Source organism: Streptopelia decaocto (assembly GCF_964273445.1).
Source record: "Streptopelia decaocto genome assembly, chromosome: Z".
NCBI classification, from domain to species: domain Eukaryota; kingdom Metazoa; phylum Chordata; class Aves; order Columbiformes; family Columbidae; genus Streptopelia; species Streptopelia decaocto.
In genome coordinates, this window is record NC_138657.1 from 25,401,099 (window position 1) to 25,462,046 (window position 60,948).

At 36.5% G+C, this 60,948-nt stretch overlaps 1 protein-coding gene across 1 annotated transcript; it reads left to right on the forward strand.

Annotated features, from left to right (window-relative positions):
* Positions 1–18,347: 18,347 nt before the first annotated feature.
* On the forward strand, positions 18,348–53,856 carry ALDH1A1 (aldehyde dehydrogenase 1 family member A1; the record flags this gene model as incomplete). The annotated part of the gene is made up of 13 exons (XM_082074695.1): positions 18,348–18,437; positions 27,538–27,642; positions 31,696–31,836; positions 35,222–35,351; positions 36,430–36,491; positions 38,477–38,605; positions 41,434–41,547; positions 43,099–43,201; positions 43,762–43,946; positions 48,038–48,202; positions 50,130–50,287; positions 51,318–51,392; positions 53,721–53,856. The coding sequence occupies 13 exons, from the start codon at positions 18,348–18,350 to the stop codon at positions 53,791–53,793; spliced, it is 1,530 nt and encodes a 509-aa protein (XP_081930821.1). The 3' UTR covers positions 53,794–53,856.
* Positions 53,857–60,948: the final 7,092 nt, after the last annotated feature.

Here is a 60,948-nt window from a genome sequence, read left to right on the forward strand (position 1 = left end):
AATCCAGGGTGTTATAAATCTGCATACTAGATGACATTAATAGTTTCATGCAGGTTTTACATATGAGATTATATAATTTTCAGTTCTACATGGATGCTGAAGCATCTTCAGGAAACCGTAAACCACATATGAACTCACACTTAAAGCTATTGTTTAGTCAGAAAGTAAAATAGTAGGGGAAAACTGTAAAACTAAATTAATCTGACATCTATTTGACAGATATCTAGATAGCGTATACCTTTAGAAAGTCAGAAAATAAACACCATTCTATCACACATGTAGTAAACATAGTGGTGACTTTACAACACTACACATATTTATTCCCCCACATGCAGCAGATTAGAACCACAGTTTCTGTCACTACCCAATGCTTTTCCTATGTAAAACAGAAGTGAAAACCCCTGAAAATGCTTCTTGCCTATAACACACTTTTAAGTGCAGTGCACACAAAACCCGTCCTCCTTCAACACAAATACAGCTGTGGCAAGGGTAGGAGTAAGATAGTGCTGTGGTCTGAGAAGAACCACTTCAGTGCACAATAAACTAGGGCAATTATTCAAAATTAGCTAAGTGAAATGGCTCTGATAGTTTGTTGTGTCATGCAAAGAGGAATCCAGAGTCATGAGTATTTTCAATTGGCTGCTTTCTATGAAATTTAACCTGGACAGAGTTTCCAGAGCAAGCCTGGTTTCAGCCATGCTGGGTACGATCCTTAGTCAAAGCTGCAGAGTTCAGGATCAGATAATAAACAGCTACAGAAACAAGAGCAAAGTAAATTTCAAAATGCACAGGTAGTGCAGGGGTGACTGTGTCCTGTAGGAGTTAGTGGCATATAGCTATTCATGTGGTGATATTACCCAAAATATTACAAAAATGTAAGGAAAATAGTTTTGTAAATAATGTTTTAAGAAGCACTGCTTCAAGTGGATTAGGAAATTTGGTACAAAAAACTGCTCTAAGTCATTTCAGTGTGAAAACAGTTTATCATGCATTATCCATGTTTATCTTTGTATCACTATTGATTTTGCTTTTTTCTTGAGACACATAGAGGTAGATTCAGAAAGATAAATATACATATAGGATGAAACAATGGTACTGTGAACAATGACAGTTTGAACAATGGTATTTTTGGAATTGTCAATTTCCTCAGAGACCAGAGGTTTAGGAGAAAATTTTGATGTTTAATAAGCTTTAATGTGTTAATAGGGACACCAGAAAAGCATTTAGATAGTCAGGACAGCTTGTTGTATACCTAAGAATGTTACAATGTTAGGATATGCTCCTAAAATATATTCCATCCTGATTATTTTTGCCTTTGGCAAGGAATTCAGAGATTAGTTAGATCTGTACCTTTAGGTGCATCTGTGTTGCTGGACTGATGCTAAAAAAGTATGATATATCAGACAATGAACCTTCATATAAATGTTATAAATTTAATATTTTTTCATTAAAAACCTCCACATTTTTAAGTAAGGAAAAGGATTCCTGAGATTTAGATTTGAACAGATTATTTTCGATATCTAGATGAGAATAGCAGGGTTGGGAATATGCATGTCCTCCTCTAACTTCACAAATGACATGGAAAACATTGAGAAAGGACTGCAAAGTCCCAGCAGACACAGGAACCACCCACACATTTAGGTGAGGAAGCTGCACTTGACAACAACATCATGAGCAGACCCTGCCAATATAAATAATTTACTCTCGCTGAAACATGGCATGGTTCTGGCTTCTGAGAGTTGTTTTTTTTTTTGTCTTTTTGTTTGTTTGTTTGGTTGGTTTTTGTTTTTTGGGGGGGTTTTGTGTGGAGGGTTTTTTTTGTGTGTGTGCGTTGGGTTTTTTTTTTCCATAAAACAAAACCTTAATTCAAGGAATAATGTGGCTGACACATCTCTAGTTTTAAACCTAATGCAATACGATATGATTATTCTAACAGTTAAATGAAATGGGGGTTGTCTTGTTGCTGTTGTTGTTGTTGTTTTTAATTTCTTCTGACTGAAAAAAAACAAAAAGAAGTATCTAGGTAAAAATTCTCATTAAGATTTCAGATGTTTTCTGTGTCTAAGGTGACAGTATTTTCTTTTTTTCAGCTTTGTACAGATGGAAAAAATATATAAATACAATATTTTCATCTTTTACCAAGAGATAATTTAGTGCTTTTGTATTTCAACCATGAGTAAGATATCTGAAACTATTAGGACAAAAATCAGATAGATCCTTACTGTAATGTAGTCACCCACCCAAAATATCCTTTCCTTTTTTAAAATTTGACCATCCCTTTTCACAAACACTCCCTTTTTAATGCACTGCATAGCATTACATAAAGTCGCTGTTTCTGTAAAGGCTCACTGTCAGACAAAGCACTTCCTACCTTGAATATTCATGCTGAATTTTCTGTATTGGCTGCCCAGCTACAGGCACAAACCTATTTGACAGACTGTTTTTACATAGTATTCAGGTTAGTATATTTTCTTGATTGTTAGTGTATTGTTTAAACCTGAATTTGAGTAAAGGAATTTAATTTATCTTGTTTTCTAACTTCTATTAGCATTAATAATTATTCTAAAACCAGTAAAGAAAGTTTAGAGACCTAAGAAGTGCTATGCTTTTAGATCAAAGCAAGCAGCTTTTCTTATTTTGTGGTCAGGTCTGGGGAAAAATGGAAAAGAACTCAGACAACTTTTATTTTGAGATAATTCTGAAATTATGACTTTCCCATGTGTTTGGAATTTTAACACTTTTTCCAAAACAAGTTGCTATGATGTATTTTAAGAAATAATATTTGTGATCTTGGTATAAACTGAAAAAATGAAATGCTGTACAAAAATACATAGCCTTAATAATATGTTATCACTGTATATTATTTAACTAACTTTACACTTCAGTTCATGACAAAATTAGGGATTGGATAGCACATAAAGAGAATGGATTTGAAATACCTTACCAAAACTTAATTGCTTTTAAGTTCACTTTTGCAGTTCCCACAGAGATATCATGGCCAGACAACTATTCCTTTATCCTTATTAAAAAATTAAAAAATTGATTTTTTTGTTGATTTATATTTAAATACATTATTTGTACAGCTGTATCCACACCAAAACCAGACAATACACTATAGTCCAATCTAATAAAATGTTCATATTATTTTGTTTTATATGCTGTCAAAAAGGGAAGAAATGGGAAAGTAAATAATGAGAGTAATATTGTCAAAAGAACTCATGAACTTTGTCTTTCTGAGCTTCTTACATCGATTATCCTTCAATCCAAGACCTGCTTTCTATGATTAAGTATTTTTAATCTTATTAGGTGAACTGAAAATGCAATTCTCCAAAAACTGAACATTTCTGAACTGTGAGTACTAGATGTATTGATAAATTTACTTACATTCCAACTGACATTTTAATAGTCTCCTGTGACTTTATACAAACTTGCATGACTTCTCTAGACAGATTAACCTATTCAAATCTTATAGTTGTTCTTCATCTTCATTGCAAACTACAGCACTTGAATCTCACGTAATTTTCTCTAAGAAAACAGATAGATATTCTGTAGATTTTCTAGGAATGATCCTGAGTAGAAACAGATTTTTCTCCACTTTTTGCAGAAATATGACATCTCTTCCACTATTCATTTAATGTCCTTGGCAATGCAGGACAATGTACAAATGAATAGACAGATAGGTTTCTGTTTCTAAGATCTTAAAATGTTGGGAAGATATTAGACAGGTATTGGACAGGTACTACACATTTACTACAAGCACCATTTTTATTATTACTTTTTCATTTGATTTCTGACAAGAAATCAGCTACAAGGATTTTGATGACAAGCTGAAGGCTGAAAAAGCTTGTATCAAAAGGTAAAAAAAGTGGAAGTGAGTCTTCTGAAGAACAGACCACAAAGTGTAAGGGTGCACAGAGAATAGACTACATCTTGGTACTGCAGTTGCATCAGTGCATATAGGTCCTTGTGTGAGTAGATCAAAACGGAACATATTGTAGTCTATAGTTATTCTAGATGTCATATTTACTACTTACACTTGTAGTGTGGTGGAGCAATTTAAAACAAGGCAGAGGAAAAGTAGATTTATTAAGGGGCCATGAAAGAGAAAGAGAGAAGTTTCAGTGCTAGGAAGAAAATTGAGAGTCCCTATATTGCCACAACCACAGGGATTAACTGATTGGATTAAATGGAAGAAAAATGATTTTTAAAATGTATTTGCTGTAGTTTGGGCCCTAGTTCCCAACAACTGACAAATTTTACAGTGACTTTGGGAATATTTATCTTCAAAAGACACATCACAGAGTTAGAGATGCTTAGGTACACAAAAAGAACGTAAATTGTCTGCTTGTGCTCTCACTGGGGTGGTGAAAGGAGGATTTGGCCATAATTAGCCTACAATAGGAAAATACTTTGAGTGCAAACTAAGAAACAAGAATTTCCTTTTGAGGTCTATTCTAATAATTTTTGTTATATTTTCTCAGCTTGTTTAAATAGTTTGATCTATAGAATTCTCTTTGATTCTAATGCATATCTTAGCCCACAGTAGCTCTGTCCTTATCAAACCTTTTTTTATCTTCATTAGTGTTCCAAGTTTTAGCTTATGTATGTAGTTAAATAATCTCTCCTTTCTCCACTGCTTCTCCATGCAATATGTGTCCTTTTTCTTCTTCTGGTTTGGCAAGTTTTCATACTTGCTTATGCTGAATTAATACAAAATTCAATGTGAAAGTTTGACATGATGTCAGAATTTCACTTTGTTTTCAGCTGAAATTGTCAATCTTTCTTGGCAATGATAGGAAAATGGTAGTTTTACATATAACTCATTCTGAGCAAAACAATTGTGAATTTATGTTAATTGTGAAAGACTAAATACTGTTTTCTATGATCTGCAAAATTTCTGTGTCAATGGAGTGTAGCAAGTTAACTAAACAAGAAAGAGTAGCAGTGTTTTAATTGTTCAAGTTCAATTTATAACTTCAGCCATATGCAACTTGTTTTTCAGGGAAAAATCGTGAGGAATAAATAGTAACCCTACCTTTGACCAGTGTCTCCTGCCTTTGGCTCATTTTTGCCTGTCTTCTTTCTCTAGAATCTGCTGATCACCCAGGCAAATTTCAGAATACAGTTTCGTGTTATCATCCAGGTAAAGTATAATGCATAGAATTGTTGGGTGAATTGTTAAGCAAAATTATTGGGCTTAAAGCTTAGCATTCTCACTACCAAAGCAATAAGATGGAGTACATGTATTTGGCAAGCCTCAGCAGGATGTTGAAAAATGCACTAAAATGTTATAACATGTAGTGATTTTTCTTGGGAATAAGAACTCTTGATGTTTTCAGCTCTCACATTCTTCCTTACACAAAGTGGAAGAACCAAGAAGTTTTTTAAATTGCTGTGTTATCTAGTAAACAGAGCAGTCAAACCAAAATAGACCTTTTAAAATGTGGTAAACCCCTCAGAGATTTGCTTTAAAGGTCTGATATTATTTCCTAAGACACTTTGGCAGCAGTAGCCACATATTGTTACACACAAATGGTGTAAAAAAGGGTTTTACCTACATTCTTAGTTCTTAGTACATTCTTAGTGGCCTGAATACACTGATGGTCCAGAGCAAGCTTTGGACCATTAGCCTAAAGTTACACAAAATCAAACAAGATGAAACGCAGTGTGAAATGGAAAGGTACTTTTCACTGTTTAATATGTTTATGGAAAGAAAAGAAGAACAGATCCCACCAAAGAAAAAAAAAAAATTGTTTGCTCCTGTTTTCTCAGGAATCATCTATCAATTTGAAAATATTTGCAGCCTTTTTTTTTTTCTCAGAATTACATTATGTTAGTTAAGTACTAGTATATTTTATTGGACTGCACTTCCTGGGTAAAATATTCTGACTCCTTAGAAAAATGATTATTTTTTGCCTTTTATTAGCTGAATCAGTTCCAAAAAGTGAATCTATTTCTGTCAGTATCTGTAATAATCTACATATAGATACAAACACGCATACATGTAACACATCCGCAAAACATATTTCTAATTTTAGATGAAAAGTGAGTGAAGTCATACACCATATGCAGTGATGTGGTTTTCACTGTAAGCTTCACTCCTTCTAAGATTTACTGTTACTGGGATTGCATTTGTAAATCTATTGGCTGACATGTTTCTGTAACAACGCAGAAAAGTAGTTCTCAGAGAGTATTTTATTTCTCGGATTTATTGTGCTATGATGTTATATCTTTTTCTTGATCAGTGTTGTGTTCAAGGAATTTTACAGAAATGACTAATATACTTCAAATTTGTCACAACACACATTCCTTTTTAAATGAAATTATTTAATTAAAGGATACACAGGACTTAAAACTGCTTCTTCACAATACAATGCTTTTGACAGCATTCACTGGAAGCTAATCACACCATCTTTCTAAAAACCATAGTCAAGTGTTTTAGCTGTTAACTCCCACTTACCAGTGATGCTAATAAGTAGTATATGTACAATACTAGTACAATAGTTCTCTCAACAAACACATGACAATCGAATTATAACCATTATAAAGTAGAGAAAAACAGAAATTAAAGGAACAACCTAACATGGTAAACTCACAACATCTAAACTGGAAATTAAGATATAAACTACAGGACAGGAATAATGTCAATCTTACTAATTACCTTAAAAGGAGAGTAGATTCTACCCATAGGAAAAATGGAGACTCTTCATAATGTGCTGCTAAAGTTTTATTCTATATTGGGATTTGGATTCTGAGTCCTAGTCCCCTGGCACATGTGTATGTACACATCTACAATCTGGGTAAAGTCAACTTTTCATTAAAAAAAAAAAAAAACCAACCTTTGACAACATCCACAGAAACCTCACTGAAATCCACAAACAAAAAGAGGTCTTGTTTAGTGCTAGTTGTTTGTTTGTTTAGGTTAAACTAAACGGCTGGGAAATAGAGTAGTTGAAAATCCACCTAAATCCTACACTGGCATTACAACACAAGGGATATATTTGAGTGTCACAGTTAATTTGGAAGTGTTGTATGATGAATGTCCGTGCCAAGTTATTTTTTATTTCTAATAATTGATATTCCTACTGCAAATATCATTCTTTGTTAGCATTTCTCATTCCACTTCAAGTCTTATGAAGGCTAGTTTTGACCCCAAGATTTCTTACTTGTATGGGTCATTTCTAGCCTACTCTGCGATAAGGGCAGGGGCCAGGGAGAGAATAGCATGGTACAAATATACTGTTATTGATTTCATATTAGTTTTACATCAGTTTAATTGTAACTTCAGTAGACATGCTTTTGATTTATTCTACTAATAACAAGCTTCAAATCATGTCCTACCAGTTTACTATCAAGAAGTATGGAAAACGCTGTTGAGTGTGAAGGGTTTTCATGTTTTCACTGCAGAGATCTCAGGGCCTGATACATCCTATAACAACAGATAAAAAAATTAGCCTTTAAAAAAACATTGCAGTTATAATCATGTTAATAATTAATATCAAATACTAACATTAGGAATACCAAGAAAGTGATACAAAGATACTAAGGAATAAATATTTAGAAAACTATTTTTTAAATATCAAAAAAGAAGTACATTAAATAGACTCCTGATATATTTTGTCTTTTTAACTGTGCAATCATTTTTTTGAATGCTCTTTAAAAATTTAAAAGCGGAAAGAATATTTTCACATGTAAAGGTTTCATAACTGAAGAACACAATCACTACACACAGGCTTATAATGCACAAGTAAGAATTATGTAAAATCAATGGAGGCTGTCTAAATCTTGGCTTTGAAATAAAGGGTCATGGACGAAATGCTGAAAATAACTTGGCAGCAATTGTTTCTAACAATGCAGTTAATAACTAGTGTTGGGTTTGATTCTGATCTGTCCCTGACTAGTTTTGCACTTCATGAACTCAATTGATTTGCATGAAATCATTCATGACGTTTACTGATAAGAGCTTTTATCTGTGACCTGTGGCATAAAATCTGCTTCCTTATTAATAATCAATTATTTGAAGAAACTCCAAATTACTTCATTACTTATTACTTGCTGTCATTGACCTATGTATTGATTACAACATTTTTGTTTAAATTTTAACAGGAATAAATTATTTGTTGTGATTCATTCAAAATTAACTCCATTTAATGTCACGCTTTTTAAGCATAGAATAGAGACAAAAATAGTAGTGTCACAAAAAGATATTCTAAGTTTAAATGTCATTCTATGCTTCCAAGGCTGCTGTGTCTGAATCTATACTCAATAAAACTATACTAATTTATAAAATAAAATGTAGTTGCAGTAATAGTGTTCTTTTATCTGTTCTCATTTCTACAGCCCAGATATTCTTTCCAGTTTTCCTAAAGCAGTATTGCAAAACACATATAAACATCCATTAACTTTCAGTGAATAGTTAGAAAAGCAATAGACCATGATTAATGTTTTAATTAAATAATATCCTGTTGACATGAAAACTCATTTAACCTGAATGAAAAATGCATACTTTTGTCAGTTGCAAATTTATGAATGGACCGTTTCTATGACCTTAATTCTGCAAATATTTCAAGTCATGACTGAATAATAAGTAGGAATTAATAGAGTAGGAAAAATTCTATTGATATAAGTAAAATACATTTTCTTATGCTCTGTATTTTAAGGCAAATGTGGACAGAGAACTTTACAAGTCACAATTACATTTTTTGTTATAGTTTATCTCAGTTTTGTGAAAATTCACTTCTTCTCCAGAAATGTAGCTACATTTTGATACATCAGACTGCAATGAGCTCTTTTTATTTATCTGTTTGATTACATTTTTCACAGAAACTGTGTTTTACTTTTCTCTGAGTTTTATGTTCATAAATTCAGAAGGGGAGAAAAACAGCTGCAAGTCATTTTAATTTAAAGAAACTAACTGTATGTTCTCACAATTTTAGGAAATGCTGTACTGCTGAAATAGCTAGTATTCAGTCTTATATTTTTACTACAAAGAAAATTGCTTCTGGTGGCTGAAATAGGTTTGATAGCTAACTGTTTTTTAAAAATGGTGTTAATAAATCCTAAAACACTACTCTCTCTCTCGCTGTCTCACAATATATCCAGTTCCTTAAATATTTCCTTTTATTTTTTCCTTGATGTTGTTTTTGCTATTTTATTTTAGCCATACCTTATACACATATTGTCCTACATGCAAAGATATAAGACATCTGTCCCCAAAATACTTACATAATATGAAACATGCTACAGAAAATATAAGCCACAAAGAGTAGATATGCAGGTAACAGAAAGAGAGATTATTCTTCCAAAAATGTATTTAGACTTTTGTACATGCTTCTAATAAAGCATTTTACTCTAGATAAACTCAGCTAGACTTTAAATAAATATTTCTGGGCTCCCAGACAACCTTTTAAAGAGCAAAGACTCTTCAGCAGCGAGGATGTGTTTATCTTCTGAGGCCCTGCTGTCCACAGAAGGATATTGTTAGGCTTTATTTGCACTCCAGAAGCAATGAAATATTTCATAAATGATAGACAGGAAGCCCTCTCTGTGTGGCTGGGGGGCAAAACAATGTGAAACCCATCTCAACAGGCAGTACGTATCTCTAGTAAGGTATTTGTATCAGAAGTAGATGAGTAGACTTCTTTTATACCCCCCAACAATAATGGGATACTGTTCAGTTTACTGGGATACGGAGCTACTTTAGATACTGAAAGGATTTGTGTTTTAAAATATCCCATTTCTCACCTCTGATTATGGAGGGTTGCTGAACAATTAGTTCAGACATAGATAGCTGTATTGGTGTGACATAAATTTGTTGAAGTGTACTAATCATGGGACAGTTATGACAAACCATGCTGTCTCACCCCATCAAAATCTGAGCAATTGGAAATACGGCTGTTTTTTTAAAGGTGTTTTTTGACTAATTTTCTTCAGCAAACTTGATTTGCAGAGCCAACAGTCCATGGGCCAGCCTTGGTAGCCAGGTGGTCAGGAATTATGCATTATTGCACTGCTGCCCATAAAACAATGAGTAGCAGTTATGGACTTTACACTCTGAGTCTCCAGTTTCCTTTCTAGTTACTCTATTCTCTCTCGCTCTGTTGTCATACTTTGTTGTCTGTTGTGAAAGGATTTATGGCAAAAAGCTGAAATAACCCTGGAATTCATTGTGAAGGTCTGTGATGAGCATACAATCAAGCAGGGAATGTCTGCTCTGTGTATGAAATCAAAAGAAAAGATATTGCTCCAATAGCAGGTGGGGCTCTATGTGAACAAAAAAACCCATGCAGTTGTGATTGCACAGCCTTCTGTGAAGGAGGAAAAGGTTTTTTGTCCCTCCCTGAAAAAGTATCTTGGGACCAAGTATCACTATGGATTCAGCAGAGAATAGCCCTCATGACAGCATGCACTGTCAGCCTAAGCACTGATATCAAGAAGTTATTCAATATATTTTCATACCAAGATTACAAAATCAGTAGCACTAGTTTTTCTACTTCTTGCTCTTGCCTCTGCCCTTGTTGTAGTGAACCAATGCAAGCCACTGGAGCAAAGGTGATGAATCAGCATGAATCAGCCAAACAGCACCTATTATTAGGATGTGTGTTTAGATAGGTTTGTGGAGGCATTAAGGAGGCATATCTTCCAGAATATTTCTTCATATGCTGTTATTGTCCATGTAGCAAAAGTGAAAGATTTTTCACTAAGTTAGTTCAAATGTCAAACTCAAATAAATAGTTATGCATCTGTCATTTGCCTCAGTCCACGAGTTTATATATCACAGAAATTTTATTAAGAGTAAAGAACTGATAATTGTACTAAGAGATACCTGTGTTTATTAATATACAAAAGGAACACTTACTTTTTCATAAATGTGGGATATTCAGTGTACTGCAAAAGCCAAAAGAATTTATTCACAATAGCTTTGAAAATCTTGTCATTTTGACTTCAGTGCTTCACAATTACAGTTACTGAAGCTCGTACATCACATCCACCTTTGAATTCAGTTTAGACTGACAAAGATGGCACAAATGTCACACCAGTTCTGACCAGTTTCTGGTATGTCTGCCTTTCCAAATCATACTAAACAGTAACCGTTGTTTCTGCCCTACTGACATTAATGCAATGACCTAAGGAAAATGAACGAAGTGAATAAGGCATTTCAGAGTAAGAGTCCAGTGATTTCATGAATCTCTTCTTCTACTTTTTTAAACATATTTTGGTGCTTTTGACCCTTATATCTTCCACTCCTAACTTAATTCCAGTTTCTGTTAGTATCAGCAGGGGATCTGTATAAATCACTGATTATTTTTTTTTTCTTAACTCCCTGAATAATATGGATTCAGAATAAATGGTTCAGCTAATCAGGATTTTCAATAACAGTGATATTGTCTCAGCAGAGATTTTTCAAGTAATTGTTCATTATAAGGTTTTATAAAGCGTAAACATGTACTTAAGCATTAAAGACTCTGTCTGAATTCAGCACAGGTGATAAAATACAGCTACCAAACTGTGGATTGCAGCAGCCTATTCTGTTCATCTCCTATTCCAGGGAACTTTTGACAACAGTGCCCTAAGTCATCATGGATGACTATTCACCTAAAGTGTTTTGAATTATAGCAGTTGCAACTTTCAGAAGGCGTAACTGTTATGCAGTTCAAGATGTAATTTTGATAGATCATCAGATGCCAAGTATATGCAATTTGGAACATTCCCAGAGTTGTAAATTATCAAAAAAGAAAAAGAAAAGTATAGAATATCTACTGTCTGTTTGCCTGCAGTAAAATCCTGGCACTGTCCTACATTAGAGGTGTTCCAAACTAAATATATGCAGTCTTAGCTGTCTGCTACATGATAATAGTTAGATTTCTTTAATGACTAAACTTGTATACTTTGAAGGACGAAGTCTGCTTTCTGTAGAAACCTAAGGACCAGAATTTCTTACTGCTGTGACTACAACAAAGAGTAACTCACCTGTCCCCTACCACTGGAGAACGAGACACCCATACTGTGGGAAATGGGAAGACATTTTGGCAGGCATTAAAAAAAAAAAAAAAAGAAAGAAAAAAGACTGTAAGATTGTTTGACTGCTTTGAAAATAAAAATACAAGCTTGTGCCTACCTCTGGGGAAAAATACCCAAGAGTTTCTGGTCTTTAAAAAAGTCAAAGCAATTTCTGGTTAAGAGATAATTCTGTCCTCAGAATAATCTTCTTCTATGATGTAAAGTAAATATTTCTCTATTAAATGCTGGAGAGGAATTTCTATAAAAAAATATGACTTTCATACTGTATTAGCCTGACACATCAGCATAAAATTACCAAGTGGAATCATAAACCTTCTGATCATGTAATTTCCTTTGATATAGGCATTGAGTGACATCTGAGCTGCACAAGGATTTTGAATAAACTGATATGACTTTGACAATGTGACAGGATTTACAGGACTCTCCTGTATTGACATCTCAGGGTAGCTAGGAAAGGACAAGACATTTCTGATAGTGCTAGTATTGTATTTAGGAAGGTGAATTCAGTCACAAGTTACCTCTGGCTGATTCTTGTGACACACTCATTTTATTAGTTGGATTGCCAGCTAGCCCAACTAAAAGCTCTGCTTGTGTCTGTGTGTTCTTGGCTGTTAAATAATATATCATGGAATGAATCAGGGGCTGCATTGAATCTCAAGAATATAGGCCAAATAGTTTGCCCCCTTAGACACCATCAAAAAGTAACTGCTAACAACGTTGGCGATATCTAACTGTATCACACACACATTATGTTTGGGATTGGAAGGGACCTCAGAAGACCATCTAGTCCAATCTCCCTGCCAGAGCAGGAATGCCTAGATGAGGTCACACAGGAACATGTCCAGGTGGGTTTTGAATGTCTCCAGGGAACGAGACTCCACAACCCCCCTGGGCAGCCTGTTACAGTGCTTCGTCACCCGCACTGAGAAGAAGTTTCTTCTCAAATTTAAGTGGAACCTCTTGTGTTCCAGCTTGATCCCATTACTCCTTGTCCTATCATTGCCACCGAGAAGAACATGGCTCCATCCTCATGGCACTCAACTTTTATATACTTATAGACAACATTAAGGTCCCCCCTTAGTCTCCTCCGAACTAAAGAGACCCAGCTCCCTCAGCCTTTCTTCATAAGGGAGATGCTCCACTCCCTTCATCATCTTTGTTGCCCTACGCTGGACTCTCTCCAGCAGTTCCCTGTCCTTCTTGAACTGAGGGGCCCAGAACTGGACACAATACTCCAGATGGGATCTCACCAGGGTGGAGTAGAGAGGAAGGAGAACCTCTCTCGATCTACTAACCACCCCCCTTCTAATACACCCCAGGATGCCATTGGCCTTCCTGGCCACAAGAGCAGAGTGCTGGCTCATGGTCATCCTGCTATCCACCAGGACCCCCAGGTCCCTTTCCCCTACACTGCTTCTAATAAATAGGTCATTCCCCAGCCTATACCGGAGCCTGGGCTTGTCCCTGCCCAGATGCAGGACTCTACACTTGCCCTTGTTAAATTTCATCAGGTTATTCCCCGCCCAACTCTCCAGCCTGTTCAGGTCCCACTGGATGGCAGCACAGCCTTCTGGCGTGTCAGCCACTCCTCCCAGCTTAGTGTCATCAGCAAACTTACTGATAGTACACTCTATTCCCTCGTCTAAATCGTTAATGAATATATTGAATAATATTGGCCCCAGTACTGACCCCTGAGGCACTCCACTAGATACTGGCCTCCAACTGGACTCCACACGATTGACTACCACTCTCTGGCTTCTCTCCTTAAGCCAGTTTGCAATCCACCGCACTACTCTATTGTCCAGACCACATCTCCTCAGCTTAGCAACTAGGATGCTATAGGGGACTGTGTCAAACGCTTTGCTGAAGTCAAGGTAGACCACATCCACCGCTCTGCCATCATCCATCCGCCTTGTTACATTCTCATAGAAGGCTATGAGGTTGGTCAAGCATGACTTGCCCTTAGTAAAGCCATGCTGACTGTCCTTAATAACCCTCTTATCCTTGATATGCCTTGAGATGGCACCAGGGACAAGCCGTTCCATTACTTTTCCAGGGATGCAGGTGAGGCTGACCGGTCTATAATTACCCAGGTCCTCCTTCTTGCCCTTTTTTGAAGACTGGAGTGACATTTGCTTTCCTCCAATCCTTGGGCACCTCTCCCGTTTCCCAAGACTTGGCAAAGATGATGGAGAGTGATCTAGCAATGACTTCAGTCAGCTACCTCAGCACCCGCGGATGCATCTCATCTGGACCCATGGATTTATGGATGTCCAGACTATTTAATTACTCCCTAACCCAGTCCTCATCGACTAAAGCAAACTCCTCCATTGACCTGGCTTCATCCGGGGTCTCAGGGGTGGAGGTCTCCTCAGGACAGCCTCCAGCAGAGTAGACAGACAAAGAAGGCATTCAGTAACTCTGCCTTCTCTGTATCTTCTGTCACCAGGACACCCACCCCATTCATCAGTGGGCCTACATTGCCTCTGGTGTTAGTTTCATCTGCCATGTATTTAAAAAAGCTCTTTCTGTTGTCCTTGATTCCTTTCACCAGGTTTAATTCTAAGGAGGCCTTGGCTATCCTAGCTGCCTTTCTACATCCTCTAACAGCAGCCTTATATTCCTCCCAAGTGGCCAGCCCCTGCTTCCATGTGCTGTAAACTCACCTATTCTGCTTGAGCATACCCAACAGATCCCTGTTTAACCACGCAGGTCTCCTGGCTCCCTTGACTTCCTGCATGTCAGGATGCTCTGATCCTGAGCTTGGAAGAAGCAATCCCTGAATGCCACCCAGCTATCTTGGGCCCCTTTACCTTCAAGCAGCCTTGCCCATGGCATTTCCCCCAGCAATTGCTTGAAAAGGCCAAAGTTAGCCCTGCTAAAGTCCAGGGTTGCAATTCTATTTATTGCCCTGATCACATCTGAGGAGAAATGTAACTTATACTCTGGAATGCTGTGTTCAGTTAGTTTGTTGTTTTTTTGTTTTGGTTTTTTTTCTTTAATCTTTGTGAAAAAACACATTGATAAATGATTTACAGCCTCTTACAGAATAAAATTTTCATTTAACCTGCTGATATAGAATGACATAAAGTTCATGCAGCCCTCAAGTTCACGTTTTAGTGTCACAAATGTCATGCACCAAGTCATCTCAAATTTTAATTACAGCCTGCATGGAGAACCACTACCTTTCATTTGTTCCTCTTTGATCTTGTATTGAACAGGAGAACTGAAAGAAATGTTATGCATTAAAGTGTAGAAAGCACCATCACGGTCACACAATGTATCAAGTTATTCTCCAGGATGTGGAGTGGCTAAGGTTTATTCTTTAACAGCGAAAAGATAACAAGTAAAAATTGCATCATTGACCTAAAGAAATGAAAAAAGTACATAGAGTCTAACATTTTCCAAGAAAATATTAACAACAAAACTGCATAAACTTCCATGTACAATATTGGTAATATCCAAGTGTTGCATAATCCACTGTTCAAAAGAGAAGTACAGTCCACTAAAGTTATAACACTTGAAATGCACATCTTTATTTAGGTGAAATGTGTAACAGTAGTGATGCAGGATGAGAAAAAAAGTCACACAATTAAAGCAGCAGGAAATTATAAGAAACAGGAGCATAGGATGTGAGGAAAAGGAAATTATTTCTACACTAGGCTAAAAAGAATTCTAGGCTTAAAGTGAATAGGAAAGTTATTGGATGGGACACGATTGGGATGATCATGAACAGCTAGTCTCAGCAAGACTTAGAACTTTCTAGAAAAAGGGAGGTGAGTCAGGCATTCATAGATATGAGAACACAGAGAAGTTAAATGAGTTATTGGTGATGGTAATGCTTGGAGAAAGTCTCAGCAGATAAAGCCAAATGGTAGGATAAGTAAATTGCTCAAGATAGCAAGTAATCTTTTTAAGACACAAGACTTTTTTAACAATTGCACAACTTTTAGAGATAAAAGAAAGGACTCATAGGAAGCGTCACAGTGAAGGTGATTCATGCAATCAAAGAGTGAAACATAGTAACAGAAATTTAAAAAGATGGTGAAGTATGTGATAAATGAATTAATGGTGTGGAAAATAAAACAATGATTACCAGCATGTTTGGAAAAGTTAAAATTTTTCACTCAGAGTAGTATCTCTGAATCATCTAAGGAGATTACAGGCTGGATTGTAGACACAGGAAGAGGATAAATCTTTTCATTTTCCAAAGAAGTTTTCATAATTCACCTCTAGCTTAATTATTTAAAAAAAAAAAAAAAAAACAAAAACAACAAAAAAACAGGAATGCAGTGGTATCAAAACATGAGAATGTATTTAGAACACTCTACTTGAGAAAAAGATTTTTTGTTTTGTTTGAAACTTGACAATTCTGTTGTTCTCTGTCTTACAGCTCCAGTTAAATTCTGTTTAAGTCAAATACGTCTAAGAAATTAGCAGTTGAATTAACTAGACACAAACTCTCTGTGGGTTAATAGATAAATGAGTGGTAGGAAGATTTTTAGAGTACACTTTCATGTTTAAAACAGAAATTACATGGACTTTTTTTTTTTTTTTTTTTTAAGAATAGGGAAACCACAAATAATTGCTACATGAAAGTAGCACTGAGAAACTATATTCAAAATAAAAGTGGAAAAAAACTATTTAGACATTGCCTTTTTGCATGAGACTCTAAGAAATTCTCTAAGGCAGGCAAACACTGTAACCCAATCTTAGAATCTGAAAGGCCTCTTCACAAAATTTTCAAATATATCCTTCTACGTTGGGATGTCTTGAATCAGCCCCCTGAGGCAAAAGAGCTGAAGGATGCATCCAAAAGGAAGTAATTGAGTCAGTAACCATGGATATTATGGTGTTACAGTAATGGGAATGGGCACCTTCCCTTCACATGACAGAGTGAATGACTGAAACTTGTTTAAGTCCACACATCTCACTGAGAGATGACTATTGGGAGAAGAGTTCTCTCTCATTCAGAAATTACTTGGACTTTTCTAGAGGCCAGAAACTACTGCTCTAACCATATGTCCAAACACAAAAATCATCAATGATAATTAGAGTGCTCTTTAGTTCAGAATGTCTGCTACGTATAACTAACGTGTCATAAGATTTATCTCATTATATGTCATCCATCAGTTAAAAACAACAAAGTCTCTATTGGCAAATAGTTTATATAATGCCTGATATGTGAACGAACTGAGCTCAGTGAGTTTTTCAAGCATCTCTGTATTCTCAATGAAAGCAATAAGCTCATTTCTCTTTATTTCTATGGCACAATTCCATTGTGCATCTCTCAGAAGCTTAGCATATTAAAAAAAAAAAAAAGTGTTAATTCAGTCCCAGTTTGTTCTGTGATACAATTCATCAGAAAAGGTAGTACTTAATGAAGAAAGGAATTTTTCATGCCTTATAAAACTTTTTGTCAGGTACCAAAGGTAAGTTTCTTAAGGAATAATCAAAACTGGACACAGATGTACCAGCGGAATCCACCCTGGGTAGAAAAGTCCTGTCTATTAAATAATTATTTTTGAAAGCCGTAAACTCAGATATCCAAAGGACATTGTAGGAAAAAAAAAAAATGTCCTTAAAATTGTGGTGTTATCTGGGGTAAAAAAAAAAAAAAAAAGATTTTGCTTGGCTCTACCCACATAATATTTTTTTCTGGATTGATCAATTTTGTCCTACCTTCACATATTTTGAAAGACGTGTAGGATCTTTTGTGACTATAATAATCACCTGTCTCTGTGATTTACAAAGTTGGTATTAATTACAGGGATTATAATGTAGTCCAAACATATTAAAGCATAACCTAAGGTGGCTTGTTTCCAATGAACACTTTCCAGCTCTGGGAATTATTCTCACCAACCTTCCAGTGAGAAGGGCTTAGTTTTTTTCCAGGGCTAACAAGTCTGTCTTTACCTTCAGAGCTGCCTTTAAGTATGTGAAGAACTTCTCTTAAAATCTGAGGTATCTGCCTTCTGGGAGAAAGCAATTTTGCAGGTAAAATGAAGGCAGTTTAAACTCTGTTCACCAGTAAAAAGTTTGAAGGGTCTGGCTTAGCAGATTGTTTCAGCAACGCTTGCTTCATTGAGGTCTCAGCTCAATGAAAAGGCTGTTGCTTTTGGCCTTAAAAATAAGTACCATCCTTTTCTCTTTGCCATGATTTCTTTCATCCAATCATATTCCTGTATGCAAATTTACCATAGCTGGTACAGATAAAAAAGCACAAATAAAGCTAAGAGCTCAGTCCGGACAAAAATCGCTGTTCTTCCCTCATACCTTATTTCACCTGTGTTTCAGAAACATCTTCAAACTCTCCAACTGAAAATATGGAGAAGCAAGGTTCAGACAGAAATCCTGCTCCAGGTTTGCCAGCACTGCCAGAACCTCTCAAAGATCTGAAAATTAAGTACACCAAGGTTAGTAGCATTTACGTTTCTTAATTTTTTGTATACATTCAGCCCAGAGAGAAGGATGTACTTATTTTAATTTTACATGAACTGTAAATCAGTGCTTAAAATGTTTATGCTGACCTGTATCTGATATGATACATGTTTGCAACTAGTGTTCAGTGATCCTTTTAACCTAAGTATTTCAGGAAGTGCACAAGTGTGACAGAATCATTTCATATTTCTCTTGAGGTGGGTGTTGTTTTTCTCCTGAAACAAACTTTCTGAAGTGATAAGATTCCCAGAAAGTACAAATGGAGCAAAGGAGAAAAGTTTCTATTACTATATTAGTTTTCAGAACAGCAAGAGCATGTTGCATCATATTGCAATCAGATTTAAATCATTTTACCAAACCAGGTCCTGTGGAAAGGGCTGTGTGAAAATGAAACTAAAACAAAATTTGTTCCACTCAAGTATTTTTCTTTGAGATAATGGATCTGTTTTTTAGCTTAGGCAAGTAACTATCAATAAAACAGATAAAGTCTACCATCACTAGTTACTCAATATTACCATAAACTTTTTGTCATAGCAAATTCTTTCCATATGCAGTTAGAAATACAGAGATAAAGAAGGTCTGAATCCAGGCGTGTGTTCCCAGCTTGAAGAGACGCTTTGCCTGTTTTTATATCATAGGACAGTGATATCTGCAAGAATTCTGAACAAACTGTTGGCAGAAAATACTGAAACTCTGTTCTCTGAAACATTCAGGTAGAAATATTAATTAGAAAGGACCTCTTTTCTTTGGATACTCCTTGGTCACTGTTCAGTCTTTTTCTCAGTACCACTGCATTTTAAATAAATTTTATTTTCCAGAACCACTGCTTATTTTATTTTCCAAATATAAAGTGTTCAGTAGTTATCCAGATTGGTCTTTTTGAATTCCAATTTATTCTATTTTTCTCATGGAAAAAGAATATAACCAGATTTCAACACATATATTTCCTGAATAAATCTCACAGGACCTTACTTTGTAAATACTTAACAGGCTATGAAAGCTATGTAGTTCTGCCATGTAATAGCTCTCTACTGCTCTTCCTCTTTCTCTCTCTCTCTCTCTCTTTCAAAAAAAAAAAAAAAAATTCACGGAAGATACTTTAGTACCTAAGTCCCAGTGGTATTCCAGAAAATACAGTGTTATTCATATGATTTTTCATTTCACCTAAGGAAAAAAAAACAATATGAGCAAAAAGCCAGCTCAGAAATCAGATGTAACTGAATATGCAAGATATAAAATCCTAGAAACATTTATATCCTTCTAAAATATTTAATTACCAAGCACCTATTCCATTAATGCAAGAAGCAACCACAAGACAGCCAGCATGGCTGAAATGTGTATAGTGTGCAACTAAGGAGAGTGTCACATAGCAAGCCCAAGTTTCTTTTGTCTTGACAATAGAGCGCATTTCCTTAAAAACTTCATACATTGTCTAACTGTGCAGAAATACAAGGCACTTGTTTACAAAAAAATGTATACCTACAAGTGAAAAAGTCCAAAATACCCTTCAGGAGGCTTGATTTTTGCAGTGCTTTCCTCCTCTCTTCAAATGTCACACGGGGTTGTCTGAAAGCCAGAACAGTGTACTGAGGTGCAGGGAGATGGGGTAATAGAAATGTCATCCCATACCCAACAATTTAATAAAGCCTTTCCACTCTTGTCTTCTTACCCATTTTGTTCCTCTCCTGTTCCATACAAGTTAGAACGTGGGGTGTGGGATTGTTTTGACTAGTTAAGTTGAAGGGATCAAGTTGAGAGAAGCATTAATTACTGCTCAAGTATTAACCTTTCTGTCTGAAGCATTTTGGACCACAGAGATCTCTCAGCTCTGAAAACTCAGTTTTCTCCTTTTCTACCATGGCATGGTATCATCAGCCATCACACAAGGATCCGAAGAAAGATCTGCAGGAGATGTTCCAAGGACTTTCCTCTTTAGTTAACACTCACTGTATTTTATTTTCTATGAGAGGGATCATTTGGGGCAGTTTACAAAGGTAATTTAATTAGGTATTTCCATATATCTACAAATCTAGAGGTTAGTACAGCTCATTTTCAGATTATGCCTTTCATATATAGTATAAAACTAACTACTCTTCAGGGAATTTCAATAGTTAAATTAAATGGACTTTAAACTTTGGCTTGGGTGTTAAACCACAAAGTGATCTTGAATTGGTTTAATATCTGAATCTCCTTTAAAGATATTCCAATGAACTGAATGAGTGCTGGTAGATAGCTAAAAATGTACTAGTAAGTATTTTACTTAATCTACGCTGAGGAATTAAACAGTGATTGTTTGTTAAATTATTTCTGTCATGATGCTTTCACATACACTAAGCCCTGTGGTGCTCCTTTAATCTGAGAAACTCAGATTAGTTAATTATTAAGTGGTCAAATTACATGAGGGGGAGAAAACAGCAGCAGATTCTCTCACTAACCTGCCTGTGGAAAAACAGAAAGTGTGGAAGGGTAAGCCACTCTGAGAGAAGAAAAACTGTAGCTGAGTATCACACATGTTGCAACCACTAGCTTCACAAACAAATATGAAGGTTAAAAGCACAAAAATTTGATTAGAACATCAGAGGAGAGGTAATCAACTATAAAGGTACTATAGAGCCACACTCTTTCTAAGATCAGCTCACTTTGTAGGAACAAAGATTTCACAGCAGGTATTCTATACGGATGTATTTGTTTAAAGCTTACAATTTCAGCCTTTAGTAATTCCTTAAATAATTTCATATTTTAACTGCATTGCTGATAGAATACAGTGAGTATCTATGACATATTTTGGGACTAGTAAATCAGAACTTAAAGCACTTGAACTGAGCCTCCTCTTGGGCCACAGTCCCCTTTCAGGTGTAGATATAACTGTAAGATTTATTGCCATCATCAAACTCAAGAATATCTGAGTGACTCTCTCTGTAAGAGTGGGTGTGAATATGGGCCAACAATTTTTCAGCACTGTGCATCACTTCAACTAAGTGATGCTGAATTGTCTCCAGCATACGGGAGCCCAGCCACAGCCCTGGTGCCTCTTCACTGTTCCTGACTGCTAAAAGAACTCTAACAATATCATTCCCTGGTTTACTGTCTGCACTAGGAAGCTTGTGAGCAGGCAGCTGAGCAGCTGTTGAAATTTGGTGGACACTTTTAGCCCTGTGAAACAGACAGCTAGGCTCATGTGAAAAGCGTTGTCAGGAAAAGCTGTATCATAGCAAGAGCTGTTGGCTATCTGGGGACAGATTTATGATGGGAAGACCTTATGCTTTTTCTTGTACTGTAAGTTTGGAAGAGTTTCTGGTATCTAAAGAGAAGATAGCTTAGACATTTAATTTGATAGTTATAAATCTACCCTTAATAGCTAAGTTTAGGATAGTCCACATTTTAGATAGTTCTGTTACTTTTCTTGACTACATCCCTGTAGTTTGGATTATAGTTTATGATAATAATAGCAAATTACATAAAAATTATTCCCTGATGAAAAATAAGTTTATAGACAGATGTTGAATATGGGATCATGTATAGTATCTCTGCAACATCAGAAATGAAATCTTTTCCCTTCTAAGCTGTACTTCTATGCTACTTCAACAGGAGCACTGAAGCCTGAAAACCTGTGTGGACATTGCAGAATATTGAACCCATAAAAAGGGAGTCCTTGTTCTAGGGAAGATGCAGGAAGAAGTTATGCTTCATAAGGTGATGGCACTTAATGTAGGGGCCCTAAAATCTATTTAGGAGAGCTATGGTATGGCCCATCTGAGACAAAGCTGTCCAAGTCAAATACTTGGACACTAATGTGGCACTACATCTAGCATCTACTTTATATTATAAAATGGACTCATGATCCTTTCAAAATACTCAAGGGTGAAGGGGAAAAAAAAACACATTAGGATGACAAAGAAAGGCAAAGAGCAGGTCTTGTCTCCCTCTTCTCTGCTCAGGTCATTTGAGTGACAAAATCAACTGTCTAAACAAAGACAGAAATACTGTAGTCTTGCAGGTAACTTCAACTCAAAATGGTGAATGGGATCAGATTATCTGAAGTCAATCATTTCAGAGAATCAGGATTTTACTGCACTCTGACACTGGGAAATAAAACAAGTCAAAAGGGTTTTTCCTTCAATAGCCTGTTATCTGGGCTCTATTTTAAATACCATGTTTTAAAAGTGTACAGTCTCATCTAAATTAAATATGTATTTCCTGATCTAGTGCAAAGAGGTCTGAAAGTCATTAATTTTTTTGTATTGTGGAAATAAAAACCATTTTCTTTCTAAAAATACCAGTGAAATAACATTTACAAAATACCTGAAACAACACTTCTAAATCCTTGCAAAAGTAAATTTGCAGCCCTAAACCTCATGGGCCATACTCAGCCATCACAAGTAACCTCCTGCATAGCATGTGCCACAGACGGGTAGGTCTTTTCCATTTATGTCTAACAAAGCATCTCAAAAAAAATCTAAGCTGCCAGTGGAGTTCTGCCTGACAGACAAAACTCTGTAATCTATTCCAAGATGATCCCAACATTCTTTTTTTCAGCAGGACAGTGGAGTTGCCAGAGGCTGCTGTTGGCTGGTACTTCAATGTTACCCGGATTTTGAGATCCACATCCTATTTGTTTGCAACATATACTCCACAGTATTAAATGAGCATGGCTGCTTGCACATTTATGAGTGCAGCTGCCTGCAATGTGTGTAACGCTGCTTACTTGGAGAGCAGTGACTTTCTTTTTCCTGTCTTACATACCTGCATATATAAGACTGCTGTCTAGCTTACAGAAGACATCAGGATAGTTTGATTTATATGGCACTGATACAACATTGTGTGTACACTTAATATAATTATGTTTTAAATGAAAATGGTTTAGAAACATCTAAACTAATTCTAAACTAATATTCTGGGTGATATTTGTTGGTGCAATAAATATAGTATTTGAACAAATACTTTAAAAACTTCCAAAAATGGTATGTTTTGCTACTCTTCCTTTCACAGACAGATATGAATTTGGTATGCTGTAACATCATAACAGTGTTATGTTAATATTTACCTTTTACTTTGTCTCTTTTCTTGGCAATGTAGCTAGCTACTGAAGATGGCTTTTTTTTTTTTCATAGTAACCATTTAAGTGCTATATTTGCCGTTTCATAGCCATCATAGAATTTTGTATGGGTATTCTTATAATCAACCTCATCACATATTTGAAATGTCAAGGGACTTTAATGTTTATTTCACTGGCAGCTTTTGTTAAATCACAAGTTTGCTGGTCAGTCCTGGTATTAGGAGGCAGCAAGGAAACTCTGTGTATGGTACCAACATATAAACAAGCTGAAACATACAACAATATATTAATAACAAATTGTTACTATATCCAATTAGAGATGGTATTTTTATTGATCTTGGTAGTTACTACCAAACTAGTCACCAATTATTAGCAACCATCCAGTCTGTCAGTGTAAGCAATTTCATACTATGCAAAAAATTTCTTTCCTGAAAGCTGTCACATTTACATAACATACGTGGTTGTGGCGGTAGGGTTTAAATCCCAGCTCTGTGTGACAAAAAAATCATTTATCCTGCAGTTTTGGTGTCTTCACTTTGTCCTGGCCTGAATCAACCATCATTTCTTTGATTTACCTGCCTCAAAGTGTTTTCCAGTTTTCTATTTAAAAGGCCCTGTTGTTCTGAGCAGCAACAGTGGATCCTTAATCCTAGAGGAGAGCAAACAGGAATCACACCTTTTCAGCTAGCTGGTCTCACAGTTAAGCTTCAGTGACTAAAGGTGAGGCAAGATGCTGCAACTTTAAAGATAGGCACCATGTGAGCACAAAATACCTGGTACAATCAGTCAGAGACTGCCACAGTCTTGATGAAGAGCACAATCAATATCTCACGTGTGTGCCATAATGCAGCACCATGAGAGAGAGCAAGAAGTCATCAGCAACAGGAAGGTGGGCTTAGGCACTGGGAAGGTGGCTTAGGGTGGTGACACCATTCAGCACTGACCCAGAGACTGCAGAGGTTAAACAGAAGATGGTAGGTACTGTTAACATTAGACTGTATACATCATCATGCCAACTTTAAATAGCAACCTACACAACACTTGGTAGCAACATAGCCTCCTGTCTTCAGCATCTGTGCCATGTATCACATCTCTCCAATTAGGTTTTCCTTTCTCTTTCAAGGCTAACTTATGGAATCAGAGACAAAGTTAACTCACTTTGACAATTTCGCCAGCAGTGGCTCAGAGATGGTAGGCTCTAGGGTAGAACAGATCTTGTGCACCTACAGGTAAGGCCCAGTTTCTGTTGTGCATTTGTGAACAGAGATAAGTACCTCAGATTTCACCCAGATGTTGATGTCCTTCACTCTCCTTGCCTTCTAAATTTTCAAAGCTGTGTAATATTATATAACTTCTCAGTAATTCAACTAAAGTAGAGCATATTTTTAGTAGATTGTTTTATTCTCTGACACGTAGCAATTGCTGGATCGTTTCATTTTGTATCATCTTTAATATGACAGAAGACAAAATTTGGAAATGTTATCATTATTTTAATAATGGTATAAAATACATCTTTTAAAAGACAACATTTACTTTTTTAGAATAGCGTGTATGGTATCATATTTTCCTTACACAATTGAAAAATATTGATTTTTCAGGTGCAATTGCAGTGGTTTATTTTCTTGTTAGTCTGTTAGTTTGTCTTAATGGAAACGCAGACTAATTTCTACAGATTTCATCAACAGTCTTTTTAATATTTAGTGACCAAAAAACAGAGAGATACGCAAGACTGCTCATTCCCAAGACCCTCTTTGGACATAATCTTAAGTGAATATCTATCATAACTGAAATTAGGACACCTAAACTTGAAAGAGACAACCAAACAGACAACAAAATTATTACTAGAACCAAAACAAAAATGGTGGGAATTTCATGTCATCTTCAAAGAAAGTATTTTTGTATGACACTGATGTAATTTAAACTTTATAAGGATTTCAAACACTTAATTATTCCTTCAGCTGTAACATAACCCTTGCCACTTACTTATTCCTGTACAAAAGGACCTAGGTTTGAATTTCTGGGATTGTTATAACACGAAAGGTTACAGATCATGCAAGCTGAGTATGGGAAGCAACAATGCCCACTTTGCTTTGTTTAGGTCTTGTTCTAAGTATGCCAGCAATGTTGCAATCAGCAGTTGATTATATTTGTTCCAGTCATGCAAAGTAAATCCAGTACACAATGTGCTTTCAGCCAGTATAAAGGTTTAATCTTTGAGTAAGGACACAGTTCTTAACATTCATTAAATGAACTTTGTGTATCTATTTCATTGGTGCTGGGTAACTTGTTATGATTAACTTTGGTGTGGGCCAGCTGCTGTGCAATTATTGTTCTTTTGTGCTGTTTAATAGCTAGCTATGTGTTTAGTACTTTAGGAAGAGCTTGAAATAGAAAGATTCTAAATAAAATGACAGGATATTCAAGCGAGATTGAGGGAAGCACAATTTTAGCTTATTTTCTTGGTTTTATTATTAGACTTTTTCCAGTTCTTGTCAGGTAAAAGTCAGGAGAAAACAGTTAAATGAGAAAAGCATGCTGGTCTGGTTTTCCTGGAATATAGATGTTGCACACGAGGGCAACAGATCAGTGGAAGTGGTTAGATGATGTCTGAGGCAATGGAAAATCAAGAGTGGTGGTGTCTGCTGAGGGAAATCAGTGTAGGGACATAACAGAGATACTGACAGTTGAAATGAAGTATGAAAAACTATCAAAATGGAAACAAGTACGATTTATTAGCTGTAATACCCTTGCAGTTCAAACAATAACAATCAGCCCTTGGCAGTAACAGTTAGAATAACAGGAATATGCTTGCGTTTTATGGCTAAAGGCTGAATGGGGAGGCAGGGAAGTGTCACCAATGTCATGGTGACAAAAGATTCAGTAGCTGTGACCATTAAATTGGAGGTAATCAGGGTATTAATAGAAATATCTACCTACCTACTACCAATAGCAAGGACAAGCTTGTCTTTCTCTAAGCTTACTAACAGGGTGCTTCTGAGGAACACATTAGCCATTTCCTCTAGATTTGTTATTCTGTTATTCCTGTCTTTATTTAGTGGAGTCAATTCTGTGTTTTATGCAGAATATTAAGAGCCTTATGTTTCTGCTTCTAAATTTTGATAACAATCACATTCAATGAAGCACCAATCCAGAAAGCCAAGGGTATTTTGGTGAAAAAAAAAAAAAAAAAAGAACCCCTCCCTAATCTCTAATTATTTTTCCTCTGTAACATAAATAGAGAGAAGTATAATTGCTCACTTTTTACTCTGCTTAAGTGGTTCTTCTTTTGTTTCATTTAATTGACTGTGGTGGAGTTTTTTTAGCTGACTTGAATTTCAGAAAAATATGCTGTTGTTTATTTTTATCAGGCTGTTGGTGGTTTTGTTTTTGTTTTGGGGAGGGGGTGGTGGTGGTGGTTTTTGTTTATTTGTTTGTTTTTGTTGGGGGTTTTTTGGGCTTTTTTGGGAAGGTTTGTTTTTGTTTTGTGTTTTTTTTCAGGAGAGACTGAAGTGAAACAAACACAAAGCTAAACAAAATAGTGTTGTCCCAGATACTACATGTACTATGTATACTAAACCAAATGACTGGGTTTACTTTTGTTGGGGCATATAACAGAAAGGCTCTCCATTGTTATCAACCCTGTGGGCACAGGAAACCAAGGTAGCTTTAGGTAGGTCATTTAGGACTGTAACTCCCTTGTAGATCACAGACTTCGTTCTGAGAGAGGAAGAACTCCTTTGTTACAGTATCTTATTATGATATGAAACAAAGTGGAAATATAATGTAGAAAGTTTTCTTCTCCAACTGAAGTTAATTTTAAAAGGCTATTCCTGGTTAAGTGCATAACTGATTACTTATCTCTTCAGAATAATGTAGAAACAGCTATTCCATTTTTAATTCAGATACCTATCAATTAGACAGCTCACAGCTGTGAAAGATAGATTCATTCGTTAAAACGGGTCATGAACAACAGCTATATATATGTTAGTAATATTGTTGCACTCATTCTTACCCTGCAGATATTTATAAACAATGAGTGGCATCATTCAGTCAGTGGTAAAAAATTCGAAGTCTTTAACCCTGCAAATGAAGAGAAAATCTGTGAAGTTGAAGAAGGCGACAAGGTAGGGGTTTTTTATGGTCTTAACCCTAGCTTTAAATTAAATTCTGCATCTTAAAAGCAGAAAGCATCCATCTGTGTCAATGTAAGTATTCACCTCAGAGATATACTTACTTCATCCTATATACATTGTTTTGCAAACATGATTCTTGGCTTTTTTACTAAACCTTAATATTGTTTGTAAACAAAAGTTGAAAATTGCTATACTCTTAAGATTTTGCCTATATGATGAAAGTTCTGATTAAATTTTTGTTTGGTTGTTTTTTTGTTGTTAAAAATATTTATTCTTTTTGTTATCTTTGATCAGTGGCATCCAGTAATTTGAGTCTGTTATTTGTCTTGGCTCTTCCTTAAACAGTGATGTAATCTGTTAATAATTCATTTATACAAGGTTTTTCATTATAGCTGACATGAAGTGGACAAATATTGATATTTTCTCACACAGATGTTGCAAAGATGATCAGCATTTTTAGCTACGGATATGTCTTCTCAGTACTGCCCCCTTCAAAAATTTAGTTTTGTAAAAACTGTATTGGAACATACTCCTAATAAAGATTCTGAAGCTGAAGGTCAAATAGACACTTGTATTCCACCAAAAGTGATTTCTCTACATCATGACAAATTGATTAATTTTAGCAGAGGACTAAAAATATTGTTGATACCTGTAAACAAATATTTCCAGTAAGCAGCTCTGTATTTTTGTTATATTATGTATTTTTCTGCTGAAAAGATTTACCTGGAGCTACCGTATAGTTTAAATATAAGTTATCATGTACAGAGGTTAGTTTTTTCAATAGAATAAACAATTCTGCTTAAAAAGTTTTAAAACCTGTGACCAAATAATTTTTTTTGTTATAAACTCAGAGAAAATATGCATAAGAAGAGAATGTTCTAGTTCCATTTCACACAGTATACAAAAAGTAATGACTCTGACTGAAAATAAAACTGGTTTTATACTTACTTTTGGTTCTTGCAAATATTTATATAATTTTCTACATTTTTTAATTTTTACATCCAAAAGTGAGAAAATTTTCTCACATTTCTCACGAAATGACATCTGATATTTATGTTAGCCAAGAAATATGTATATCTAGAATGACTTGTATAAAAAGTGTGTTTTAAACTTAGCAGCAAAATTTCCATTAAACACCTATTTATCTATGAGAACTACCATGAAACTTATGTTTCTCTGTGTTATAAATTCACCAAAAATTAACTGCCAATAAAATAAGCACAATCAGTTTCAGAATATTTTAATTTACTGTACAAAGATTCACTCTGAATTGAAATGCGGTTTCATTCAACTGTTCATTCAACATCCTGTGCTCATTGAATCTCAGTTACTGTGCTCTGTAATTTCATCATGAATCTCTTGATAAACTTTGGCTCAAATGCTATCTGTCTCACACATGAGCAATAACGAACACATACTATTAAGAAGGTCATAGTGAAGACACATTTAAGACCTTTTGTTAGACAAAGATGGGTGAGAAAGTCTGCATGAATCCAGCTTTTGATCATTTCATATATCTAACCATGAGTTCCCCCTGCTTTTCTTCAGTCCCAGTTACCCACACAGAGTGCTCAGGGTCACTGAGTTTATTTCAGGCTCTTTTTCTTCTCAATCAAATAATTTCATAAGCATGCTGTTAATTTCTGAATCATATCCCCCTAGAGCCACATATGCTTTGATGTAAAATTCTGCTGCTTCTACCTCTTCTCTATTTAGTGTTTAAAAAGCAGATTACATAGGAAATCAGGTTGGCCTGATATTTGATCATACTCAAATTAAATTACTCATTACCTGCAACTGTTCACTTACCATTCAGAATTTTTGTCCTTACAAGCACTCTAACAACTCATTAAATAAAGAGGTAATAGTGTTCAACACACAAGTTTGCTTTCTCTCCAATAATTTTGCAAACTAATGTGGAATGACAACTGCTATTAACCAAATTACTGAGTGAAATGTACAAAACTAGTAAATTACATAGTCATTGTGAACCTAATATTCTAGAGCTTAGTCTTCAGATAATGAGCCAAGAGACTTTAAGAATTTAATTTGTATGTACAATAGGGTTGACAAAGGGCTATACACTGCCATGCAGCGGTATTTAAAAAAAAAAAAAAAAATTGGAGATTACAAAGCATAGACATACATGTGGGTGGGAACTGTTTTCCTTTCATTTTGATGGATCTTTCAAGCTACATTTGCTAATCCTAAAGGTCCTTGTAATAAAGCAGGCCAACAAACGATCAGTTGCATGTAAAGTAAAGGTTCTTCCATAAAAAGTCTAAACTAGCTCTGAAAGGAGCTATCTGTCTTTATATTTATGGTGTAGGTTTATGTACCCAAATTAAATTTCATACAGTTGAAGAACATTTTTTTTTTTACAGCTATTCACAGCCTTACATTAACTTTATTTTTTTTTCTTGTTTTATTTATCGCTGCACTTGTAGAAGAAAAAACACATGGAACCGTATTTCGTTTTAATTTACATCATTCACACAAGTACTTTTTATGGTTTTTCCTTGTTCTTCTCATGCAAAAAAACAATGCATACTTCCAAGTCATATTGAAAAGTTATAGAATATATATAATCAAAAGAGATGACCAAAAAATAAGATGAATTAAATGTTCATTGAATGTAGTTTTCCGGATGACAGATAAGTGGTGAGGTTTTTGATAACATTCTGACAGATTATGAAGAAAAGTAATTATTTTTAATCTGGCAGATTTCAGATACGTGATGTAGATGGCTGGTCAGTATTACCCTATAGTAATGCTAATGCTATTTGCAAAGATCCTTCCTATCTTTTTCCCAAACTTCCTGGAAAGATCATTAGGAAGTTCTGTGGGCTTTCTGCCTAGCAGGTCTGTGTGGGGTTTTCCACCCCACTTATCCACCCCACTCCCAGTGTGTAAACATTAGTTGTTGCTACCAACATCAGTTAAATATTTAAGATCTGGTTTACATTTAGAACAATCGACTTTGGTATTATTTGTTGGCTTAGTTAGCCTTGATGATTTCCCCAGAGGATATTTTACTAACCAATTGTAAAAAAAAAAAAAAAAAAAAGTTGAAAGGAATACTTTAAACAATATTTAAATAATATTGTATAGATTCCTTCTCTTAAAAAAAAAATATAGATAGATAGATAGATAGATAGATAGATAGATAGATAGATAGATAGATAGATAGATAAAGAAACTAGACTAAAGTCATTGTTTTAATGGGAAACTTTTTGCAAGATTGTGAAATATAGAAGTATTCCAAATACTAAAAGTCTTTTCTCAAAAGATTTTTAATTGGGTTTATTTATATCCTGGAACACACTTGGACAGAAATGAGTTTCAAACAATTCATTGTAGATTTTTCTGCTATAGTGAAAGCCAAATTATAAATAATAAATTATGAGATTAAAAAAAATGAACTGACAAATTAGCTTCTTAAAGCAAGACAATGCTTAGACTTCAGAACATTTAGGCTTATCATTTTTAATCTGGTTAATTATTCAATCATTAAACTTATTTTAAATTTAAGTAAGTGTTCCTTAAAAATTCAAAACCAAACATAATTATTTATCTTTCTCAATAATAAATTTTTGCTCATTTTATTAAACATTTTAAGGAACAGATTTTTCTAACCTGGTCTTCAGCACACCACCAGATACTTTTAGATGATGTTTAGTACTTAAATATTAAACTTATAGATTTGGGTATCTCTTTGTACATAAAAGAGATTAAATTACATCAATAGTGTAACTGGTGGGTGTGTCCCCAATTATAGACAGTAGAAGGTAGATGGTTTGAAAATCTAAGTTTTAAAAATAGAGTTCCTTAATATGTTTTTGTTTTAGAAGCTTAGAGAAGTTCACATTTCTGAAATTACAACAAAAGTCTTTGCAAGAAAATAACCCATGTACCTAGAATTACTGTACTAATTCTGATTAGATTTATGTTGGTGTCTCTAATTTATCTTGCATATTTAACAACAAAGAAGACTTATGACAGAATCAATTACTGATTATAAAAGTTTCTCTGTTTCCCCCACAGGCAGATGTAGACAAGGCTGTTAAAGCAGCTAGAAAAGCTTTTGAGATTGGGTCACCCTGGCGTACAATGGATGCTTCAGAGCGAGGAAGGCTCTTGAATAAACTAGCTGACTTAGTTGAAAGAGATCGGCTGATTTTAGCTGTGAGTATGACACATGAACAAAAAGACTGGAAAAAAAGCCTACATCCTGATTTTTAAAGCAAGATGTATGCATGTATAACATGTTAAGACCTTGGAAAGTCAGGCTGTCTCAATACATGTTTTTCATCTGTGTTGCAAATGAACCTTATTAAACTGTCTTGCACTCTGGTCTACTAACACCCCACATCCACAGAGTACTTGAATACTTGATTAGCTTTAAGATGATACTTAAGCTGACTACAATCGATACAGTTTCAACAGTTGATTCTTAAGGACACAATAACATAGACCACACACTTAACTCTAGTCTAAACCAAGGCCTGAATCAAGGCCTAAGCTCAAAGACTGGCACAGCACTTTCAGATGATGCAGGTAAGAACCGGGAGAAAATTTTAATTTCATGGCTGCATATTTTGTTAACACTAGTACTTTATTAACTCCAACTGGCAACTGGTAATGAGTAAGAAACCTTATTCAGAGCTAAAAACAGTAATTAATTACTTATTAATAGGAAGAACATGGTGAATGACATCCTTTCTCTAACCACCACTGTGTATTGGCTATTTCACCATTTTTAACAGCAGACACATAAACTGTAGCATCACCATCTACCAAGTGTGCAAGAAAGAACATTTAAGATAAAAATGTACCACCAATTTGATAAAGTGTGGTAGCCCTCTCTCTTGTTTTAAACCCCACATGTGGTGCTACAATTAAGGATATCTCTTTGCTACTTCATACACCTTCTGGAATTAACAGTTAGGATAATTGCTTGCATTATTCTGAACATGAACCGTGGTTTTCTGCCAAGGCAGTCAAAAATTTAAGAGAGCAGGAGGAGTATCTAATATTCAGGGCCATCATTCAGACTGTTCTAGTTGCAATTGAAATATTTACCCGTTAACTACAAACCACACCATTGATTAGCTCATAAAATTTAAACTTTCAAAATAGATAAAACCTGCAAAAAATCTATTGCCCATTCTACTGTCCTTATGGCTGCAGTATAGGAAGACACTTGCACATGTCCAAAAGAAGTTTTTAAAAGCAGAATGAAAATTTCAAGGAACCGAGATTGTTTCCTTGAAATCTGAAGTCTGCAACTGTCGAACTTACACTTTTCTTCAACTAACTTATTTTTCTAAATGAATCTTGTCACCTTGATAGGGATTGATAATCACCTAGTTTCTCAGGAGAAAACTTGGGTGGCTAGAACTTGTAACCTTAACAATGCTAGATTTATTGGACTTCAGAGAGACAAAATTTTAAGAGAGTTGCATTTCTAATAGGAAAAGTGTGCCCCCTTGTCGGTTAAATACTGGATAAGCTGGTATTTGCTTCTTTACTGTATAGCCTAAGGCCTTACACATGCAAAGAGGATGGAGAAATAATCTTTTTTCCACAGGAAAGCTGAAGCATTAAGGTAGTTTTTGTTCTCACTTGCCATTTTCATAATATGAAAGTATTGCTTTTCCCTGGGGCCCCTCCCAGGTTTATATTTTACTGACTTTGGTTTTATTTCCTACACCTTACTAACTTTATTTACTACTTTTTCCCTGTAGATAAGGTGTGTTTGAATGGCTTCCATACTTCATCAAAATGAAGAGAGATTTTTTTCACTCACAGCTTAACCTACCTGCAGAACTAGTGCTGTAGAACAGCAAATAGCTTTGTAAACACTAGACATCAAAATAGACTCCAAAGCTCATTGCAAATGCATTTTCCTGTGTTCATGCATCTGACCAGGATCAAGGTTATTCCATTTCAGTTTTTCATAGAGTGATAAGATGCCTCTCCTGAAGCTGCAGACCCTCAACTGCCCTATGGGTAGGCTACTAGAAGAATAAGTCAAAGCAGGATATTGAAAGAGCCACTTAGAACTTTGTTTCTTAGGTTTTAGTTTGTTGTGATTTTCAAAACTATAGAGTTCATAACTTTGAGGCCAGGGAATAATTTTCTCCCATGCCCAAAAAGAACAATGTGTCGATATATTGTCCAAAATGACAAGTGCTTATCTCATTTAATCCATTCCTTCTTGCTAAAAGCCATCAAGCATTGCTGGCTTCTCTATTTGTTTGATTCTCTACTCAGGTATGATATCTGCAATATGTTCAGTTAACTAAAGCTGTGCACTTTACAGCGGAGTTGTTGGTGATACATTGTATTTGCAGGATCAGTCAGTAGAGTCAGCCTGAAATGCTAAAAATCCTTGGACATACAAAATAACAAATTTAGAAAATTAAATAATATTTCTAAGATCTGACTGGATCTTGAACCTACAGTTCGAGTTTCTCTTACTAAGCATCAGAGCAGAATTTTTCACAAAGGTGAAAGTGCCTAGTGTCTCTGTGCAGGAAAACTTGAGAAAAAATTCTAGCAGTGTCAAAAAGATATTGATGCTATTTAAGAACAGAGCATGGTCTTTAACTATATGTCTCAACAATGAAGGGTATTAAAAAGTCATTAACCTGAAACATTTTCCCTAGATTTGTCTGGAAGTCAACCCTATTTAGTGCTGGTGTCTCTGTAGGATCACTAAAGCACTTTGGGTGGAACAGAATTGGTCAACAGGAAATTTATGGATGTTGAATATTTGCTGATTATTATTCTCAAGGTTTATATCTGTATTGCATGGAGATCCATGGTAAGGAGAGTTAAGCTTGGTTTCAAGTAAACTGGTTAGTTCACTCAGTTAGCAGTTAGCAAATAAAAGAAAGTCTCTTTTTAATAAATATTTATTATTCATAATGAACTTTTCTCAGTAAGAGTTCTTGATGGCTCACATCTTTCCTTTGCACATCAAATAGACAAGATATATTTGAGGTATTTTATTCCATGCTTTGAGTCTTCTTCCTTATATAAGTTGTTAACCATGCATTTATTAAGCGCCTAGAAAGACATTCCTTAATCATTAAAAAGCATAAGATCCTAAGTTAATGTGACAGTTATTTCCAGGGAATTACTGCCTACTTTGGCTGTCAGTGTGAACAGGCTGAGGGAGGCCACTCATTTTATTTGCATCAGTTTTTGTGCAGAGTCCTACCTGATCATTCATCTACACCTGTAGAATATTTAATCTAAACTAGAACTATGTAACTGATTCAGATGGGGGAAAAGCTATTTTTTCATCAGAAAATTTCACTATTACATGATCATGTTATCTGCATAGCTCACTGCGAATAAACCATAATGAAAATTTCTCATTTGTAAATTGCTAACTTGGGATTTTCAAATACTAAATATCTTGCAGAGGGGAATTAATCAAAATGTTTGTACTACAACTGAAAACCTCTGAACTGGACAACCAAAAGCTAAATGACAAAGTATAAGCACGAGAACCATTATCAGTATTTGATATTAACTTTGTAACTGTTGTTGTCTGCAGACAATGGAAGCCATTAATGGTGGGAAACTCTTTTCTGCTGCTTACCTGATGGATTTAGATGCTTGTATCAAATCATTACGCTACTGTGCAGGTTGGGCTGATAAAATCCATGGGCGTACTGTTCCAATAGGTGAGTACATTTGAGATAAAAAAGTACAGAACTGAAGCCAAAGTGCTCTGTAAAAGACTGCCTTTTTCTAAAAGTTAGGCAACAGAAAAAAATATCTCAAACAAAAAATATTTTTGATTGTTCTTAATATAGGTTATTTCATATCCATCATCCATCATAGTACATGTTTCAAACATTTAGTGCAGATCTTCACATTTATTTTTTTGTTCTGTACACCACTAATAAGTACTGTTTATTGACCAAAAGATTTTTGCAAGTACGTCTATGAAGTCTGATAAGTCACTTTTGCATAGAAAAGTATAGCTTATGCGATGGTACAGTAATAAAACCCAGGTGCTAAGATTAGCACAAAGAGCAATATTTGTTTCTGTTATTGGATAATGTATTAGGAAAAATACCAAGAGATAGGAATGAGGAAACTTTCCTTTATTTTGCTCAAATTTTTTTCTGTTCCCTCTCCCATTAAGCAGCTCTATGAAAACATTGTTTGTAGCTGCCTTCTCTCAGGACAAAGGAAAGAATGGTAATAAAGAAGGAATTATGGAAAACTAGACTGATAAATACTTCCAACTTTTTTGCATCACATAGATCTCCATACTCGGCTTAATGGAACAGGTTTATTTGAATAAAAGGGAATTTTATACTTAATGGATTCAATTTAAGCTAAGATCTAATATTAAAAAAATTCTGATATGTACCTAAGATTTTAAATAGCTTTTAAAAGAGTACCTTTCCCGCCCCCCCCCCCCCCCCCCCCCAAAAAAAAAAAAAGGTGATAAAAGAAAAAGAAATGAGGAACACTTATTGGTTTGCTGTGCATATCATATTGAGAAGAGGGTTTATCACTCCAAAAAGTCAGTCAGCCTGGCAGAATCAAACCTTGGAGCTATGTAGAAAATAGATATTGAATCCAGATGTGCTTTATGGTGGTTTTTTTGCATAGTTAAGATTTTGAAAATATAATTTATAAGTAAAATTGTATCCAGCTAAGTTTGGTATCCAACTTTATTTCTTTCTGGTTTAACTGTTTCTCACAAATGCTTTGTCTGAATGTCTAATTTATTTCTTCTTCTCCTAGATGGAAACTTTTTTACATTTACAAGACATGAGCCTATTGGTGTGTGTGGCCAAATTATCCCTGTAAGTTGGAGCCATTTATGTAAAACACAAATGTTCCTGTCATAAATGGAAATGCTTTTGAAATTTTGTCTATGCAAGTGCATTTGTGAAACCTTACCAGTCAGAAATGTTAAGTTCCTTAAAGACAAAGACTGTTCTGAGTACTCATCAAACTCTGCAACAGGAAGTTTTTGATGAGTCTATCCCCTCCAACCTTGTCTCTCTCTTTCCTGTACAGGGAAAGAAAATAAATCTCAAAAGATTGACTGATTGATTGCTTTGAAAGACAGAACTACATTTTGCTGGAAGCGAAAGAATTAGAAATAAACAGCTATGAGAGGGTAATATTTACAGCCTATAAGTAACAAGGTCTTTAGGACCTGGAATGTCTGTTCTGCTCTGTACAGCATCCAGATACCTGAACCTTTATTTATGACTAAGGCTTATTCACCATGTTCATGGTACAAGTAACAGCACAAAAAATGTGTCTAATAAGCACGGTGATACCGAGCCATATGTTTCCAAGCTCCTGTTTGGAGTGTCTAAATTCCCAGTTTTGAAGTCACTTATTTTATGTTAAGATTCAAAAGGCATACCTAAGTCTGAACATCCAAAACATTGAGGAACTCAACTTTTAAATGTATTTGTGAGGTCTACACAGCTTCAAAGCATTGCTGTGAAAATAATTGTATACACTAGACGCTCCTAATCCACCCATCTCTTTGCACATAGTAGGTGTGGGCAGCCTGACCTGACCTGCTCAGCAGCTTATGAGATTCTGAAAGAGTCATCTTGTCTGTCAGGTTTGTTCAGACATATGGGCTCCACACATGTTCTGGGTGTCCTGAGTTTACAGATTTGCTATCCTTTTAGACCATCACATGGATTTTTAGAACATCACTGGAATATGGATCCAGCCTCCAGGAGAGCTTGGGAATCTGCTGATTTAGATTCTCTTGTAGGTCAGGCACATGATATTTCAAGTAAAGCACTCAGCCAAGATATGCTAAAGAATTAGACACACTAAATGTGCATGTTGAAAGTATGAGCAGTTAGTACAAGGACTGGCTTTCCTTATAAAATATTCAAGGACTTCTGAGTATATCTCTATTTTCTCTCCACTGAAATGTGAACCTACCACGTTGGAGGTTTTTATATAAAATAAAAACTTGGAGAATTATGTGAACGCTGCAAAACACCCTTGCTAGCTCATCATTTCAATTTCCCTTCACTCACACAATTCTACTTTGATGATAAAGATCTAGAAAACCCCGTAATACCTTTGTGTTATTTGTGCTCCTGTTATTTTAGGGATAGGGTAACATTAAAATGAGATAAGGATAAAGACCAGTTGCATGTATACTCCTCCAAGCCTTTCTAACACAATAGATAACTGTTAACTGCCTTTTTTCTGACTTTCATAAAGGTAAGGCACACGGTATTTTTTTTATGCCCGGATTCATGAGCTCAATACTTCCAAAAACTATTAGAAATGGTCTCAAAGGAGCAAACCATTTTTACCCAGCCCTGATGCTTCTTAATATGTGGTCCAAGAGAGTCAGCTGCTCCGCAGTCTGGCTGGACTGACCACGATAGAGAGCTGCCAGTGAAACTTCCATGGAAAAGGGCAGGGGCTGCGTTACACATTATTACCTTGTCTGCCCTAGAAAATGGAACTGATGATGGATGTGATCATTTAAGTTAGCAAAACTCCCAATTTCACCACTAATCTACCAACTTTCTGGAAGGCTTTGTAAGAGGAGCACACTTATTGTCTCTGGAGCTCTTAACTAAAACCTTGGATGCCCTGGACTCACATAAACTAAAATCGCTGGTCTTTGTATAACAAAGCTTGCCAGTTGCTTTTTCAAAATATCTTCATTCTGAAAAGAGTTCAACAAAGAGTTCAACCACCCAGTTGACAATTTGCACTGTTATTACAGAAAAAGCAAAGGCGTTTTGGTGATATATTAGAAATAGGATACACCTTCTCATCTGTCTTTCAGTGGAACTTCCCATTGATTATGTTCATGTGGAAGATCGGCCCTGCCCTTTGTTGTGGAAACACAGTTGTTGTCAAACCAGCAGAACAAACTCCACTGACTGCCCTTTACATGGGATCCTTAATTAAAGAGGTAAGTCAGCAACAGCAGAGTGTTTTGCCCTTCTCAGAAATGTAAGAGTATACTGCAGCTGAAGTGCCACAGAGGTAATATAAGCCAGGCTATCCCCTGCATGTCTATCTCATTGCATGTCTGGCCTTGTACTATGGAACTTACCTTACTGTAAAGCAGTGAAGCAAATCCAGGGCAGAAGCATGCATATCTTTCTAGTTCACATGCACACACACACAAAAAAAATACAAATAGCAATTCAGTAACTTAATTCTTTGGGAAATATATTTGTATTACAAAAGCACAGTATGTTTCAAAGTCAATAGCACACAAAGAGTCAAGGACAGAGTACTTAGAGTTCAGTGACAACAACTTTGTTAACATAGTTATCACAGAAAAGGATCTGTTGATACAGCTAATTATTATTACATTTTAGTTGATCCAACTTTTCATCTACCTGGTTTTATTATTAACAGGGTGCTGCAAAAATGGACTGGTGACTGCTGCCAAACTTATGAACTCTCTTCACACAGAAACTGGGAGAATACACTTTGTGCTCTTGAACACAAGTCATGCAGTAGTTTCTCTGGTGTCTCCAGAGTTATGTTGACTATTGTGCCCAGCCCAGTAAATACCCAAAGAACAGTTAAATACTTTAGCTATCTTGCTTCCCAATGAAATCAACAAATGTAATCTAACATGTTTGAAGAGCTGTCACAGATGTCAATAATCACCAGCACAGTAACCTTGCAGAGTGTTAATGGAAATGACTTGGCACTTTTTATCATTCTGCTTCAAAACAATGATTCAGTAAAACATACTGACTGGTTATGAGTTAATATTTTACAGAAACTGACTATCAGGAAGGAGCTAAGTCCTGCTGTTATCACGTCACATAGTAAATGCTAATAGATAATATTGGGAAGGACAAATTGCTTTAGGGAAAAAAAAAAAAAGAAGACAGAGGTACTTTGTTACTCACAAGTATATTACTCTGAAAACAAACGAACAAAAACCAAACAGCTTTAAAGAGAAAGTAACTCAGCTCTTCTCTGAGTCTAACAAAATGTCTGTACTGTTATTCTGATTTCTTGAGAGTTCATAAGTGGGAATGTAATCAGTGGTCCATGTTGTGTCCATACTTAACACCAGGGTATTTTTGGCAAAAGGCAAGATGATTCTCATTTTACCTATTCATTCATTGTTCAACTGAATAGCAGCTTAAGTATGTAATTATTTAATGTTTTTGTTGTATTATCTGGTAGATATTGTGTAGCTTTAAAAAAAGACAGATATTTATCTTGTCAAGTCCTTTAAGATTTATTCACTCAAATCAAGCTGGGTTTTAATTTACGCCCAGATTACCCAAATAAAGTTGGAGCCCAAATCCCTGATAGTGATCTGAACCTTGCTGATCACTTCAGTAGTTGTTTGAGACTCATTGTGAAACTATTTGAAGATCTAATTTAACTCTCTCCTTCTCAAATGTCCACATTTAAAAAAATAAAAAAATAAAGTCATTCTGGTAATCCTCACTATCCTTTATAGTCCTCACAAGACTCCTTGGCTTAGATGTAGAGAATAGCTTCTAATACAGACATGGAAAATAGATGCCCTAAGTAAGACAATGTGAATTAGCCCCATAAAAATACTTTTCTTACTTTTTTCTACAAAGTATGAATCACAATGTTAAGTAAATGGAAAGAACCTCATTATCTCATCAGTTCCAGGGCAAATATTAATCTGGAAAACTAATTGGACATAAGAAGCATTGATGGAAGGTATCTGAGCATGAACCTGCAAGGAACTACCTGCAAGGAACTAAAGTTATTTGAACAAAAGCAGTTGCCTGGTGTCCATAAGGCAGAATATGAGAAGCTGTAACTCACCAGCCAAAATTCACCATTTTCCAAATGAAAATAGAACCTTTGCATAGTCCTGTTTAATGCTAAAGTGAGACTCAGCTAAATGATAAAAAATGAGATACTATTTTAGGGGGAGTCTTTGAATTCCATGCTTGCTCTGCTTTTTAAGTGCCATTGAGATCTAAGAGCTTCTTCAGAAGCCCACAGGAAATCCAGATCCACATCCATGGAAATTTGCCTGACAAGCTCTTGGAAGAAAATAGCTTATTTTGTCTGTGAATGGAACATAAACTATATAGAATTGGTGGGAAACAATAGCTTTCATTTGGCCCACAGGAAAGACTCTTTAAACAGAAAATTTACAAGAAACTGGGACTGTGCATATCTCAGATACCCAGCTTTTTCATGCTTGGTAGCTGACCTGACTCTTTTGTGCTGTAAACTCTCAGATTGCCCACTCTCTACTTCTAACCCACACCCAGAAGAAGAAACAAAGGCATTGAGTTGGAAGGATTATTTCCATCACTTTTCTTAACAGAATTTCAGTGTTAGTCAGCAGATCATTAACTAATTCCATCTAGTGTGTGGGATAGCGAGTAGATGGTCCAAAGATGATTCAAATAGCTTTAATCAAGAAGATGTGAAATTAAGATATCTTTTTCTTTAAACACCTGACTGGGGAAGAAAATGAAAAATAAATGTATTCTTTGACAATGGCATTGAAAAAGAACTAAAATTATATGTTCTCTCTTTCTTAAAAAAGGACAGTTTAATAGCCTAAAAGACAGGTGAGGGAAAGAGGGTTACATGTGAGAATGAACATAATTGTGAAAATGAACGTATTTGGGGCTTTAGGGCTGAGAATAACTGTATGACTGAGAAAAGGAGTCTAGAGAACTGAACAGAGAAGTGAGACTAAATGAGACGTTTTCTTCTAGTCATCATCCTTTACCAAGGTTCACAAGGTTCTCTCTTCCATTTCAGGCAGGATTTCCACCCGGAGTTGTGAACATTGTGCCAGGCTTTGGACCCACTGCTGGAGCAGCGATTTCTTACCACATGGATATAGACAAAGTAGCTTTCACGGGCTCTACAGAGGTACTATAACGAATGCAAGAAACATAAGCAGGAACTGAGCCTCCCTGATTCCCTGTAATGATTTAATGTCTAAAAAGTTCTATGTAACTATTTAAACTTTCTTATTTCTTTTGGCTGCTGTTTACTTAAACAAAGTCTGCTTAATGATTTGTTGGTTATTATTAATTTTAAACATGTTTAAACAATGTTTCTATTGTAGAAAAGCCCTTCAAACAAAGACACTCCGCAAGATACAATGTGGAGATTTTTTGGGGTTTTTTTGGTTTTGTTTTTTTTTTTTTAGTAATTATAAAAAATGCAAAAGCAGGCTGTGTTCCATTCTTTTTAGTTTTAATAACAACAGGATGATATGAAAGTACTTCAGAAACCTTATTTAGGTGAGGTGATGGTGATGGAAAGAAAGGTCACTTAATTTTCCTAACCTTCACCCTGAAGAACTGTGACCGATATGATAGATTTCTCAGTGCAAGTACTACATAACCAGATCCTTAACACAATACATTATATTATCTGTCTGTGTGAATTCTATATAGAAGAGCTCTCAAATAGTCTCTTAACTTCTTGGATATATACTCCAAAGATAAATAGCATTGCCTTATAGAAACATAGAATCATAGAATAGTTTGGGTTGGAAGGGACCTTAAATATCACCTAGTTCCAACCCCCCTGCCCTGAACAGGGGCAACTTCCACTAGACCAGGTTTCTCAAAGCCCTATCCAACCTGGTCTTGAACACTTCCAAAGATGAAGCATCAGCAGTTCTCTGGGCAACCTGTTCCTGTGCCTCACCACCCTCATGGTGAAAAACTATTTCCTTATAGCTAAAATAAATCTGCCTTCTTTTAGCTTAAAGTCATTGCACCTTGTCGTATCACCACACACCCTTGTAAAAGGTCCCTCTCCATCTTTCTTGTAGGTCCCCTTTAGGTACTGGAAAGTTGCTATAAAGTCCCCTTGAGCCTTCCCCAGGCTGAGCAATCCTAATCCTCTCGACATGTCTTCATGTCAAGGATGAGTACACATTGAGTACAAGAGCTATATTTACTTTTAGAAATCTTCAGCTCTAAAGTAACAGGAAAAAAATCCAAAAACATGCTATCTAAGAAATACCCCACAGATGTTCCAAATGGATAGTAGCAACTACAATTCCCATGCCCCAATGTCTTTCTAAAGGCAGATGGACCAAAGGATGTATTCATAGACACTGGTGACAGTCCTCTTCTTATGACAGTGTAATATAGCAGCAAGAAACAAAGGTAAGAAAGCTGGCAGAGACAGTCACAGACCAAAGCCACAAGGACTACAAGTGTGTTTTTCCAGGACAGTTCATATTAACAGGAGTGTGTCCAGGGGGAAAATCTTCTATAAAACATTCCTGATTTGTAGATTGCAAATCACCTGCACCCTGACTTTTTTTTTTCCTTTTTAATTTATTTTTCATTTCTACTATCACTGGGATGGCAGAGAACTATGAACTGATTTTCACTTTTGAGGAACTCAGAGGTCATAATAAGTTTTTTAAGATGAAACTGTATTCTTCTTCCCTTTTAGGTTGGCAAACTTATTAAAGAAGCAGCAGGGAAGAGCAATCTGAAGAGAGTTACATTGGAACTTGGAGGAAAAAGTCCTAATATTATATTTGCAGACGCAGACTGTTAGTAGCATTTTTATTATATAATCGTACTACTTTTGCAAGTACCATGTTCTTTTTCCTTGTCAGTAAATTACTTGTACCCACTTAATGAAGGAGTAATTCTTAATGTTTTCTGGTCACGCCATAGTTTTAGGTTAGACTGCCACCAAAAGTTGGTGGGCGCTGAATGGATATGAAGCTCCGACAACCTGTCGAGGTTACCTCTTAAGGGTGTAATTAAGGATTATCCTAATGCGACACAAATGCAGAACCAAAAGCAGATAGGTAGATTTTATGCAGGTTTATTAACTTTCTAGCTGAATACTCCTCTTCATATGTCTGATAGGGCAAATCATGTTGAATCTTTATTTCACAAAGAAGAGTAGAATGTGTTTTTCTAGGTGTACTGTACTATTTTTGATTAGTAGTTTGGTACATAAGTAAATGGATGAATATTTGTATTTTAAAGGACCATATAAAAATTCAAAAAAGGAAGTGAGAAGGAATGATGAAGATTTGTAAAGAATTTATGACATGACCATTCAAATGTGTTATCTGATGAATTCTTCATTGCTTTTCAGTGGACTCCGCTGTGGAATTTGCACATATTGGTTTGTTCTACCACCAGGGACAGTGTTGTGTAGCAGGATCTAGGATTTTTGTGGAAGAGCCTATTTATGATGAGTTTGTTCGCCGGAGCGTTGAACGAGCAAAGAAGAACACCCTTGGGAATCCTCTTTTGCCTGGTGTACAGCAAGGCCCTCAAGTAAGTAATGTTATGTGTTTCCAATATAATCGTGACATGACATAACAGTTCAATGTACTTCTATTATTGTACTTCTAATGCAACAATGTACAACCTATTATTGCATTAGTATCAAGGCTAAGTACAGTTGTCTTGTGGTTAGTCTGGCGGACCAAGAGGAATAAACTGGACTGATGGACGTTTGTGTCACTAGCATAGGCCTAAGGGTGAGATTTCTCTCTTCTCTTCTCTTCTCTTCTCTTCTCTTCTCTTCTCTTCTCTTCTCTTCTCTTCTCTTCTCTTCTCTTCTCTTCTCTTCTCTTCTCTTCTCTTCTCTTCTCTTCTCTTCTCTTCTCTTCTCTTCTCTTCTCTTCTCTCCTCTCCTCTTCTCTTCTCTTCTTTCTCTTCTCTTCTCTTCTCTTCTCTTCTCTTCTCTTCTCTTCTCTTCTCTTCTCTTCTCTTCTCTTCTCTTCTCTTCTCTTCTCTTCTCTTCTCTTCTCTTCTCTTCTCTTCTCTTCTCTTCTCTTCTCTTCTCTCTCTTCTCTCTTCTTTCTCTTCTCTTCTCTTCTCTTCTCTTCTCTTCTCTTCTCTTCTCTTCTCTTCTCTTCTCTTCTCTTCTCTTCTCTTCTCTTCTCTTCTCTTCTCTTCTCTTCTCTCTCTTCTCCTCTTCTCTTCTCTTCTCTTCTCTTCTCTTCTCTTCTCTTCTCTTCTCTTCTCTTCTCTTCTCTTCTCTTCTCTTCTCTTCTCTTCTCTTCTCTTCTCTTCTCTTCTCTTCTCTTCTCTTCTCTTCTCTTCTCTTCTCTTCTCTTCTTTCTCTTCTCTTCTCTTCCCTTCCCTTCCCTTCCCTTCCCTTCCCTTCCCTTCCCTTCCCTTCCCTTCCCTTCCCTTCCCTTCCCTTCCCTTCCCTTCCCTTCCCTTCCCTTCCCTTCCCTTCCCTTCCCTTCCCTTCCCTTCCCTTCCCTTCCCTTCCCTTCCCTTCCCTTCCCTTCCTTCTCTTCTCTTCTCCTCTCCTCTCCTCTCCTCTCCTCTCCTCTCCTCTCCTCTCCTCTCCTCTCCTCTCCTCTCCTCTCCTCTCCTCTCCTCTCCTCTCCTCTCCTCTCCTCTCCTCTCCTCTCCTCTCCTCTCCTCTCCTCTCCTCTCCTCTCCTCTCCTCTCCTCTCCTCTCCTCTCCTCTCCTCTCCTCTCCTCTCCTCTCCTCTCCTCTCCTCTCCTCTCCTCTCCTCTCCTCTCCTCTCCCCTCCCCTCCCCTCCCCTCCCCTCCCCTCCCCTCCCCTCCCCTCCTCTCTTTTCTCCCTATTATGTGAGCGGAACAATTATATAGAACTTAAATGCTTTGAGAAAGCTCCAATGTAATAGCTGTGAAGTGAAAGTGTGATCATTCATGTCAGAGATTCATTATATTCAAATAGTGTCACTGTGAGGAGCTTGAGGAAATAAAATTTAGTAGTGTATTTTCCTCTTTTTCAATACATTAGTGTTTCATTATGCTGTTCTCAGTTTTGGAAAGTTGCATCATTAAAATGCATACTTTTGTACTTTTTCCTGCTTATATGAAAAGGTTATGTCAACATCTCCTCCATTAAATGAATGTGAAAATGAAACTTCAAAAAAAATGCTATCATGATTCAGTGGATCCATGTTTAACATAAGAGTATTGTTAAATTAGTTTTCGCTAATTAGTCTTATTCCCATATTGGCTTGTACTACAGGATACAGCTATTATGCACATGTTTTATTTTCACAGAACAAATAAACTGTATAAGAGACAAAACAAAACAAAACAATACTGGAGACAAAGCAAGTCGCACAAATTTGATAACGTAATGTGTTTCTTCATTGGTTATCCCAGTCATTTTATGTAACCAAAAACACCAAATAAATTGGAAAACTGCATTCCAAGCCATACAATATTTGGAGAATTTAAAAACAGCAATGCTGTTTCTTTAATATCCTCCAATGTGTCTTGCTAACAAGCTGCTATGTTCAGCTGAATAAATTTAAATGCCAGAGAACAGGAAGATCGAAACAAGTAAACTCCAGGTGTATGGTGTGCAGCTAATACAACACTAACAAGGATCCACTTTCATGTTATTGTGGCTTTATTGGGTTTGAAATTCATGCTAACTATTTAAAGAGAGGTTAAAGTAAACCTTTACTAAAAATAAATTTAAAAATGTGAAACAGGAATAAAAAGCATTACTGAAAACTTTCAAAAGAGCATGAAGAATTTTGTCTCCTCCAGTGTCATCATTTGTGTTTCTTGACCTCTTTTTATTCTTAGGAAGCTTTAGCAGAAATCTTAACTTTTTCACAAGTTAGCAAAGTTTCTCCTTTTAGAACCCGTGTGATACTGTTTAGTGAAAAACTGTAAATACGCAGTTTAGTTGTATTTCTTTTGTCATAATTATGCTGAATAACTCTCTTTGTCTTCTAATTCTTTGTTGTGCTTTGACTAATTCTTCATATAAACAAAAAATTATAGCCTCTATCAGGCATACTCGCTGTGCTCTCTTGTCATAGAGACTCCTTGAAAACTGTATTTGTCCTCCAGTTCACAGGCCTTCTGGGGCAGCACCTAACCCCGCTCTCTTAGCAAGCTGAGTAACACAGTGGGCACCAAAGAGGAGAGAAAGGCCTTGCTGGGACACAAAGGATCATATATATGCTAATTCACACATTTTCTGTGTCATCTAAAACTTGTCTTCTCTTCAAGGTGTTTATGTACATGAGCTATTTCGCCACCAAGGTAGCAGAAATTTTAAGTCTTCACTGTGAAGAGAGGCAATTGAAAACAAAATTACAAGGGGACCTCAGCAAACTAAAAATCATCTCCTTATCAAAATCCTTATAAATCCATATCTCTATAAATATAAGCTTTTATCAAAGCTACGGCTGAATAGCTGTTTACTCCAAAATGTATCCAGGATTCCCCAAAACCTTTGAAAATAATTGTTTTCTGTGACCATGGTAGTATTTTTGCTTAAACTGAAATGAGACATTTTTCTTGCACTGGTAAGACAATTAGATACACACCTGCTCTGCTGACTCTTGAGTATGATCACAGATAAGAAGCTTCTGTGCACAAGTCACTGTAGAAGTAATCTGAGTATCTTCATGAACCAGTGCTTGAAGGGCTGAATGCTGGAAAAGTGAAGGCAAAAATGATGAAAATGGAACTAATGGGAAAAAAAAAAAAAAAAAAGGAGCGAGAAAAAAAAGAAAAAAGCTTTACCATTGAGTTTTTCTCCACATAAGTGTTGTCTTGTGCATAATTTGCCCTCAGGCCTGAAGTGGTGATCTATTGATTTGGAGAGGGGATGAGAGGAAATTATGTGTAATCAGTTTCTAGTCCTCATTTATGCTATTTCCTACTATTCACTTTGTCACTGAAAACTATAAGAGGTTAGAGAAATACAAGCCCCTATTGTGCTACCACAATAAACACCTCTTCCAGCCAAATACCATGCATTTTGCTATGCTATAGAACCAGTCTGCATTATGTTTGGCATATGTTGAACTTCTTGGTAGGCTTAGGAGCATGAAGGGGCAGAGATTAGCTTCATACCATAAACGATCTAACATCTGTGTTTCTCAAAAATGTAAATGCCTTTATACCACTAATAAAACAGAATAAACTGATAAGAGCACTGAATTGCAGTTATATTTTACTGTTGCTTTTCAACTTCCTTTAGTAGTCTAGGAAAACAATATGGCCAGTCTACCAGACCTAGTGAAGTAAAAAAGAGTCTTGCTGGCTAGATCAAGCACTCCGCTGTTTTTGCAGCATTAAGCTCAGGAAGTAAGAGGAGTAGGAGAAGTATAAACACATTCATTTTATAGATTTTTTATTTGTTTTTTTAAAAAAGAAAACCAGCATATCAGTCCTCCTAGGGCTGATTCTTTTATGTCAGAATTTCTGATAACTGGTCTATTTGAGAAAAGACTGCAAAGTTTTGAGAAGCTAGTGACAGAAATATTTGCAAGGCTCTCCAGATGTTCCACTTCAACACCTGCAACTCAACAAAACTGGATCATTGTTAGATTTTGGTTAATGAGTTAGAAGAACAATTCAGTGTGTGCTGTTTTCATCTCTGTATCATATTTTCATTTAGATTGATAAGGAGCAGTTTCAAAAAATCCTTGAGCTAATTGAAAGTGGGAAAAAAGAAGGAGCCAAACTGGAATGTGGAGGAGGTCCATGGGGAGACAAAGGTTACTTCATCCAGCCCACAGTTTTTTCTGATGTTACAGATGATATGCGTATCGCCAAAGAAGAGGTAAATACATTTTTGGCATTCTGTACTCTCACTGGAGATTGTCTGTTTAAATGTCTGTGCTAAATATCCATTTAGAATGTCAAGTGGGTACATAGAAACATTCTTAGTAAATATGTAGTTCCATCCTGGTGGTGTTTAAAATGCTTTTCTCAGTTTCTGATGCCCATTTTAGCAACTCAGTGGAGGTCAGGGAGGCTGGCCTGCCAACAAAGGCTTGAGCTTAAGCTGGCAGTACATAAAAGTGCTGAGGTTTGGACTGTTTACAGTACTCCATACTGCCCATGTCTCACATATTGGATAATGATAACCTGTAGCAGAGAAGGAACCTTGAAGGCACAGCTTGTGAACTCTTTGCACTGCCTAGGGAGCCCCTTAATTTGGGGTTTGGACACAATATGCACTAAACAGCTACTTTGCAATAAGAAAAAGTAGTTAGATTGTGCTTCCATAGGCATTTTGTTGGTAACTACAGCAAAGCAGAGTTCTGCCTCTGCAGGGTTTTTAACCTAGATCAGTTTGCAGATGTGTCTACACAGCATTGAAGAAACTTTTGCTGACCCAACTAAAGTAGCAGTGCCAAGGTAGCAGTGATCATCTGCAAGGAATGACAGAGGGTCACAAGTGCAGAGCTGCTATGCCATTGAAAAAAAAGAGTTCTGTAAACACAGTCTCAAAGTCCATGTCCAAAGTCCTCTTCTCCATGTTTTTTTTGAATTCATCTTGATTAATAACTGCTGCAATCATGCTGCAATTGGTGTCCATTACAGTTCTTAAAACTAGAAAGCTCCTTCCAAATTGTTACAAATCTAGATGTTGCTTTATATAGCCAGCAGCACTGCTCATGCAGTCTGCTGAACATATATAGAACCTTCAGCAAGGGTCAACAGGCTGACTTAAAATGAACATCAGAGCATCTAGAATTAATTGTGAAGGGGACAGTGCTGTAAAACAGGAGATAGGTGTATGACAAATAATTTGGATTGTTTCTGCTGGTCTGGGTGTCAGGTAGGAAACTACACAGTAGTATGTTTCTTCACAGATTGGTTAGCTTCCTTTGAGTCAGCAGTACAAGCACTGCTTCTTTCACACTGTTTTGAGTGTATTGAACAATGAAATACCAGACAACCAAGGCAATTCATCAAATATCCAGGTTCTGAAAGACAAAGCTTGAACAGTGGGGGAACGTTCAGTGATTTTCTGATCTGCGTAAATCAGTCCCTGCAACTGTAGTTAGAAACTAGCACTAAACATTTTCCAGGAAAAAGAAGTGGAAAGGTCATGATCCATGGAATGGAAGTAATTATATGTGGCAATGCCCACCTGTCCTCGACAGACTTGGCACTGTGTGGTGGCCATGGGTACCTGTGGCTGAGAACACAGAGTGACAATAGTGGAAAAACTGAGCCTGAAGGATGATTATCTCACATAACACCCATATGGAAAGCAGAAATATTTATTTCATCTAGTGTACATGTCCAGTTGTGCAGCTACCTGCAGAGATAAAAGCTGAACAGAAAGTTCAGAGGAAGGAAAAGCTTAAGATATTAACTCTAAAACTGGAGTTTGCCAAAAAAATATCAGTTTATTGGTAACAGCCACAGGTATGTAAACACTGTGACTCCATGCTAACTCCGGTTATGGTGGGTGTCTTTTCATCTTTATTTATTTGTTTTCATAATTTTCCTTTTTTTTTTCTTGATTTATTGTTTTATCAATCATTTTACAATAGGCATACTACAACACTACAAAAATCCTATCTTTATGTGAATTTATAATCCTTTCTAGAGCTCTGTTATGAGATGTATACTCTTGACTGAATGAATTCAAGAATAAGGTCATCTGAAATAAATATTTTTTAAAAATATAAATTATTTACAATAGTAAGCTATCTTAGTTCACTTCTTTTATTTACATGTGTCTGAAACAGATATTTGGACCTGTTCAACAAATCATGAAGTTTAAAACTGCAGATGAAGTTATCAAGAGGGCAAATAACACTTCTTATGGCTTAGCAGCAGCAGTTTTTACCAAAGACATGGATAAAGCACTGACGTTTGCGGCTGCTCTTCAAGCTGGAACAGTATGGTACATAATAGCTTTTTAATTCTTCCAACGGCAGTAAGATATTTTAATAATTCTTTGGGTGGTATACTTTTAGATTTGAATTTGTTGTAATCTTTAGAAAGGTAGATCTATGCCATCCTCCTGTGTCTCTCTTTCCATCACTATTCTGTTCTTAAAGTGCTATTAAATAAATACTTACTTTGCGTCTTCACACAACTGTCCTGTAAACTTAGTCTGAAAAAGGAAACTGTCTTGTTAAAAAGGAAAGGAGACAAAACAAAATACAGTGAGAGTGCCACTTTACTTTCTACTCTGCATCTGAGAATAGCCCACTACATACTTAATTTGTGGGCATCATTTTTTGTTCTGTATAAAGAAATGAATTATCTGAAGTTCTGTGGCTATTAACATGGGCAGAAAACCTACTTGTGATGGAACAGATTGATAAAATGTGGTTAAAAAAAGTAAGGAAACACAATCAGGAGAGAACTGGTACAAGTACAAGGGCAACTGTTTTCAGAAATGGAAAAGAATGAAGTAACCAGTAAAGAGCTAGAAAGGCAAAGGCTAAGAGATGCAAGAATGAAAGCTTGGAGGAATAGCAGACTGAATCTAATTACTATCACTGACAGATACCTGCATTTCCCTGCGGTTACATCAATTCATCAGAAAGAGATCTAAATATACACTGAAGTCATTCTGAATTTCTTATTGGATGTGTAGCTTCAGAAGAAGTAACTATGACTTGTCTCTGATTTAACAACTTATACACTAGTTAGTAAGGAAATTTATTATACTTATCAGAGAAAGATGTGGCCATCACTCTGCTCAAGAACCCTTCCTGAGTGTTATAAACCTGATCATAAGTGTAGTTTCTGGTAATGCTTTGTTTCTCTGAACCTTGGATTACACATATTTTTGCAAATATATTACTCAGATATAGTTTGTAAATATGATCATAGGTTTTTTACAGTCAACAGAAAAACATTGATTTTTCAGAGTGAAAAAAACTCGTTCCGTGATATCAAAATTAATTTTTCTGTCCTTCCAGGATTAATTGTTACAGTGCAGTGTCTGCTCATTGTCCTTTTGGAGGATTTAAGATGTCAGGAAATGGACGAGAAATGTAAGTAAATACTTTTAAAACTGTAGATTCACCAGAACTGCAAAACAAATTTCGAAAATCCAAATTCAAACTCATTTATAACTAGGATGCCCAGTTTGAGATTTTGTCAAATTACTCTATATAGTGTTCAGGGACTTCATGTTGTCAGAGGCAATGTCAAGCAAAACATTTCCCTATAAAACAAATAAGAAGATTACTTAGATACATACTTTCTCAAACTGACCATTTTTAGTAGCTTGTGGTCTACTGATTTGTAAAACTGATCATTGTGTTTATAGTTTACAGTTTTTGCATATATATGTAGAAAGTGTCATTTGCATGAAGAGATAAATGTGTATAGTTTATGGAATTCCCTTTAGATGCTAGGTTTTTGAAAACACAAGGCATTTCAAAATCATTAATTTAAACAAAAGCTTTCAGTTTAAAATTACGTTTTTACAGTATATTCCAGCATGGTCAAAAGTTATGACAAAACTAGTCCTCTGTTGTCTTCAGGCCTTTGATCTTTTCCAAACTAGAGATGGAGGAGTATACAGAAATTATAAGCTAATCAAATTATTTCAGAGTTCCAAGATTCAGTCCAGTTTCAATTTGAATCATGTCCTGTCTAATCTGTGTTCATCCTGACCTTCATATTAGCAAGAGAATCATGTCACATGTTACATCACAAAACATCTCATATCATACCTGTTCATTATATTATATAGAATTAGGTCTTCAGAGTTTTTTTGGAACATAAATCACAAACAGCCATTTTTTAAGTATTTTGTCAAGTCATTTGTCATATATTTGGGAAGAACAAATTGTTTTTAAAGCAGCATATAAAATTCAAAATGTGTAAATTTTCCCTTTAATTAAGGCAAATGCATAGTACTTTTGATGAATAATGAAAGTACTTTAAAAATTAATGTGCTGTGAATTGTTTCAGAGCTTCCTTTTCTCTTTTTTGTACTTTTTTTTAAAGAGATAAATGCTAGAGTTTTCATGGTTGCTCACCACTGGACTCAATCTGCTCCTGATGGCAAAGCTCCCACTGACTTCAAAAGAAACAGAGTTATGCCAATGCTGAGATCTTTAGAAAATATCAAAATGAAAACAGGAGAAAACTATAATTTAGGCCATTACTATCAAGGACTGTTTTGCATTTGCTGAATGCCAAAAACTGAAATATCATCAATTCTGAATTACAGCCTTCTGCAGAAATATTTTGGGGATTTCTTTGCTGGAAATAACATGAAAACAATAACAGTCTATCATAAAGATTAATAATCTCTGTAACAATGCATTTTGAAGGAGTTAAGCTTTTGTGAAAATGAAGACTTTCCTAATGCTCCATTCAAAATCACAATTAGTAGAGCAATAAGGATATTCCTGCTAGAGAGCAAGGAAGGAAATAGTACAAGATAGTTGTCTACCATGGAAAATATTCTGTTAACATGTGGCAATCAGTTTTAGAGGAGATGGAAATAAGCATGAAACAACTTCACTGAAATAATCGGGAGGTCACAGTGTCAAGCCACTGACTTCCCTGAATAAAATCCCCTGTATAATTCTTGGAATGATAATACCATTATGAATTTAACTGCTGAATGTCACAAACTAACAGAATGCCACTTCAAAAATGAAGAGAATCAGTAAAAATTTACCCACAGCAGAAGAGTCCTGATCACAGATTCCTATTTCGCTTACAGATTTATCTAGTAAAATGGCAATGAGAAATGGATAACATACTGTAACAAACCCTTGTTCTGTAAAACATCACTTATGTCTAAATAGTTTGACTGCATCAGATGGCAAACATCTGGGCACACAAGCATACTTCATCTCATATGTAAAACATAGAGGTGGAATCGTGTTAATAATATGTCAGTAAAATTTAAATGTTTTTCACTGTCTGGGTGATTTCATAGTGGATTAATTATGTCCTTCATTTACTTGAGATGAAACACTTATTCTTTCACTTAGGAGAAAACTCAACATCAGAGGAAAGCATTTGAAAATAACTTGTTGAATATATCTGTGAAGACCTAACAATGTGCCTGCTTTGGTGCACAGAAAGACAGTTTAGCAATGCATTAAATTGATTAAACACCGTTATTTTGCTCAGAAATGAAATCGCTCTCTCTCCTACTTTTCTTAAGAGACAGTTACTGTAGCTTTTTGAAAGGCTTCCAGCAGCAGTCTAGCTGCACAGATGTCTTCTGAATATGTATAGTATACCTGTTATACATCTGTCCAATCATACAACACCACCGAAAATCCCATCCAGGCCATAACTCATATAAAAAGCATTAGCATAAATATTGCTCTTGGTTCTCTTTTATCTAGGGGAGAATATGGCCTTCATGAATACACAGAAGTTAAGACTGTCACAATCAAAATCCCACAGAAGAACTCATAATGCTGCTTGAGGTACAGAGCGAATCTGAAAAGGGGATCTTCAAATGCAATCTTCAAATGAATCTGAAAAGGGGATCTGAATTCTGAAGAATTATTCATTAAACTTTTTGCTTTCTGATTGTATAGGAGGTACTTGCTTACATTAAAAATATAAAGAATAATACAGAAAAGTGGCTGAGAAAATGAAAACTCAGTGTCTGGTGCATAGCTTACTAATTTTGTAATTCATGTTCAGGAATAACTTTTTTTTTTTTATTTTCAGTGGAAAGTCTCTGTAGTGCTATTAAAATGTTCCTTTTTTGATATATCCAACAGGAACAGTTTGAATCTATGTGCCCTTCTAAATGTTAGATGACAGCTCTCTTTGCATTTTCTTTGTGGCCTTAAAAAAGCACTTATGAGTAATTAGAAGATAGATACTTTTCCACGTCTTTCAAAAATAATAGGCTTTTTCTAGATATATTTCTTAGACTACTGAATTCGTTTATTATACCACACAAATGTAATCTGGATTATATTTATCAATATTAAAATTCACTTTCAAAACGTAGTATCGCTCCTTTTGATAGTCTTTTCTATTACACTGGTTTACACCTGGGCACTATGCATCCTTAAAGAGACACTACGTTCTCCACCATGTGTTTAGGTCATTGGAAGCATACTATATTGGCTATATGGAAACTAAATAAGCTAATTATTTGACAGTATTATAAATAGAAAAATGTGAACACACAGAACACTGGACAATTTGCCAAGAGCCAGCACTTGTTTTTGTAATGATAAGTATATAAAAAAATTCTTAAGAGATAACAAGCGAGAAGTACCAAAGGGCAAGAAGAGAAGTGGAGGTGAGGGAAGGCAATCTTCTTTGTAATTTATACCATTTTTCCTGTACTCACATGTCTGCATGTTTTTCTTATAGCTGCTTCTTCTCATAAAGACCCTCTGCAAATATTTGTGTACCAAGCTGATCATAACCTGCAAGATCTCTTGGTCGTGCAGCTTCAGTATTTCACAATTCTCTGCTCATCAACAGCAACCACCAGATGAGTCCTGGGACAGTGGTCTACAGACACAAAGTATTGCAATTATGTAATCTCCTACTGACAGAGTCAAATTTTCCCTGCACTGAATCTGGAGCCCCAGTTCATCTCTTGTCAGAGGAAAATGTAAAGAAGAAAGCACAGAAATCAAAATAAGCACCAAAAAAAAGAGAAAGGGGAAAAATCCTAAAGAAATAAGTTGAAGAGAAAAAATTATAGCAAAACAATAGAAGAGATTTTGAAAGTGGTAATGAACATTGTATTAGAGAAAACCTGAATATCATGAAAGATTACATTTTTGAAAAGAGATGAAAAGCAGTCTGTAGAGCAGGTATGGATCTTCATAAAACTCTACTGTCGAAATTCTGCTTTTACTGAAGTCAATTGTAGAAGTCTCAAAGGAGGATAAACATGTCAAATTGCACTAAGCCTAAATTTTCATTTTGTTTTGGATCAGGCATGCACATATGAATCACAGAATCACAAAATCACAGAATGTTAGATATTGGAAGGGACCTTAAAAGGTCATCTAGTCCAATCCCACCACTGGAGCAGGAACACCTAGAGGGCTTTGAATGTCTCCACAGAAGAGGGCTTTGAATGTCTCCACAGAAGAGGGTTTTGAATGTCTCCACAGAAGAAGACTCCACAACCCCCCTGGGCAGCCTGTTCCAGTGTTCTGTCGTCCTCACTGAGAAGTTTCTTCTCATATTTAAGTGGAACCTCTTGTGTTCCAGTTTGAACCCATTACCCCTTGTCTTACCAGTGGCTGTCACCCAGAAGAGCCTGCCTCCATCCTCCTGACACTGACCCTTTACATATTTGTAAACATTAATGAGGTCACCCCTCAGTCTCCTCTTCTCCAAACTAAAGAGACCCAGCTCCCTCAGCCTTTCCTCATAAGGGAGATGCTCCACTCCCTTAATCATCTTTGTTGCCCTGTGCTGGACTCTCTCCAGCAGTTCCCTGTCCTTCTTGAACTGAGGAGCCCAGAAATGGACACAATATTCCAGATACGGTCTCACCAGGGCAGAGTAGAGGGGAAGGAGAACCTCTCTCGACCTACTAACCACCCCCTTTCTAATACACCCCAGGATGTCATTGGCCTTCTTGGCCACAATGGCACAGTTCTGGCTCATGGTCATCTGGCTGTCCACCAGGACCCCCAGGTCCCTTTCCCCTACACTGCTCTCCAACAGGTTGTTCCCCAACTTAGACTGGAACCTGGGGTTGTTCCTGCCCAGATGCAGGACTCTACACCTGCCCTTGTTATATTTCATTAAATTTTTCCCTGCCCAACTCTCCAGCCTGTCCAGGTCTCACTGGATGGCAGCACAGCCTTCTGGTGTGTCAGCCACTCCTCCCAGTTTGGTGTCATCAGCAAATTTGCTGATAGTACACTCTATTCCCTCATCCCAGCGACTGATGAATATATTGAACAATACTGGTTCCAGTAACAAGTCTTGAGGCACTCCACTAGATACAGGCCTCCAACTAGACTCTGCCCCATTGACCACGACTCTCTGGCTTCTTTCCTTCAACCTGCTCTCAGTCCACCTCACTACCTGATCATCCAGACCACACTTCCTCAGTTTAGCTGCAAGGATGCTGTGGGAGACTGTGTCAAATGCTTTACTGAAGTCAAGGCAGACCACTTCCACCACTCTGCCATCATCTATCCACCTTGTTATGTCTTCATAAAAGGCTATAAGGTTGGTTAAGCACGATTTCCCCTTGGTGAAGCCGTGCTGACTGCCCCTAATGACTCTCTTATCCTTGATATGCCTTGAGATGGCACCAAGGATAAGTTGTTTCACCACTTTCCCAGGGATGGAGATGAGGCTGATGGGTCTATGGTTATCCAGGTCCTCTTTCTTGACCTTTTTGAAGACTGGAATGACATTTGCTTTCCTTCAGTCCTCAAGCACCTCTCCCGTTCCCCACGACTTAGTAGAGATGATGGAGAGTGGTCTAGCAATGACCTCAGCCAGCTCCCTCAGCACCCACGAGTGCATCCCATCTCGATTTATGGATGTCCAGATTGCTTAATTGCTCCCTAACCCAGTCCTCATCAACCAAGGCAAACTCCTCCTTTGTCCTGACTTCCTCCGAAGCCTCAGAGGTACAGGGCTCCTCAGGACAGCCTCTGGCAGAGTAGACAGAGACAGTGAAGGCATTCAGTAACCCTGCCTTCTCTGTATCTTCTGTCACCAGGGCACCCACCTCATTCATCAGTGGGCCTACATTGCCTCTGATGTTAGTTTCATCTGCCATGTATTTAAAAAAGCTCTTCCTGTTGTCCTTGACTCCTTTCGCTAGGTTTTAAGGAGGCCTTAGGTTTCCTGGTTGCCTCCCTACATCCTCTGACAACAGACTTATATTCTTCCCAAGTGGTCAGTCCCTCCTTCCATGATCTGTAAACTCTCCTCTTCCACTTGAGCTTACCCAGCAGTTCCCTGTTTAACCACACAGGTCTCCTGGCTCCCTTCCTTGACTTCCTGCATATCAGGATGCTCTGATCTTGAGCCTGGTAGAAGCAGTCCCTGAACACTAACCAACTATCTTGGGCTCCTTTACCTTCAACTAGCCTTGCCCACAGGATTTCCCCTAGCAATTGCTTGAAAATTTTGCACAGCTGAAGTCCAGGGTTGAAATTCTACTTGCTATTCTGTTCCTGCCACACGAGATCCTGAACTCCACCATCTCATGGTCGCTGCAACCAAGGCAGCCCTCAACCTTTACTGCTTCGACCAGACCCTCCTTGTTAGTGAGGATGAGGTCCAGCGGCGCTCCTCTCCTAGTCAGCTCCTCCACCATTTGCATCAGAAAGTCATTGTCAATGCACTGGAGGAACCTTCTGGACTGTGGCTGGCTGGCTGAATGGTCCTTCCAGCAAACATCAGGGAAGTTAAAATCTCCCACAACAACCAGGGCCTGTGACTGTGAGGCCGCTCTCAGCTGTCTGTAGAAGGCTTCATCAACTTCATCACACTGATCTGTTGGCCTGTAATAGACACCCACAACAATATCATCCCTGCGAGCCTGCCCATTAATTCTCACCCGTAGACTCTCAACTTGCTCCTCATCTGCCCCTGGACAATACCCAATACATTGTAGCTGCTCTCTCACATAAAGAGCAACCCACCACCACACCTGGCTGGCCTGTCTTTCCTGAAAAGGACATAGCCATCCATGACCACATTCCAGTCATGTGAGCTGTCCCACCATGTCTCTGTAATTGCCACCAGATCATAATCTCCTGATAGAACACAGGTTTCTAACTCCTCTTGCTTTTTCCCCATGCTGCGTGCATTGGTGTACGTGCATTTCAGGGAGCAAGCTGAGCACACTGATGAAATTATATTCCTGACCATTTCCACTTGCCTTGTTTGGTTAACATGGAAGAGTGATATAGGGGAGCAAATTGGGTTCCTTTTCAATGACACTACGACAGAAGATGTGCGCTTGGCCTGTCTTTGGTATAATCCAACCACTAATAACCATTCAGGTCTTAGAAGTGGACTAGGACTAGCCTGAAGCAACTCCCCTCTGAATGTGTACTATGTGGCTGTTGTTTCTCATCTTCTCGTAGTGTTCCCTGGCAGCACAGGGCTGCATATCCAGTCCTACCAGGCTATGCTGGCTACAAGTGCAAGCACAAGCAAAGAACAACTGTGAAATATAACCCAAGGAAAGGGAAAACCCAGCATAAATATATGGGTATAGGAGAAGGATCAGCTTGAAGCTTGCATGCATATATGTTTTATTCCTTACAATGCCCAAAATATTTTAATATCATTCTCAACAAAATTGTAAATCCATTTTAGTTGTCGTTTGACAGAGTCTTTGTCTTATTTACAGATTTTAAAAGCTGGCAGTAGTCTTGTTTTGTAAATTTAAATGTTTCAATGTGATCAAAATCTAGCATCTAGTAGCAACTTTAAGTTCTCATTTTTTCAAAAACCTTGACTCAGAGAAATGTTTCTTTGTATATATTACACATGAGAGAGAGAAAAGAGCAAAAGAAGGCAAAGACTGTCATTCAACCAAGGTGAAACACCCAACTTTCATCAGAGCCAAGTATAGCTTTGGGTTAATCTGATGACACACTGAAGTTGTTCCCAAGAGATGCCAATGTAAAGAGATACACCTTTTGGCAACTTCTAAGTTTAAGGAATTCAATATGTGTGTGTTTGCCTAAAGCACTTGAGATGTGTTTGAAGGAGGCAAACAAGGGCTCAATAAATTGCATAGTCCAGTTTACCTTACAAAAGTACAGCAATTCACAGTGCATTGCATAAGTGTCCAACCCGGAAGAATTTCAGAATATGGTACTGTTTGTTCCTCAACTGCCCACAATGCACACACTACTAGTACTAATAAAATCTCCCTGTGAGTACCAGAAGTGTTCTTTCACAATTAAGAGTGCTTGTAACTCTGTTTGTAGTATTAAAGTCTCAATTTGATGGTGAACTATCTTTGCTATCTCTTTGCATTATATCTGCACATGCGTACAGTGGCTTGTGATGGCCCAATCCAGGCAGAAATAAAAGATTTAAACTCTGCAAATATTACACAGGTAATTAAGGAGGACCTTTCTTTCTGGGCTGGAACCACTGTCATGTTACTCCTGTTACATACCAAAGAAGTATAATTGAAATTTACTGGAATGAAACAGAAGAAGAGCAATAATTGATCTCTACGTAAATACAATGTTAGTGAAGTTGTAGTCAGCATTTCACAGAGAATAAAAGTTAACAAGAGAAGAGAACTTACTGCACTTCCTTTCAAATCTTCTGAAAACTGACTGCTGTAGTCAGCAGTAGTTATTAAATATGTATTTTATGTTCGGACTGAAATGGCAATATTTTTCATATAGTTCTTCAAGGCAATGGATGCCTGAGTAAATAATCTACAGCAAAATCCCAGCAGATTTGAATAGGACTATTCACTTTTCCAGTGATTTACCTTTCTATCCCCTTAACACTATTGAATAAATACCTTTAATTTTCATGAAAGTATGACCAAAGAGATGCTTTTGCAGTCTTCACGGAAAGGTATCTGTTTCGTGCAATTTCATACCATGTAGAAAAGCAAGTCCTAGAAACCTGGGTCCTTAAAGCCATTGTCTTGCCACAGAAGGCCTCCCCTGCCCTCTCCCCTACTCCTGACAAGCTATTTTTTTTAAGAGGACTGAAGATGTTGAATGGGAACAGCAAGATAGAGGGACCCTCGGGCTGTTTCAGTCAAAACAGTGAAGCTCTATGGAATTCTCTTTCTGTTTGAAGAAAGAAAATTACTGATTTTTCTCAACAGCCAGATATGCAGGTCTTAATACAGACAAGACAAGATATGGAAAAAATATTCAGAGCAAGAAAGGCATCTGTCTTGGATAAGGAGTGAAAATTCCCTGACGAAGCAGGTTTTAGAGAGGAATTTGAAAGATGTGAGATCTTGGCAGGCAAAAGCGCTTGGGGGGAGGAGAGTGGGATATTCCATCTGGGACACAAATGATAAGTGCAGAAAAGACAAGTGCATGAAAAACAGGGTGAAAGGAAGTGAGAAACAATAGAAATCTAAGGAGTGTGATGAGGAAGGAAAACAAAGCTGAGGACCACATAGAGATTCTGTAAGATCTCATTATAATCCTGTAAGAGTTAACATGAAAGGCTTTTTCTCCTTAGCCTCTCCACCATCATGTTTGCTTACAGATTGTGTTTGTCCTGCCTGATTCTTCTGCTATGTCTCTTCCCATTTAAGTCATGGTTCAGCGGGATTGGTGTTAATGTTGTCTTCCATCTATTCCTCTACTGAAAAGTGGGATTTAAATAGTTACTTATTAGGAAAAGCCCACTCTAAAATGAAGTAATTAAAAAAAATTGGAATAATTTAATTAATTTAGTGGAAGGCCCTAAGAACGGAATTATAACCTTTGCTATGTTGAGAAAAAACAGTGGCTTGATGAATATACTGCTCTGGAAACAAAAGTTGAAGATCTGGAAGCACAATATAAACTGACACAGTTAAATAAAATGTTTCATAGCCTTGTAGGAACAATACGAATCACTTCTTGCATGAAAAATTGCACAAACATTAAGATCCAGCAAACAGAA